Below are 72,089 nucleotides of genomic sequence, written 5' to 3'. Positions count from 1 at the left end.
TTTCTTGCCTGTGTGTGTACAACAAATGCTGAGCACTGCCCTCTGAGAGTGAAAAGCTTAACTGCTCGCCCACACTACCACAACGAGAGCTTTAGTATTATCAACTTTAGCCTCTGGAAAGCCTCTGGGGATCCACTGCACTTTGTGCACACTGTACGTTACTTTAGTATAGTAAATACAGAGCCAGATTCCTACAAGGGGATCAAAATGAGCGTGAGTACCCAGTCACAAGTACTCATCTCCTGAAAGGACTTATATGCCTGCAAATTAATGGGAGTAGGAGTACATTGTATTTTGCGCTAACAGTACAAGTCCAACTGAACCTCATTGAAACAAATGTTGTTTTGGATTTGAATTTAAATATTGGTGTACCACTTGAAGGACTGACACAATTTATCATTAATATATATTATACTCATCACTAAAGCCGATCTGCAAATTTCTTGATTTGGACTGAGCCATCGAACTGTGCCTTTGACAAATTTCTCAAATTACATTAGATGCTATTTGATATGTCTTATTTTTTCATAGTCAAAGGTCTTAATTGTGAGGAGCCAAGATGTCTAACACTGAAATCGAGCCTAGATGGAAATGTGTGCATGCAGGAACTATTTCTGTTATTAGTTTAATTGCTTCTTTTTTTGAGATTGCTGCATTATTTATCTGTAGAAAATTCTAAGCTTGCCGTTTCTTTCAAACCTGCTAAAACTAATGGCACTGATGTTATTGCTTTAAATGACAATGCTTTACATTTTAATTTTACGGATTCTGAATCTTCACAAAATGTTTATACTTGCTTGCTAAATGAGTACATGGAAACAATGGATGCTAGGGATTGCTACTTATGAATTCAGTTGCCTGCATCAGTTGTAGAAGGTGTGACCTACCGCAGCTTACCATTAACCTGTGGAATTTCTTGCTGTGTGTTAACTAGTTTGTTTTATGCTACTGATTGCTTACATTGATATTAGTCAAATCAAGGTCTGATCATTTCGGAGCTACCTGTACTAAAAAGTTTAAACTCACAACCTGAAACTTTGTTTGTTGAAACTATTGGCTATCTTTTCAGACCGACTCAATCCTTCGACATGGTTTATGCACCTAGAAATATCCTAACCTGTAAAATAGGGAGAACTGAGAAGAAATTCATGGATTTAGGAAAGAGTAGGCGAAATAAATAATGCGACTAATAAAACTGATTCACCCACAAATTAACTTTTTTTTTTTAAACAAATTTTATTGAATTTTGGGTGTAAAGTACAGAATTTCTGAGAGACATGAAACATACACAACATTGGTAAGATATATCTGATCCCATCATTAGTCCCCATCGCCCCATGAGTAATCTGGCTTTAAACATCATACCATAACTCTGGTATTAACCTATCAATATCAATGCCCCTTATCATACTACATTACAGTCTTGGTCTCGCACCACGCTGAAAATGCAATTTAATAAAGCTGTTAACTCACATTTCTTGCACATTTTTCATTACCTCGTGACCTAATTGGCCATCTGCTGCATTAAATATCTTTAGGGGACTATTTCTATTTGTGGCCCACCTTAAACAGATTTTGGTGTGTTTTTGCGGGCATCCTCAGGGAATAAAGACCAGGGGTTTGAATTCCATGATATAGTCCATGCATGTCTTCCAGAGCGATACATGGGGTGAAATGTCTGCCTTCCATTGTCTGGCAATGTTGTGTTTAGCTAATATGAGGCCTAATATTAAAAGGTGTGTTTTATATCAGTTTCTACCTATGCCATCTGTGCAATGCAGTAGTGTAAGTTTTGGGGATCTCAGTAGGTCCCATGCCAGTACCTCTGTCACACAATTTAGCACACCCTGCCACAAACGATCTAGGCCAGGACATGACCAGACCATGTGTAAGAAGGTGCCTTACTCCGAGTGACACCGGAGGCAGTCTGGAGAAGCAATCAACCCTGCCTTCCAGAGTCTAAGTCTGATATAATATACCCTGTGTAAATATTTTAATTGGATGAAACGGAGTCGGGTGGAGATTGCTGTCTCTCAGGCTGGTTGCAGTGCCTCTGCCCAGTCATCGTCGTCTATTGGTCCCACTTCAGCGTCCCACATGGCTCTCAAGGTGTCTATGGTCATGGGGCTATTTGTAACTAGGGTTATCTAAATGTTGGATTTTTATGCTCTCATAAATCTCCCTTCAGAAGCTTACCTTCTAGTGGCTGAATTCTGGTTTATTAGTTAGATCTTTAATGTAGGGATAAAGGGCATGTGCAATTGTAGGTATTTGTAAACTTGAGTATGGGGCATGGAGAAATCTTTTTGATGGTCCTCAAAGGATTTAGGGCAGATGTATCAAGGCTTTTTGCATTCGCAAGCGGGCAGCTTCACAGAATCTGCCTGTTTGCGAACACAAAAATTGCTTTTTCGATGTAGCAAACTTAATTTTGTGATTCGGTAACCTGTCACCTAATCGCAAAATGGGTTTGTGATTCACTATTAGGAAGGAGCGTGTTTAGGGCGTCCCTTCCTAATGACAAATCGCATCGATATGTACGAATGTGACCCTTTAAGAATGTTTGTAAAACCATTTTTAAGAGCAGACATTGGTCCCACGGACCACTGCCTGCTTTTAAAAAATTAAAAGAAAACTTTTCATTTTTTCTTTTGCAAAGTAAATCGGGCTGCTTTACAAAAAAAAATGATTTTTGCGATTCCTAGGGGGCCGCAAATTGCGTCCTACCTCATTAATATTCATGAGGTAGGTCATTTGTGACCCCCGTAGGAATAGCAAAACATGTACTATACACCCTCATACATTGCATTTTGCGATTCACTAATTGCAAATCCGTGTGATTCGCAGTTAGGGAATCACAAAATACTATCTTGATACATCTGACCCTAGGACTGTCCCCCTTATGACATCGCCCAGGGTGGAGATTCCGCTTTGATCTCAGCCATGGAATCCCTGAAGGTCTGCCACTTGTGTAAGTAGGCGATTCCGCTACAGCAGGGTTTCTCGTGTTAAACGATCCCACCAGCCGATTCGACAAAGGGTTTGTCGCCAGGTCATAATTACCACTCTTGTCGCTGGAGGAAGGTCTTTGGATCGGACCTGCTATATAGGAATGAATGTAAAGAGGGTTGTTTCATAATCCATTTTTCAACATTATATGCCGGGTCATCCCTGGACCCATACCACCATTCGTTCAGCATCTGTAGGTGTGCTGCTGCATGGTAGAACTGTAAATCTGCAGAGGCGATGCCACCGGAGTATGTGGATTGTATGCAGGTGCGTAGGGCAACTCTGGCAGTGCTACCCCCCACAGAAAATACGCCAGGATTGTAATAATTTGATAGAACCAGGACAAGGGGATTTGGTAAGGGTGAGATTGTAATTGATATAATGTCTGGGCAGGGAGACCATCTTAAAGATGGCAGATCTTCCATAGAGGGACAGGGGGAGTGTTAATCAGTTTTTCACCTCCATTTTAACCCTCTCTGTCGTTACTTCTAAGTTACGTTTCCAGAAGATGCTTTGACATCAGACATATAGACGGCCAGGTATGTGAAGCCGTATGTTAGCAATTTGAGTTCCTTCACCCTCAGCCATTATCCATTGACCCTCTTAGCAGCCAAATCATCAATTTGGAGGTGTTCATATATAGGCCAGATGCCTCGCCAAAGATGCACATTACCTTAAGTATTCTGGGGCCTTATCAGTGGGGGTCGGTTAGGGAAAATAGGGTGTCCTCAGCATACAATGCTATTCAATCAGAGATTTTGGCAGTCCATTCAAAGCCGCCAAAGAGTGCATCTTTTCTCAACCCGGCAGCCAGTGGCTCTATGGCGAGGGCAAATATCAAGGGGGGTGGGGGCATCCCTGTCGGGTTCCCCGCTGGATTGGGAATTGAGCCAATGCAGCCCCTGCCACTTGGAGTGAGGCTGTGACGGCTGCGTATAGTAATCGAACCAATGCTATATACCGGGGGCCAATGTTTAAATGTCTCAGTATTATGAACATGTATGTACAGCTGATCGAGTCAAACGCTTTATCCATATCTACTAATAGTAGGGCTGCTGGTCTATCTAATTTATCAATGGTGGCAATCACATTGTGTACTCTACGTATATTGTGCCAGGTCGCTCTGTGTAGCATGAAGCCAGCCTAATCTGGATGAATCAACTCTTGAAGGTGTGGGATCAGTCTATTTGCCAAGACCTTGGCGAGCAACTTAGCTTCAATATTTAGTAGAGAGATTGGCCAGTAGGATGTACATAATTCAGGTGAGCATCCCGGTTTCAGGAAGACTACTATATTGGCATGTCTCCATTCTGGGGGCAAGCATTCATTTTTGAGGGCTTCATTAAGGGTTGCAAGGTATCATGGACCCAGTATTGTTGCATACGTTTAGAAGAATTCACTAGGGAATCCATTGGGTCCTGGTTATTTACCTGATGCTATTTCTGCGGCGGCTGAGGTTAATTCCTCACTGAGGTGAGAATTTCTAGGGAGGCTCGTGCTGCCGCACATAATGCCTTGGGTGGTAGGTCCCGAAGGAAGTCCTCTGTCCTCTGTCTGGGATTCAGAGAGGACTTTGTGCTTGGTGTAGATAAATTGATACAATTCTGCAAAGGATTTTGCAATATGTCACATTTCAGTCCTGTGCCTGCAACTCAGTTTTCATGATCTAGGCTTCGAGTTATAATCAAATAGTTTGTTGGATGGCTTCCCACAAGGTAGTGGCAGATCCTGCTGTCTCCTTCTAGCAGGTCTTTATGTTGGTTAGTTTTATAGCTCGGGCTGTGTAGGTGCCAGGGCAACAGTCGCCAATGAAATGGAGACCTTTCGGGGCCTATCCCTAACTGTAGCTGAAAGGGGAGTGATCTGATAGACCTCTGGGCAGAATTCCCGACTTGACCAGCTGATAAATGTGTTCCCTAGTGATAAAAATGTGGTCTAGTCTGGAAAACGACCCATGGGCAGTCAAGAATTATGTATAACCAGCTGCTGTTGTATGAAACGTGGCCCATTCCAGAACCTCTCACCATTATCCCCAAGCGAGGCTTTCTTTGAGCGTGTGTGTAGCTATATAGTGGCATCTATCCTGGTCAGGGTGAATAACATCATTTCAGTCTCCCCCTATCAAAGCAGGGGTACCTAGTATTGCTCCCCAGATATCGATAATACGTTCCGTGATTGTGTGGCTAATAGGCGGGGGGACCTGCACAATACCCAGAACTATAGACTCTCCACTGATCATGCCTTTAATGAATAGATATCTGCCCAGCGTATCAGCCCATGAATGAATATGTGTAAATGATAGCCTGTGGTGGACCAGGATAGCTACTCCTCCGGAGCCCCTTGTGAAGCCGGAATAAAAGACTTGTATGAAACCTTAGTGGGCCAGAAATGGGGCCTTGGTCCCCATCAAGTGTGTTTCTTGTAACAGCAATACATCCACCCCCAAGCGTTTTGCATGCCTAAAGACTGCACCACGTTTGATCTTCTTGAGAAGACCTCTAACATTCCAGGTGACCACCTTGATTTCCCCATTTGGATTTGAGTTGTTTAGATGTGTTGTCATGATGTGCAGCTAGAGAGAGTACACAGTGTATGACAAAGTCAAATTTACTCTTTTTAACTTAATGGGAGAAACAAATAAAATAGTAGAAGAAATGGCTATTTTAGCTTTAGACTGGCTGCATAAAGGAAAACTTTGTATATATAGAAAAAGATCAAATACTAATACAAAATGTGTAGGTCATAGGGAATGTGAACATACCTTTGATGGGGAAGATACTTAGATGGATTTGATACTATCTCTCTTAGGGTCTATTAAAAATGCGGAAAGAATGCTTATTACAAATTGCAAAAAGGATGGTATACAAGCTGTAGTTTGGGAATTGCTTTTCCAAAAATTTGAAACAAATTGGAAACGAATTACAAGAGACAATCAGGTGAATGGAGAGAAATGTGAGTGCTAGTAAAATTATGGGTGATATTTGTGGAGCTTTCATATCTTCTGTATGAGTGTCTTTCAATTTGCATAAGATTAAAAAGCTTTCTACTATAGCAGATACATTAGCCACCAGTATAAGTGGAGGGTTTTCTGCTGTAGATATTGAAATGATTTTGATAAGGTCAATGGTGTATGCAAAATCAACTTGCCCTTGACATTGTTCTCCTGAAAGAGGGCACAGTCTATCGGTTGTTAAAAGTTCAACAAGGTGGTACTTACATACCAGACAAGAGTAAGGATCTAGAAAGTTATGTAATTTTTTTTACCGACTTGAACAAAGACTTGAAACAATTAAAATCTGTTGGTGTCTGGGAAACAATATGGATAGGATTGTCAACTGTTAGTAACTGATTGTGTAACTTAGGTAATGGACTAGTAATTTCAGTCTTGAGACCATTAGTGGCGATCTCTTGTAAACAATGCTGCTGGTACTAGCTATCAAATTCTGTAAATATAAAAAAGGGAAAAGAGTAGTGAAAAGAACAAGCTATGATGTTGAACTTGATGATGAACAATGTAAATATTATGATGAAATTAAGATTTAAGAAGAGTTTAGAAGAAAAAGGATGAAGACAACACAAACGTGATCTGTGACGACCTGATGCATATTTTTTTGATGGCTTTAATAGACATCAGAGGGGGACTCAAGGAAAGGTAAAAGCTGATATTTCCTTTATATGAAGCACACACTGAATCACGACAATGAGAAAAAATGTGCACCTTGCACACGTTTAGAAAAACAACATAGAAACGTAGAAAAAGTGATAAACCAGCACCATAAAAGTGTGTTTGGCTAATTAGAAACATTAGGATTAATCAACTAGTGAATTTATGGTGTTTAAGTAATCAAATCGTATCATTAACAAAGAAACATTATGAAAGATACTGATAACTTAGCATTGCTATTTGAGTTCCTTACAGAGTGATTTCTAACAATCTCATTTTTGGTGAAAATCTTAAACAGAATGCAGTAGATGTTTTTACATTTTTAGTGTAAGTACCTAACGTAGTGTACTATTTTTGTGTCTTGAAATTATGTTATTTTAATGCCTTTTAGAATGAATCTACATGTTGCTACTTTCCTTAAATAGTGGCAGTAGGCCATATTGAAAGATGAACATTTCTGTGAATCACTTACTGACAACGTTGCAAAAAATTATATATGTTATGTGTGATTTATTTAATTATACTTCAACTTAATTAGGAGTCTTTCTATACTAAAAGATGAAATGTTGAGTTTTAAAATGTTAGGATGTTTTTCTCTTTAGGCTGCATTATTTCACAGTCTTGTGCAATGGACTTGATACATTCTCAAATGTTGCATTATTTGCTCTTGATTCATATGACATTCTTTTTAAACAATGACAGTTTTCTTATTCGTTTGTGTATGAAGGGTGGGAAAGAGACCGTTTTCCTAAATCCATAAACAATTGAAGATTTAATGAGCTATGTGTTAACTAATTTGTCTAGCTGGAAGGATATGTGTTACTCATAACCAGAGTGAGAATGTTTCTGATGTGACAAGTTTGTACCTGCAAAGATGGAAGGAGGATCTTTTGATGATCAGACCAATGTGGACCGATAATTGATGTCATGATGACAAATATAAATTATAAACCATAAGGCACAGGAGAAGAAGATGGGCTTTTTACTTTTGAGAAGATGCCCTTTTGAGAGAACTTAGGTCTAAGCTGAGGCTGCACTTTGACATTTTTCCTTTGACTCCTACTTGCTTTCTGAACCATATCTATTATGCCTCTTTGATATTTTACCTTGCTGAAGAACTAGCTTACTGGAAGATTTGGAGCATTTTGGTGAGATACAAGACTTGAACTTTCCTGATTTATGCTCCATTCCTATGCCTTTGCTAAGGACTTGGCCCCTAGTGGACTTTTAACTTAATCCTCTTTATCCATGTTCAAAGAATCTTCAAGAATCAACTTCTTGCTTTGTTGCTGGCAGAGATCATATTGTATGATTGTATGGAAGTCATTCTCCGATGGATTCTGGTATTTAGGTTTAGATTACCTTAACTACATGTGTGACTTTATATTTCAAATTGTTAAGCATATCACTGAGCTTCTCAAAATATTACTTATGTGCTTTGAGTTTTAGATTTTTGATACAATAACTAAATACTGATGTCTGATTCTTATTGGGTCTAACGTTATTTTTCAGAAATTGTGCTAAACTTTGCAAGTGTAACAGTGATAGCGTAGATTACTTTCAAAATATCAGGTTCTTTTGTTCTTATTCTGTGTAGCCACAGCAGAGCTCTTAGTTTGCAGAATTCTTGTTAGACTAAGCTTTTTCAGGAGCTTCATTCTACCAATTGCTATACTTTATGCTTATAGCATGGTTTTGAAAGTGATTTATCGGAACCTGATTATCAGCTTGTGAGTTGGCTACAAATTAGTGGTTCTCATTGGGTAGCTGGCAGTTGGACATCCTGTCTCCTCATCCCTCACTATGACAGAGAAAGGTCCATCGGGGGACCAATGCTTCTGAGATGAGATATTGAGTTTGATTAAAAGATCCTACTCAATAGGCCCAGTAGGAGACTTAAGAGTAAAACGCTTCCTGTGCTCACACTGTGCTGAACAACACTGTACAAGCCAAGTTAGACTTTATTGTACACAACAGTAGTTATCTAAAACCTAGATGACCTAAATTGAAGTGCTGCTGTAAGTTTGAATCAGGTGTGAAATCACTAGTTTTGAGCTGATGGGAATTTAAATCCTGTTTTGGGCAATACCTTTGGGAATGTTTGTGTCCAAAGTAACAACGTTATAGAACTGCCCTCTACTAATCGATCTCAAAGAACATTACCACACATTATTTAGTGAGAAAACTGTGAATCATGCACACTAAAAACTAGCTACTGTCACTATATATATTTTTCCTGGGATGTGGAGATCTGAGCCCAATTTTACCACTGTAGCTATAATAAGGCTTATAAAACAAAAAACAAAAATATTTGGTTAATGTGTGAAACACCTGTAAATGTTTCCATGCTAAAGTGGAAGTCCCCTCTTTCTTGTGCAGACCTCATGGTCTTCTTTCACACCCACCCAAAATGCGCAGGCATTAGCATGTGGTGGGCCAGCCTTATGAGTAAAGCTTGAACCCCTTATTCTGTTACTGTTTCTTCATGTTGCTGTTGTCTCTATGACTGTCCTATTCGCTCTTTGGCTCAATGGGGTTCTGCCTTTGTAGGGTTGAATGACTGTTTTTCTCCCTTATATTTGGAACTATTTTTAACAAAGTGTTTAATATTGGATTAATATGGGTAGTTAATACTGAGTTATGAATTATGCTATTTCTTCAGAGTATTTAACTAATCATTAGTAGGACATAGTGAACTTACTACGTGAGATCAGTACTTATGACATAGATAGACCTTTTCCGCAATAATCTTTTATTTAATTAATATTTATTAATTTTCTAAATAGTTCAATATAAGTATATTGTCCTGGTATCCAACAACAGTATCGAAATCTTTTAGCATATCAGTGCCAATAAGCCTCATCTTTGAAAGGAAGGTCATTTTGCTCAAGTAGATGATCCAAGCTGGACAAGTGGGGCTCATTTAGAAGCAGCAGTAGACAAAGATTTTAAAACTATTGTTTCAACAAAAATATAATTTGATATATATATATATAATATATATATATTATCTACTGGCGGTCGCCAGTAGATAGTTATAGTTAGGACCGTGTTTCCATACGAAATCTGAAAATTCTATTTTGAATAACTTTGGCGCCGGTTGACGAATCCTCGCGAAATTTTCAAAACTAATGGGGCGCTCCGTTCAGCTCCTACCCTGAAAGTCTTGGGGTGATTAGTCAAGCGGGGGCCAAGAAAAAAGGGGGGTCCCAAAACACGTTTTCCCCATGCATTTTTCCATAGGACCTTTAGTCGAAGGTACAGCCCGAATGGCTGAACAGAATTACTTGAAATTTGGCAGAGAGGTAGTCCTCAGGTCAGGCATGTGCCTTTTGCATGTATGGAGTCAATATGTTCAGTATTTCCTGAGAAAATTGCAGTTAAAAGTACATAAATATCTATAGGTGCGCACCGTGCGCGCACGGTGCACGCACAGTGCATGCTCCCTAACGTGCGCGAGCGTAATTCTGATTGGTGGAGAATGTGAAAAGGGGGCAGGGTAGAGAGTTCCTGACCCCCTAGCCTTTGTCAGGGGGTCTATGAAGGACCCCGGAGGGTGAAAAAAACATTTTATTTTTTTTCAAAAAATCGCGGGGTGCGCGCACGGTGCGCGCACGGTGCGCGCACGGCAGAATGAAATCATTAAAAAAATAGAATTAAAAATCAAGTGTAAGTGTTTGGATGTTAGGTGGCTCTAAAAAGAGCCGTTGTGTTCATTGAGTGTTTTTTGGTACCTACAAGTAAGTACCGATGCAGAGTCTAAAGTTCAAGAGGAAGACTCTGTTTCCTTCATCATTGAAATGTACACCGTCTCCTCTATAAATGCCTTGCATGTTGTAACACAAGTTGTTGTGGTATATAGAACCCATACCATAGTCTCTGAGGAAAGCAGAAACAGACTTATTGACGTGCTTTATTGCTTTGTCAATCTGCGGACAATATTGGTTGGACCAGTTCCACTTTTGCCTTTGGCATATATTAGAATATACAAAGGTAGTTTGTGGAAAAAGTGACATCAATTGCACAAAGGTGTCCTTAACACGCATTTCCAGACCTACCCCATTTAAAGTGCCTAGGTCATTTCCACCACAGTGCACAATTATAAGGTCAGGCTGTGGGAGATGTAGAAAGGATTTCACCAAAGGCATTAATTGGTGCCACTTTAACCCTCTCTGACCAATCCATTTAATGTCTACATTTGGCAAAGCAAGGTCTTTCACAATACCTCTTTTTTCTGCATACTTTTCACTCCAAAAGACATAGCTATGACCTACAATCCACACTGTGAACATCTTTCAAGGAGATCTGGATGCACTCAGAAGGTGTCTTTCAGTAGAATGGCAATATGAAAAGAAAGATAGTTGTAAAATGGAGGCTTACATGCTTTTTTTTTTAATTAAAAGAAATCATTGGCTGTTTCAGACCATTCAACACTACAAACTAGGCTGTATGATTACATTTTTAAAAGCATGGTTTGTATTGGTTCAGAAAAATGTGTTCCCACAGAACATTACCTTGGATTTGCTGTTAGGTTTGAAAAGTCAAGCACTCTTGCTCTTTGGATTAGAAACATTGTGTGCTGAACTTCTGACCTCTCTGCTCACACCAGTGTTCCATGACCTGTTGCTATGGTAGCAGGCAGAAGTCATGTTGGGGGTAGGGATCAATTGGAAAGGGTTGAAATTTGCAACCAATAGAAATGTGTGTTTCCATTTGAAAAAATGTGGGAAGCACTTTGATTTGAAGTTAACATGTATATGTGTGAAAAAACAGAGGGAAAGTTTGCCATTTACTGGTTCTGGTGAGAGTTGTAATGCTCAGAGATTCTGGCTCTGCTAATCGGCTGTGTGAGTGCCACATTTCTTTCTCAACTAACTAATTTTAAAGGTGAGTTATGAATTTGAGAGGGGATGTATGTGGTGCATTTTGATATAAATAATAGAAATGTGATTCTTGTTTTAAAGTTGTGTTTTACATTTTATGTTTTGGAAGATATTTACCTGCCTTGAACTTGTAAGATATTATGGAGTATGTCTTCACCATAGGTGTAGTGGTATCACCCAGGAATACTGTTTTCTGCTTAGAATCACACCATGAGTCTGTGTGCAGAAAGGAATTGTTGTCAGAGATTTAATTCGTGTTGGTCTGCTTCTGTAACACTTGCATTTGTAGGAAAGGGGCAGCTTGTGTTATTGACGTGTGATGGCTAGCATTCAGCACAAATCAATATCTCACAAATGAGAGGCAAATGCTAACAAATTTGAAATCAACATGGTAGATTTTCCTTCCACTCCTGCAATGGGTGAGGTAGTTCCTACATGTGTAGTCTAATCACTCACCCAGGTTACACATGCTCATAGTCTCAAGTAGCTGGTAGGACATGTGCTCTTTTGTGCTTCTCTAAACTATAAGGAAAATGTGTCAGGTTGTTACAGTAATTCTCACTTGCAAAACCACAGTAGTAAATGTGCTTTCAAATTGGCAATCAAATATCGTTTTCTGCCTAGAATCACACCATGAGTCTGTGTGCACAAAGGAATTGTTGTCAGAGATTTAATTCGTGTTGGTCTGGTTCTGTAAGACTTGCATTCGTAGGAAAGGGGCAGCTTGTTTTCTAGAACTGTGATGGCTAGCATTCAGCACAAATCAATATGTCACAAATGAGAGGCAAATGCTAACACATTTGAAATTAACATGGTAGATTTTCCTTACACTCCTGCAGTGTGTGAGGTCGATCCTATAGGTTCAAAACTCCAATTAGCCCTTACCACACATGTACTTTTACATACATCTCTGCAGTCTTCATGCAGTTGTGCAAGCGTCCATGCAGATCTCTCTTGCACCTGACAATACACAGTCTCCAGAAGTACGCTCTTAGCACACAGCAAGCTGCTTCTCCTGCACTCTCATGCTTACTATTCAGCACTGTGTGGTATTTCAGATAGCAGTGAGTAACGCTAACACAATCAACATCACTAAGGCTCTTTTTCTTTGCTCTAGTCTAATCACTCACCCAGGTTACACATGCTCATAGTCTCAAGTAGCTGTTAGGACATGTGCTCTTTTCTGCCTCTCTAAACTATAAGGAAAATGTGTCAGGCTGTTACAGTAATTATCATTTGCTCTACCACAGTAGTAAATGTGCTTTCAAATTGGCAATCAAATATCGTTTTCTGCCTAGAATCACACCATGAGTCTGTGTGCACAAAGGAATTGTTGTCAGAGATTTAATTTGTGTTGGTCTGGTTCTGTAAGACTTGCATTCGTAGGGAAGGGGCAGCTTGTTTTCTTTAACTGTGATGGTTAGCATTCAGCACAAATCAATATGTTACAAATGAGAGGCAAATGCTAACACATTTGAAATTAACATGGTAGATTTTCCTTACACTCCTGCAGTGGGTGAGGTCGATCCTATAGGTTCAAAACTCCAATTAACCCTTACCACACATGTACTTTTACATACATCTCTGCAGTCTTCATGCAGTTGTGCAAGCGTCCATGCAGATCTCTCTTGCACCTGACAATACACAGTCTCCAGAAGTACGCTCTTAGCACACAGCCAGCTGTTTCTCCTGCACTCCCATGCTTACTATTCAGCACTGGGTGGTATTTCAGATAGAAGTGAGTAATGCTAACACAATCAACATCACTAAGGCTCTTTTCCTTTCTCTACTCTAATCACTCACCCAGGTTACACATGCTCATAGTCTCAAGTAGCTGTTAGGACATGTGCTCTTTTCTGCCTCTCTAAACTATAAGGAAAAATTTACAGGCTGTTACAGTCATTATCATTTGCTCTACCACAGTAGTAAATGTGCTTTCAAATTGGCAATCAAATATTGTTTTCTGCCTAGAATCACACCATGAGTCTGTGTGCACAAAGGAATTGTTGTCAGAGATTTAATTTGTGTTGGTCTGGTTCTGTAAGACTTGCATTCGTAGGAAAGGGGCAGCTTGTTTTCTTGAACTGTGATGGTTAGCATTCAGCACAAATCAATATGTCACAAATGAGAGGCAAATGCTAACACATTTGAAATCAACATGGTAGATTTTCCTTACACTCCTGCAATGGGTGAGGTAGATCCTACATGTTCAAAACTCCAATTAACCCTTACCACACATGTACTCCTACATATATCTCTGCAGTCTTCATGCAGTTGTGCAAGCGTCCATGCAGATCTCTCTTGCACCTGACAATACACAGTCTCCAGAAGTACGCTCTTTGCACACAGCCAGCTGTTTCTCCTGCACTCCCATGCTTACTATTCAGCACTGGGTGGTATTTCAGATAGAAGTGAGTAATGTTAACACAATCAACATCACTAAGGCTCTTTTCCTTTGCTCTACTCTAATCACTCACCCATGTTCCATATGCTCATGGTCTCAAGTAGCTGTTAGGACATGTGCTCTTTTCTGCCTCTCTAAACTAAAAGGAAAATATGTCAGGCTGTTACAGTAATTATCATTTGCTCTACCACAGTGGTAAATGTGCTTTCAAATTGCCAATCAAATATCGTTTTCTGCCTAGAATCACACCATGAATCTGTGTGCACAAACACATTGTTGTCAGAGATTTAATTCGTGTTGGTCTGGTTCTGTAAGACTTGCATTCGTAGGAAAGGGGCAGCTTGTTTTCTTGAACTGTGATGGCTAGCATTAAGCACAAATCACTATCTCACAAATGAGAGGCAAATGCTAACACATTTGAAATCAACAGGGTAGATTTTCCTTCCACTCCTGCAACGGTTGAGGTACTTCCTACATGTTCAAAACTCCAGTTAACCCTTACCACACATGTACTCTTACATACATCTTTGCAGTCTTCATGCAGTTGTGGAAGTGTCCATGCAGATCTCTCTTGCACCTGACAATACACAGTCTCCAGAAACACACTTTTAGCACACAGGCAGTTGCTTCTCCTGCAGTCCCATGATAAGTATTCAGCACTGTGTGGTATATCAGATAGCAGTGTGTAACGCTAACACATTCAACGTCACCAAGGCTCATTTCATTTGCTCTAGTCTAATCACTCACCCAGGTACCACATGCTCATGGTCTCAAGTAGCTGTTAGGACATGTGCTCTTTTCTGCCTCTGTAAACTATAAGGAAAATGTGTCAGGCTGTTACAGTAATTATCACTTGCTCTACCACAGTAGTAAATGTGCTTTGAAATTTCCAATGAAATACCGTTTTCTGCCTAGAATCACACCATGAGTCTGTCTGCATACAGGAATTGTTGTCAGAGATTTAATTTGTGTTGCTGTTGTTCTGTAAGACTTGCACTCGTAGGAAAGGGGCAGCTTGTTTTCTTGAACTGTGATGGCTAGCATTCAGCACAAATCAATATCTCACAAATGAAAGGCAAATGCAAACACATTTGAAATCAACATGGTAGAGTTTCCTTTCACTCCTGAAATGGGTGAGGTAGTTCCTACATGTTCAAAACTCCAATTAACTCTTACCATACATGTACTCCTATATACATCTCTGCAGTCTTCATGCAGTTGTGGAAGCGTCCATGCAGATCTCTCTTGCACCTGACAATACACAGTCTCCAGAAACACACTTTTAGCACACAGGCAGTTGCTTCTCCTGCAGTCCCATGCTAAGTATTCAGCACTGTGTGGTATATCAGATAGCAGTGTGTAACGCTAACACATTCAACGTCACCAAGGCTCATTTCATTTGCTCTAGTCTAATCACTCACCCAGGTTCCACATGCTCATGGTCTCAAGTAGCTGTTAGGACATGTGCTCTTTTCTGCCTCTGTAAACTATAAGGAAAATGTGTCAGGCTGTTACAGTAATTATCACTTGCTCTACCACAGTAGTAAATGTGCTTTGAAATTTCCAATGAAATACCGTTTTCTGCCTAGAATCACACCATGAGTCTGTCTGCATACAGGAATTGTTGTCAGAGATTTAATTTATGTTGCTGTTGTTCTGAAAGACTTGCACTCGTAGGAAAGGGGCAGCTTGTTTTCTTGAACTGTGATGGTTAGCATTCATCACAAATCACCATCTTACAAATGAAAGGCAAATGCAAAGGCAAAGGCATTTGAAATCAACATGGTAGATTTCCCTTCTACTTCTGAAATGGGTGAGGTTGTTCCTACATGTTCAAAACTCCAATCAACCCTTACCATACATGTACTCTTATATACATGTCTGCGGTCTTCATGCAGTTGTGGAAGCGTCCATGCAGATCTCTCTTGCACCTGACAATACACAGTCTCCAGAAACACACTTTTAGCACACAGGCAGTTCTTCTCCTGCAGTCCCATGCTAAGTATTCAGCACTGTGTGGTATATCAGATAGCAGGGTGTAACGCTAACACATTCAACATCACCAAGGCTCATTTCCTTTGCTCTAGTCTAATCACTCACCCAGGTTCCACATGCTCATGGTCTCAAGTAGCTGTTAGGACATGTGCTCTTTTCTGCCACTGTAAACTATAAGGAAAATGTGTCAGGCTGTTACAGTAATTATCACTTGCTCTACCACATTAGTAAATGTGCTTCGAAATTGCCAATGAAATATCGTAGGAAAGGGACAGCTCATATGATAGGATTTGAAAAGCTCATAAAAAATATAGTAATATATTTAAATTACAGGTTTTTTTTTAAGTTTCTTTCAGGTATTGCTGAACAACACTGAAATAAATTAAAGATGCCTATAAAATCAAGAAAGAGAAAAGAACAGCAACAACATCTATATTTGAAGACAACTGGACAAAAAAAAATAGTAGAAGAACCTCATGTTGGAAAAAAGAAAAAGTCTTCTGGTAAGCAGACCAAGGATTTTATAAAAAAATATCCTCAAGCAAAGAAAAAATGTAAAATATATATCCAATGCAAATAGTGTTTCAAGTCGAAAACAACAAGACAATCGACAGAATATACTAAATGCTAATGTACAATCAGAAGTAAGAAAGAATGACTTAAAAAGAAAAATAGATTTTAAAAACTTTCGAAGAGAAGAGTGATGTTCAATTTGCTAAAGGATGTGAAAAAATATGGGAAGAAAGCCAAATTTTATAAGAAAAAGAAACATATTGAATCAATTGTTGCAAAGGCTTTGAAATTAAAAAGAAAACTATTCATTTTAATTTTGAACAGGATCCGCACATTAGATAAAATAGTCAATGTAATGAAGTCAAAAAGCAAAAGGAAAAGAGTAGTGAAAAAAAATAACTTTTGTAAAGTGTTCTTAGGAGAATGGAAGCATAGTTCAAGTACTGACCCATTTTTTAATGAAGAGAGTTATCTTCAAAGTAATTGTTTGCTGCATGCAGTTGACACCAGTGGTCGAGCTTATGAAGTCAAGGATGGTTGTGTAATGGAAAAGGAGAAAATGGTTCCAAGAAATGAGGAAGAAGTGTTAGCTGATGAGGTTATGGGGAGACGTCCTAAAGCCCCAGTGTACACTTGGAATTGTAGTAGTATTTGTAGTGTATGCCAGGAATCTATTGATAAATTACGTGACTTTCTAAGAGAATATAGTAAAAAAAAGTGCTCAACAGAAGATTAAGGTGCTTCAAAGACTAGATCCATGCAGAGTGAGAGAGAATACTGGTTTGCAAGGACATTCTCTGGCTTGTCTTTCTAGGAAAGTTTGTCAAAGTGTTTTTCACCATTTTAGGATGCTGGCAGTTCATCATACTGATATGAGAAAATTTGTGAGAAGATTGTATTTTGCTAAAGGTCCAGCACTAAAGTTAAATGAGTTGAATAGTGCTCTGTTCCGTGGATCTGTATCATATGTGAAGAAGGTTTGTGAGGATATTGAGTTTTGTTACTTTGGTCCAGAGCAAGAAAGTGCAGGAAATGACACAGTTATTGAAGAAAATATGGAAGAGAATGTAGAACTCACTGTTAGTAAAAATGTTGAAGATCAAATGACAACATTTTCTATCATCTCTAATGAAAGACCAAATATTACTTGTATTTGTTGCCAGAGAAGCCATTATAAAACTCAAACAGGAATGTTGATCTCTATAAATAAAGTGAAAAAGAAGATAATTCTAAGTGGAAGGATTTTGCTACATATTTATTTCTGGAAAATTGTTTTGATTTGGGTGAAGATCAGCGTATTTGTAAATACTGCTATAACAAGTTAGAAGACAATAAAATGCCAGCTAGAGCTGTACATAATAATTTAGAATTGGTTGATATTCCTGCAGAACTTTCTGATTTAAATACGTATGAGTCTATACTCATTCAATATGTCCATCCATTTCAGACTATAGTTCGTATGGAGCCCAAAACAGGTAAATTACCTCCTTCTGATTTACAAAGAGGTTTAAAAGGAAGAGTTGTCTATTTGCCATTAGATTTGAAAACAATATTGAAACAATTGAAGCAGATAGTTTGGAAACTGAACCATTAGTTATTCTGGTTAATGGTGTACCTACAAAGAATAAGAAAATTTGGCAGGAGCTGGTAGATGTACGAAAAGTACAAAGAGCAAATTTATATTTGAAAAGAAATAATAAATGGTATGAATCAATTCATATGGATGAAGATGAAGAAGTTTTATTAGCAGACACAGGAATACCAACTGGGCAAATTGAAAAAGTGGATAAGTCAAAAGAAGAAGAAATTTATGAACATTTCAGCATACATCCTCTTCATTCTAAAGAAGTTATGGGAAACACTATTGATTTGTTTCAGATGACAAAAGCAAAAGGAACTCCCGTGAGTGTATGGGAGGAAGCTCGTTGTTTTCCCCAGCAGTTTCCTACAGGAAAAGGTGGACGATATGATGAACGTCCAGTACAGATTCCTGCTTCTGAGTATCGGACTACAAGATTATATGCAGAAGATCCAAGATTTCGTCAAAGTATTCCTTATTTGTTCCATCTTTTATTTGAAAGTGACTTGTCTGCACTATCTTATGCAGTAAATTACATTTTAAAAACTGGAGTACATCTACATAATGTGTCTGCAAAGGATTTTCTGAACAAAGTGCAACAGCGAGATGATCATTTGGAATCACAATTGATTAATCTGATGGCTTGTCAGCGTGGGACTAATGAATATTGGTACCAACGCCATGGAGAATTGAAATGTATGTTACGGAATTTAGGAACTCCTACATGGTTCCTTAGCCTAAGCTGTGCAGAGTACGCTTGGGATGCTTTACTGGATTTTCTTCGAGAGGCAAATTCAAATATTGAAAACATCCAATACAAGACAGCTTGAGAATTGTGCTCATTGGATCCGGTTAATGTTTGCAGATATTTCAATCATAGATTTGAGGCTATGATGTCCTTCATCTGCAATAAAAAAAATCCACCTCTTGGAGAAGTTGTGGATTTCTTTTGGAGAAAAGAGTACCAAGCAAGAGGTGCTCCTCATATTCATATGCTGTTGTGGATCAAGGATGCCCCAAAATTTGGAACAGATTCTGATGATGCAGTTTTATCTTTCATTGAAGAATATGCAACATGTGCTATACCTAAAAGCACAGAAGAAAAAAACTTAAAATAGCAAGTTTTACTTTTCCAAAGTCATCGGTGTGGAAAATACTGTCGACGAAAGTACAAGAGTAAAGATAAATTCTACACAAAATGTCGATTTGGATTTCCACGACCTGTTCTTTCAAAAGGAAGAGTAAACAGTTTTATGTCAGCTGTGCGACATACTATTGCAAGAAAATCGCCTAAAAATACCTACAACCTAAGAAGAAAAGAAGAGTCAAAATATATAAATGACTACAACCCAGTCATTTTATCCATGTGGAATGCTAACATGGATATTCAGTATGTAGCTGACAATTCTATTGCTGTTGCTCGGTATGTCACATCTTACATCACCAAATCTGAGAAAACGGAATTGAAAGAAATGTGGGAAGAGATTTCTCATGAGAAGTCTGTCAGTAAAAAGCTATACAGTTTCAGTTTAAAGATGTTATCGCATTGAGAAATTGGGTCATACGAATGCTCAGATAGGTTAACATCTGCAAGTCTGTACTCCAAATTCAGACGAATAATTTGGGTAAGTTTAGGCCTTGCAGGAATGCGAAATCAGGTATTGAAATCTATTCGTGAAATTGAATATTTAGCAGAGTACGAACCAGAAAGTACAGACATTTTAAGAACAAACATGTTGGACACATATTACCCAAAGAGAAGTCCTCATCTTGAGAACATGTGTCTCTATGAAGTACTGCAGAACTTCATTTATAAACGGAATTCCACAGAGGACATCAACAATGGAAAATATAAAGTCATTGGTGAGGAAGGATGTTTGGTGAAACAAACAAAAGGAAGTTTGATTAATCACAGAAAGCTGAGTTGCGACACTACTGACAAGAAGGAATTTTACTACGTAGCACTTTTACAGCTGTTTAAACCATGGCGTTCAGAGGATGAATTACTTGGACATTTTCAGAGCTATGAAGATTCCTTTAATGCATGCAAAGATACCATAGAATGCAGTGCCTTCACAACTTATGTACAAATGTTAAATGAAGAAATTTAACAAGAAGCAACAATTGCAGCTGAAGTAGCTAGAGACAGTTCTCAAGACAGTCAAAGTTCTGGGACGCTCAGTCAAGATCCTCTAGGACAACCAATCGTAGAAAATGAAGCTGCAATAGCCATGACTGAAGTGGAAACAGCTATGAATCAAGCTCAGGAAGATTGAATAAACTTAGCAAATTTGGAACAACAACTGAATGATGAACAACAACAAATTTATGAGGAAGTCACAAAACAAATTGATCATGGAATACTACATGAAAAAAAGAGTGCTCATGCACATCATTTGAACCAATCAGAGTGTATGTGAGTGGACAAGCTGGAACTGGAAAAAGTTTCTTAATTAAAGTAATTAGAAGCTACCTACAGAAAAAAACTGATTCAACTTTGTCTTGTGTTGTTACTGCTCCAACTGGGTTAGCAGCATATAACATAAAAGGAATTACCTTACATCGTTTGCTAATGTTACCAGTAGAGCATGAAAACAAAATACAATACCACAAGCTAACAGGAGAAGCATGTTTTGAAGTTTCAAGAGTATTGAAGAAAATGAAAGTTCTCATTATTGATGAGGTAAGCATGGTATCAAACTTAATGCTTGCCTTTGTGCATTTAAGAATGCAGCAAATTCTAAAGACAGACTATGACGTGTTATTTGGAGGAAAACATGTTATAGTTTTTGGGGATCTACTGCAGCTCACTCCAGTTAAAGGACAACCAGTATTTCATACTCTTACACATGAAGACACGAAAAAGTCGTTAGGAAGTATAGGGAATGTGAATATTTGGACATACTTTCAGAACAAAGAACTCATTACCAATATGCCGCAAGCAAATGATGAAGATTATGCAAGTATTCTCAAAGATATCAGAATTGAACTACTCACAGAACATGGCAGAAAAGCTTTACAGATTCGATTGCTATGTAATTTGTTTCCAACAGAACAAATAGTTCCAGAGAAAATATACAAGAAAATTGCAGAAAAAAATACTGTAATCTGCTTAATGCCAACACTACATGAATGCTCTATATTCAATCAAGAACTTTTGAAATTGGAAAATGAAGAGATTATAAAACTGGAAGCTGTGGATAAAATACAGCATGAAGGAATAACTATTATATTGACAAGCAAATTGACAACCAAATTGGATTCTCTAGAGAAAAACATATTGAAAACAGCTGGTATAGAAAAGAATCTTTATGTATGTATGAACTGTCGAGTAATTTTAAGACGTAATTTGGATGTAGAAAAAGGTTTAGTGAATGGAGCTATGGGTAAAGTTGTGGGTTTTGTTAATTACCAAAAAGATGGAATTGAATTTTTAAAAATAAAATGTGATCAGATTGAAGAGGTTAAAGACATTAGTCGTTGTTCAGTTAGTTTCTTGCTTGTGAAAGACTTATATGTACGTAGGAAGCAGTTTCCGTTTTCTCTAGCATATGTTGTAACTATTCACAAATCTCAAGGATTAACTGTAGATAGTGCTTTGGTAAACATTGGATCTAGTGTGTTTAAAGAAGGTATGGCATATGTTGCTTTGTCACTCGTGAAAAAAATATCTGGTTTATTCATGATAGACTTTGATGAGTCAAAAGTTATTGCTGATGCAAACTGTGTAAAGGAATAGAATAGATTAAGAAGAAGCTATGCTCCTCATTTAGGTCAGTATCCTGTGTTTGAAAAACGTGTTGTTTGTCGGAAAAGGAGAATTGAGAATATCTGTAATGAGGATGTACAGAAGAGTAAACAAATAGAGACTGATGTGATTGCAAGCAAAAAGAAAAAGGACAATGCTCAAGAGGTTGTTGGTTGTGATTTTGAAAATAGCTCTGGTGTCAACTGCTACGCTAATGTAGTGCTGAATGTTGTATTTTATCTTGAAAGTTTGAAAGAGCAGATAATACTAAATCATGAAAAAAGATTCTGTTCTCTGCTGAGTTTCCTTTATAAGAAGCTGAGTAATGATAAAACTAAAATAGAAAGTGCTTCTGATGTTAGAAATCTTTTAGATGTATGTTCTGGATGTATACATTTTACAGAAAATGTCCAGCAAGATGCACAGGAATTCATAATGTATATGCTTATGGTACTGGAAGATGAAGGGGTAGAAATAGAAAATATGTTTGGTCTCTCTTATAAATGGGAACATTCTTGTGAAAATTGTTTGAACACATGCAGCACTAATGTTGATTCTGAAAGGTTCATATATTTAACATTACCAGAGAGTAAATCAGTGACTTTTAGTAAATTAGTTAAAGATGCAAATCACAACATGGAATGTTCTCAATGTAAATCAGAAATGTTATCAACGTTATTTTTAAAGAAATATGGACAGTATGTAATTTTAATGATGCAACGTTGTAGAGCTGATGGAACAAAATTGGACACTTTAATAAAGAAGTTTACAGGAAATCAATTATCAATATCAGGAAAAACTTTTGTTGCAGTTGCAATAATTTTCCATGATGGACCTTCTATAACTTCTGGTCATTACACAGTTTATCTAAAATGTAAAAAAGGCTGGACACTGTGTAATGATTCACAATTGATTTTAAAGCAACGTTTGCCTGCAGAATTACCAAATTCCTACTTAATTTTTCTAAAACCAAAATTTTAGATACAAATTGCAGCATCTGAAGAAACCATTATTTCGATTTTATAGGATTACCATTGGATATTTCCCCAAAAAAGAATTTAAAAATTACCATTTGGCCTCATGGAAAGGTAACTGTTTCTATTGTGGAATTCTTTGACAGATATTATTTTGGTGTATGAGCTTAAGCAACAAGATTTACAGACATTATTTATTGCAAATAGTTATTGTTCTTAGATGATATTTTTAATTTATATGTTACATTTCTATCAAGGTATGTTTTACTGAGGAGAGATTCAGGGCTTTTTTTAAACAATCTTTCAGATTGTTAATTTTTTTGCCCACTGTTAAGTGATGAATGCAATTGATTTCACAATTTGCAGTGAAATTCAATATATTCTGAAAACAGCAAAAAAAGGGTAAAAAATTACTTTGTTAAATATGAAAATATGTGTACTGTATTCTAAAATGTATTGTTAAATATTACTACTTTTTTTCTTTTTTTTCAGATCGAGAAAGAATATTTAAGAAATGTAATCCTTTTTTCTAGCAATTAAAAAAACATTTATTTATAATTAAGCTATTTTGTTGGTCAGGTAAGTTTGAAATATCTGTATTTCTCACCCCTTCACTTTCATGCTCCCTTTTCTTCACTTCTCCTCACTCTGCTTTTCTCATTCCCCTTCTCTCTCTCTTCTTCCTTTACAACTCTTTCGTAACTCCCTCACTCCTTCTATACTACTCCCCTAGGTTTACTGCCTCCATCACTACTTTTTCAACCATGTTTCTCTCCCTGTCTCCATGTGTCTCAGTCATTCTAACTGCCTTACTCCTTCTCAGTTCCTTGATCTCTGTCTCTGTTTCTGTCTCTCTCCCTTGGTCTGTCTTACCCTTACTTTGCTTAACATCTCTGGGGAAGATTAACAAGGCCCCTGCGCCACCACTACGTCACTTTTCATAATGTACTGGTGGCGCAGGGAGCTCCTCCATATTTACAAGGAGAGGAAAAGCCACCCTGCGTGACTTTTCCTCTCCGCATAAATACAGTCACTTCACAAGCAGCACTGTGCGTTGAAGGGGCGTTCCATGGGTGTTGTTGTGGGTGTTCCCACGCAACACACAAAGAACTAGACACATCTCCAGGTTTACGAGAAATCGTAACTCTGGAGATGCGTGTGAATGCTACGCCACCCTAGAGGTGGTGTTGCGAGGTACAACGAAGAGAAATGTATTTATTTCTCCTCGTTTTTTCATCTTTTAGTGCGTGCTCCATTCTACAGCACGCATTGAAAGAGGAAAAAGCCTTTTGTGATTGTTTTTGTGCAGGAAGGTGTCCCTTCCTGCACAAGAACAATCTCCCCACCACGCAGGCATCCTTGAACCATGGTGCAAGGGAGCCTGCGCCGGCGCATGCTTGCAGTTTGTACGCCTGCGCAGGGGAAGCATAGAGATGCAACAAAAAAATCGTATAAAAATAGAATTAAAAATAAAGTTTAAGTGTTTGGATATTGGTTGGCTCTAAAAAGAGCCATTGTGTTAATTGAGTGTTTTTTGGTACCTATAAGTAAGTATCGATGCAGAGTCTGAAGATCAAAAGGAAGACTCTGTTCCCTTCATCTGTGAAATGTACACCGTCTACTCTATAAATGCCTTGCCAATCCCCTCACTATTTCTTCTTATTTCGTGCGACAAGGAGCATAACAGGTATCAATTTTAGTTGTAAATGGCAGAAGAGCACTCTACTTCAGGGAGTGAGGAGGACATCTGGATGCACTCAGAAGCATTGGTTCATAGTAGTTTCTCTTCCAGAATCTTCATACACCATAGCCACTCCCCTCACTATTTCTTCTTATTACCTGGGACAAGGAGCTGAGCAGCAATCAATTTTAATTGAAAATGGTAGAACAGCAGTGTATTTCAGGGAGTGAGGAGGAGACCTGGATGCACTCTGAAGGTGCCTTTCAGTAGAATGACAAAATGAAAAGAAAGGTAGTTGTAAAATGGAGGCTTATATACTTTTTTTTAAAAAAAAAAAAGAACTCATTGGCTGTTTCAGACCATTTTACAATAAAAACTAGGCTGTATGTTTAAATTTTTAAAAGCATGTTTTGTATTGGTCCAGAAAAATGTGTTCCCACAGAACATTACTTTGGATTTGCTGTTAGGTTTGAAAAGTTAAGCAATCTTGCTCTTTGGATTAGAAACATTATGTGCTGAACTTCTGACGTCTCTGCTCACACCAGTGTTCCATGATCTGTTGTTATGCTAGCAGGCAGAAGTCATGTTGGTGGTAGGAATCATTTGGAAAGGGTTGAAATTTGCAAAAAAAAGAAATGTGTGTTTCCATTTAAAAGAAAGGTGGAGAACGTGAAAAGGGGGCAGAGTACAGAGTTCCTGACCCCCTAGATTTTGTCAGTGGGTCCCTGAAGGACCATGAAGGGTGAAAAAAACATGTTATTTTTTTTTTTTAAATCGTGGGTTGCGCGTACCGTGAGCGTACGGCGGAAATTAAAAAATCAAATTTAAGTGTTTAGATGTTAGGTGGCTCTAAAAAGAGCCGTTGTGTTAATTGAGGGACAGAGGAAAAAAAAACATTGCAAAAATGATAGGGTGCCGCACGTGTGCTGCTGTATCTTCCTCTCTATTCGGGGAATGCTGGTGTCTGCATAAGAGAGAAGAGCTTTTCACGCATTGCACCGTATATGCACCCTCTTAAACAGAGGGTGTATATCCAGAGGAACAGAAGCAGGTGTAGCTGCCGCCGCAGATGAAGTGCTCGGCTGAGCTGCCGATGATGTGCTCGGCTGAGCTGCTGCGGATGTGCTCGGCTGAGCTGCTGGAGGGTTTTCTCTAGCATCTCGAGCATAAGCCACAGGATGTACATCTCTAACATGCCTGATCATAGTGAAGATACTAAAAGAGTATTTCTTTTTAGGATCTCCTCTTGATAAGACACGATCACAAAGAGTGCAGGTGACTTTGGGAGCATTCACTTTCTTCTGCCCCTCTGGAAATGTAAAACATTGCCATATAAAAGAGTATTTCTGTTTCTCTGTCTCTGTCTCACAAGGGTCTCCTGCTCACTCCCAGAAGGTGACTGCTGCTCTGCCATTCTGAAGTACTGAAGTACTAGAAAAGCGGCTCAGCTCCTTCTCCCAGGGAATCAGAAGTAATAATGAGGGGAGTGGGTGTGGTGTTGGAAGTTTCTGGAACTGAAACTACTATAAACCAATGAAAAGTGTTGTTTCTTGATCACATCACATGCCGTGCGCGCACCGTGTGCGTACGGTGCACACACGGTGCGCGCACGGTACAAGCACGCATGCGCGTACGGAGCACGCGTGCATGCACGAAAGGAGCACGCACACATGTGCGTACGGATCACGCGCGTACAGATCACACACGAAGTACGCATGCGCACGTGGAGCACGTACGCATGCGCACATGGAGCACGTACGCAAAAACCCTTAAAAAATATATATATATGTTTAGAGGTTTATAGAAGATATTAACTATGCTGTTCAACTATATCCAAAATAAAAAAATACAAAAGCTGAGCCATTCCATATTGCAGGATACAGTAAATATATAATTATATACATAGGTAGCTTATTGTAAAATAAATAATTAAACAATAGAATAAAACATTCATAAATTAGCATTTAAAAAACCTTGCAAATTCACTTAAAAAACCATAGGTTTCACACATATTAAAGTTAGGAGTTAGCATTTAAAAAACCTTTGAAATTCACTGAAAAAACCATAGGTTTCAAACACGTTATAGTTAGGAATTAGCATTTAAAAAACCTTGCAAATTCACTGAAAAAACAATAGGTTTCACACACGTTATAGTTAGCTGGACATTTCACTCGAAAAAACTATTGAAATTCCCCCGTCATAGTTAGTTCAGCTAACTATAACTCGCGCGCCCGCAATCCACTGCTGATGACGTCACATATTACATCATTCATGACATGGTCAGTGACATCACTGATGACATCACTGATGACATCTCAAATGACATCACTGATGACATCACTGATGATATCATCCATGTGATAAATTACTGCATCTTCTCACACCCTAATTTAACCGTTGATACACGAACTCAACATTTCAGACGTCCATTCTCAAAACCATAGATACTCCAATACCAATAACTACATACCCACTTATTAACTCTTAGGTTTACATACACCTCCACTCATTCATATGTACAGTCACTCATACTTACAGTCACTCCGTACAAGACTATCATATGCATTTATGCACCTACATAGACACTCACACACCACCAATCATCCATAGAGGTACTGTCACACCTAGTCAGTCATGCAAAAAATTAATCACACTCCCATTTACTCACCTATGCAGTTATACACACACAAGTTCACTTACTCATAAAAATAGTACCACATTCTTACGCTCTTATACAATCATTGATACAAGCACACACTCATCCATACAGCCACTCTCACAATCACACACTCTCACATATACCCACTTATATACTCTTACATGCATATATACTGCCTTTCACATATGTAGTTAGTCACAAATGTACCACTGAGATATACATTCAATCCCTAACTCACCCATACATACACTCACTCAACCATACAGTTCATCACAGATGCACTGTTAAAACCATGCACCCATGGAATCACCCACTCACACATCTATGCACAGAGTCACACACAGCCTACCCACACAAACACTCAAGCACCCATACAGATACTCAGACAACCAATCGATAACCCATATAGACACTCATATAGCTATTCACAAAACCATGCAGCCACTTATACACCAACAGACAGAAACATGAAGACATTCACACAGTTTAGTCACTAGTCTGCAGTAAGATACATTTAATGACTCACTTTTCCAGTCAATTACGCACGTAGAAAATCATCCATTCACACACTTGTACACCCACTCATTCTTCCACAGGCCTTTCACTATAAATATATAAAACATATTTAAATTTTACAGAAACACACAGTCACTGGAAGATGTCATCAGTGATGTCATCAGTGATGTCATTTGAGATGTCATCAGTGATGTCATCTGTGATGTCACTGACCATGTCATGAGTGATGTAATATGTGATGTCATCAGCAGTGGATTGCGGGCGCGCGAGTTATAGTTAGCTGAACTAACTATAACGGGGGAATTTCAATGTTTTTTTTCGAGGGAAATGTCCACCTAACTATAACATGTGTGAAACCTATGGTTTTTTAAGTGAATTTGCAAGGTTTTTTAAATGCTAGATCCTAACTATAACGTGTGTTTTTTTTTTTTAAAGGTTTTTCACCGCACCCCGCGATTTTTTGTTAAAAAAAATAAAATGTTTTTTTCATAGTTAGTTCAGATAACTATAAGTCGCGCGACCGCCACTCTATCACAAGGATGATGTCATCAGTGATGTCATGAGTGATGCCACTGACCATGTCATGAGTGATGTAATATGTGACATCATGAGCAGTGGATTGCGGGCGCACTTTAGAATGATGTCCAGTCTCCAAAAGATTTAAGTCTTCTGTATGATAAATCTTCGGAAAAATAATAGCCAAGTAACATGTACCATACCATTTCGCAGGCAACCTCACATAGGCATTCCTTCCGCACACAAAATACAGTTAGAATCACTTGCACCGGACCTTGCAAAAAAGTTCTTAGCAGAGTCCTCCATGGTAAAGGTATGATCGCACGTACTCTGTCCTACCGAGACTTTTTCATAATAACTCTGAGGACACCTCACACACAACTTCCCCTTCTGCGTCTGATCTAGCGCTATGGGTCCATAACTCCCCTTAGATCTGTGCAATCTCTCCTCATCAGTCCAATCTACTGGACTCTCTCCTGTATTCCGTGTCTGTGTTAGTTTTCTATATCTATCCTCTATCTGACCAATAAACTTCTTTTCCATTTCCGACAATAAACATGTTAGATTATGTCGGTGAGCATAAACCGTATCCAAACTCAAAGTCGGTATGAAATACTTCCAAATTCTGTCCTCTGACTTATAATAATCGTACCTATTCAAGTGCTTATATGCCGGTACTTCAGGAAGTACTGCATCATAATTGGAAAAGAAGTACTCAAATTGTCTTCTCTCATAAAAGATGCTAAGCAATAAGCTGCAAGAAATCCCATAGGTTAATGGAAGATGATGGTATCTAATATCCTCATCTACGGAAGAAGGTAGCTGCATGCACACATAGCAATCTGTCGCATCCATTGCATCAACATACTCATACAACAGCTTTGCATAGGCATTAAGCTTAAAGTCACTTCTAGACAGATCTATGTGAAACCTACTACTCTCTTCAAGTAGCAAAGCTCTTTGAGCTCCTATAGTAACCTCTTTCTGGCTAGAGGTGGTAGGTGTAGGTGTCTACTGTACCTCCCCCTCCTGCTAATGAGAAACGATATATGAGGCTACCACTATCGCAACTATAGAAGCTATCACAACCCCTAAAAGTGTACCTATCACTAATTTAGCTCTACGATGGGTTTTTCCAGCATCTGCCATCCTTGCAACGGTCTCAGAATTTCAGTTCAACAGCAACATGTAAAAGTCTCTTTCTCATCCGAGTATTGCTTGTCAAACCCAGTTCACACAACGCCTTGAAGCTGGAAGTCCCCTAACAATTTTCAGTTCCTTATTTACACAGTCCGCAAAAAGACTTCCTTAGCCCTCTTTCAGTGTCCTGACGGAAAGTCCCTAACTTTATTCTTCTTCCGCTCGGGTCTAGGTTATCTTCTTCTTTTGGCCCTTTATGTACAACAAAGGGTTTTACTTTTAATCCATGATGATATACGCTCCCAACAGCTCTAAAACTCCTTGCAAAATCTCAAGACGAAGGATCACCAACTCCTGATGTGGTGGTACAATAGCAAAAGTCGGAAAAACCAGCGTCTCCAGAATCAACTCACAAACTTTACTCAGAAGCGGTGGATTCGGAATATTGAGGGTCAGTATTCCTTCGATTTCCAATCCTGGAACTCTCAGCAACACTTCTATTTTCAAGTTCGGAGAATTGCTGATCAACGTCAGGGATCTCAGCCTCCCTGTGTTCGGTATGCCTCGCATCAGTCACAGCATATGTCAACACTGGTGAGGCGTACCTTTGACACAGCACTCTTGCTCTCCTTGACCTTCTCAGATTAATTCAAGCTTGCTCTTCGTCACTTTGCTCAGATTCAGACGTTTCAGTAACTGGGGCAAGATCTCTTCCAGGTGCCAATCTCAAGTTTACCCATCTCAGGTTCACGGGCCAAACTCTCTCTGCTTCAGTGGCACTTCTGCTCTCACCTTCGAGTACCCTGTGCACTACTTCCTTCTTCAGCAGAATTTGACTCTACTCCACCCACAGCAACTCTTTCTCCGTCTGAGTCAAATTCGGGGCTTCGATTTGCACAACCCCTTTCAGCTCAGTCTAGTGCACAACCAACTGCATCAGCAACCCTCAAAGCTTGGCTTGCCCTCTCAGATGGCTCTGCCACCTCAGCTGTATTTTCATTCACGAGAGGGGCTGTATCTTCCAAGGGTGCTGGAACTCTGCGGGTATGGGAGGCATGCACCCAGTTCGGCAGTCCCCCACACTTCACTGCCGTGTTCGTAACCAGTATTACCTGGTACAGACCACGCCAACGAGCATCCAGGCAACTCTTCCTTACGTGTTTATGCACAAGTACCCAATCCCCTGGGCATAGGTCGTGGCACAGGTCACTCGTGGCTGGAACAACTGCTGCTTGCACCTGCTGAGACACAGAACGGACTATTTCAGCTACGCCCTTACAGTAGTCAAGAATCAAGTCATCAGTGATGTTAATCAAAGCAGTAGCAGGTATTGCTGGTAATCGCATCACTCTCCCCATGAGTATCTCATGAGGTGACAACCCAGTCCTCCTATCGGGAACACTACGGAGGCTCATGAGAACTAAGGGTAGTGCGTCAGGCCATTTCAGTGATGTCGAAGAACACACTTTTGCCATCCGTGCTTTCAAAGTCCCATTAACTTGTTCCACAATCCCAGAAGCCTCTGGATTATAACTGCAATGCAATCTCTGATCCACATTTAAGGCAGCACAAAGCAACTTCATGATTTCACTATGGAAATGTGTCCCTCTGTCTGACTCCAAAGAGGTCGGAAAACCAAACCTCGGGATAAGCTCTCCCAGTAACAGTTTAGCTACAGTGAGTGTGTCACATCTACGTGTTGGGTAAGCCTCCACCCATCTTGAAAAGACACAACCCACAACTAAGATGTACCTCTACCCATTGCACTTTGGCATCTCAATGAAATCCAACTGCATCCTATTGAAAGGCCCTCCTGACCTCCCAATGTGGCCCAAAGTCACAGCAGTTCTCTTTCCGGCATTCATCTGCTGGCATGTAACACACCTCTGACACACAGCTTCAGCTACTGCACGAAACTTTGGATTGTACCAGGTCTGTCGAAACACTCGCATCATCGCGTCTCTACCAAGATGTACAGCACCATGTATCAGTCGTGCCATTGGGTTCAACAGACATTCTGGCAACACAGCTCGTCCATCATTCAAAATCCATACATCCACATCTCCCTTTTCACATCCAGCTCGTATCCAACTGTCTCGCTCCTGATCAGTAACTTCATCCTGCACCCGTTTTAGCCCTTCCCATGGATCAGCCATGTTCAACATCATGCTGAGATCGGTTCTTGCTTGGCTCCTTTCTACATGGCCTTCAGTAAATATGCATTCATATTCTGCACAAAACCAGGCAACTTCATCTGCGTAGCTATTACCCCGCGACATGAAATCGTTCCCCTTGCTGTGCGCAGAACATTTGACAACTGTGATTTCCTCTAGACATTGCAATGCTTCCAACAACTGTCTCAAATATTCCCCATTTCTGATGGGCGAACCAGAAGATGTCATGAACCCTCTCTGTGACCATAACTGCCCAAAATCATGAACGACACCAAACCCATACTGACTATCGGTGTAGATCGTTACCCGAATCTGGTCAGCAGCCAAACAGGCACGGATCAAAGCAATAAGTTCAGCCACCTGTGCGGAGTGTACTCCTTCTAGACAAGCGGCTTCAACCACTCCTGTGATGGTACATACAGCAAACGCTGCTCTCAGTCGACCAGCACTGTCTCTTAAACATGAACCGTCCATGAAGAAAATTTCATCAGGGTCTGTGAGCGGCTCATCAACAATGTCTGGTCTCGGTTTGGTGCACAATTCGGTCACATTGAGACAATCATGGTCCTCACAATCTTCATCATCTAAGTTTGAAATAGGCAATAACGTGGTAGGATTTAAAACCGAACACCTCTTCAAAGTCACATTCTCTGCAGCAAGTATAACTTGCTCATAGCGAGTCAATCGATTGTTTGTGAGGTGCTGTGTTTTAGTTCTTGTTATCAACAGTTCAACAGAATGTGGTACATAAACTGTAAGCGGATGACCCATTACAATGCTCTCACATCTTTCAATACTGACAGCAACGGATTTGAGACATCCGGGCAACGCAGAAGCTACTGGATCTAAAGTAGCTGAGAAGTAGGCAACTGGTCTACGGACACCTCCATGGCTCTGAGCCAAGACTGCCAATGCGCAACCTTCCCTTTCACAGCAGAATAGGGCAAATGCCTTATTGTAATCGGGCATCCCCAAAGCTGGAGCACAACACAAGGCTTCTCTCAGCCTCAATAATGACCTCAAACAGTCTTCGTCCCATGGTACCAGATCACTCACATCCTTACGCGTCAGCCATTGTAAAGGCTTTGCTTCGAAGGAGAAATTGGAAATCGATTGACGACAGTAGCCAACCATCCCCCAGAACATTCTGACTTCTCTCTGAGTAGTAGGCACAGGCATCTTCATAATAGCTTCAATACAGTCTGGTGACACCTTTCTGCTGCCTATCTCAATTCTGTGACCCAAATACTGCACTTCACTCAGGTAGTACTGTAGTTTGCTCGGAGACACCTTGTGTCCATTCTCTGCCAAGTAATTCAGTAGGGTAATTGTATCGATCCTGCAAGCGTCTTCAGTCTCCGATGCAACAAGCAGATCGTCGATGTATTGCACCAGAACAGAGTTCTGCGGCAACACAAGACCTTCAAGATTCTTCTTCAAGATCTGATTGAAGATAGAAGGGCTCTCCGTATACCCCTGTGGGATACGACACCACGTTAACACACGATTCTCCTGCCGAAAAGCAAAAAGAAATTGGCTTTCCTCATGTAGAGGTATCGAGAAGAAGGCTTGACACAAATCAATCACTGTGAACCATTCAGCTTCACATGGGATCTGAAACAGGATCACAGACGGATTTGGTACCACTGGACAACATGGAACGACTATCTTGGTAATCTTTCGCAGATCTTGTACAATCCTGAACTTCCCACTTGGTTTCTGTAGTCCCATTATAGGTGAATTGCATGGGCTACCCATGATCTCCTTTAGAATTCCCTGCTTGATCATCGACTCAATTACAGGTTTGATCTCTGCAATAGTTTCGGGTGACAAATTATATTGGGGCGTCCTAGGGAACTCTACATTTGGCTTAACCTGGATTTTCACTGGGTCTACACCCTTGACCAATCCGATCTCTTCTCCACTGAGGTCCCAAACATCAATTGACACGGAATCCCTGAAGTCTAGTGGGAGTTCTTCCACTGTCAATGCTGGAGACATCTCTATGCACACACGCTGATTCGCAACCTTGAAGGTCGCATCATCATCCCTCGTCTGTACTTCTACTCCCTTTGGGGTACAATAAATGGTGCAATTCAGCTTGCACAACAGGTCTCTACCTAACAAGCAAACTGGACTGGAATCGCACACCACAAACTGCTGCCGATCTCTGAAATTTCCTATCTTCACTGGAATTGGCTCGGTCAATGGGCTAGTCATTTTCTTATTTGCTACACCAACGACTTGGATTGATTGTCCCAAGAGGGGTAGGCCAGGGACTACTGCAGATCGTACAGTAGACTGAGTAGCACCACTGTCAACCAAAAAGGTGGTAGGGTGACCATCAGTGTCTGCTTCCACAAATGGTCCCCTCTGATCTACTTCTAAGACTGCTCCAAGAGCGCAGTCCTCTTCCCGTCTCAAGCACAGTCGTGCCAACGGATCTGGGCTGTATTCCTCACTTTTTTTTTTTGTATTCCTCACTCCCTTCAAACATGGGCATCTGTAGGTAAGTTCGGACTCCCTGTTGCATATTCGGTATCCTAGGTAGTTGAGGAACCTGCATCTGCGGAACACCAGATCCCCTTTTGACCATCTTCGGTCGAGTCACTGTAGGGACCATGTCTGCCACAGGAACCTGAACTACTTCCCCTTCTTGCTGTATCTGATTTAACGGGTTCAAAGGACACTCGCGTTTCCAGTGTCCGATCTGGTGACAAAAATGACACGCAGTGGTCTTTTTCAATGTCGCCACATCCATTCCTGTCTTAGGATCAATTGACTTTGGTCTTCCCTGACCTTGAACATTCTGATTTCCTCCTTGATTGTTTCCCTGTTTTCTTCCTAAAGTCCCTCCATTAGGCTGTCCCTGAGCTGTTTGCATCTGAACAAGCATCAATTTGTCTTTCAACTTCCTGTGTTTTGATTCTATCTCATCACTACAGTAACTAGCATACCGTAGAATCTCATCCACTGGCTTATTCTGCCAACAAATCAAATGCGGCTGTATCATGAGACTAACTTCTGGCCTCAATCCCAGCACAAATTTCGAAACAAACTGTCCAATGTCCTTTGTGTCTAACATGTCTAATCCACTGTACTGTTTAAACGCCTGCAAGAGTCTCTCATAAAACGCATGCACCGTTTCTTTTGGCTCTTGCACTGTCCGATCTATCTTCATCCAATCAATGTCCTGAGGTGAGATTTTCGACTTCAACCATGTGATCACCTGCTCGAACTTTTTCATTACTATGAGCGACGGACCATTCGAGATTGGGTCCCTGTCAGGCTCTGAGGTTGGCCACTCAACAGCAATTTTACATGCTGACCATAAATCACTCGGAACCACAATGTCAAATAATGTGTTCAAATCAACCCACAACACCTTCGAGATTTTGACAAACCGATCAACTTGCTTGTACCATTCCACGGGCTTTTCCCTTAACCGGGGAAAATCATTTGTAAATGCAGCCAAATCACCCCTACTCCACGGTACATGCACATATCCTCCATTCTGTACCTCTCGTAACGGGAAATTCCCTATCTCCGTCATCCTTCCACCTTGGGGTGGCGTCTCTCCTATCGTTCTCCTCGAACTTTTCTTCTTGGACCATCTTTCTTCCCACTTATCAAGCATGATCCATGCACGCATTCCTATGATCAAATCCTTGATAAGAGTTCTCAAACCCATCATTCTCTTTTCTTCCAATTCCTGATCACTATACTGCAATCTATGACTTCCTTGCAATGATTTCGTTTTGGACAAGTCCACATCATACTTTTTGGCCAATTCTGACAACTTCTCATGTGCAGTTCGTGCCTTGCGAGTCACATCCTTCGCTACAAAGAGTAACTCATCCTGTTCGTACATGCATGTTCTTTCAAGAGGCAAATTCCCACTTATGATCTCATCTACCTCTGCCTTTAGCCTCACAACATCTAACATTTTCCCCTTCAGGGCTCCCTTTATTACTTCCCTACAAGCTGCACCATCCCTTTCATCATAATCACATTCCCGTTCCTGAGATCTACTCTCTTCTGACTTACTCATAGGAACTGAACGATTCACTATTGTGCCTCGTTCACTTTCTGCTGTTCTCACACTCTGGTTCTGATTCCTCACTGGTGGTGCCCACATCTGCAAATCTGATCTTGACTCGGCCAAAGACCTCGGCCTCACTGGTCTCGCCTCTGTCTGTCCCCTAGAGGAGTCTGCTGTAGCTGGCAATGGCGTACTCCATTCTATAGGCTTTGGAGTTTGCTCCATTCCGCTCACTGATCCATTTTCTTCAATTACACACTTCTCGTTCCTACAACTGACTTCACTGAGCTTCCAACTTTCTCTTGATCTGGGTCGTAAACAGAAAAGATGGGTCCAATGGTGACCGGTACCTTTAGAGCATCCGGTAACCGCGCACCTCTCCCAACCTCTGTGCTGGCTACAGGCTGGTTTCTAGTACTCTCAGCTCCTGTTGAGATCTTCCCTTCTATTCTCACTTCCGACTGAGTCGGTACTCCCCTATTCCATTCTGACTGAGCCGATTTTCCTTCGCAAATATTGGGATTGTATGGAGGTGGTCTCTCAGACAACAGCCTCTCTAGTAGACTATCATCTGTGTCACTATCATCATCATCATCTACACTCTTTATCCTTGAGCCATCAGTTTTTACCGGTAGGGGATACAACCTGTCTCCTTCTATTGTTTGCACTCTCCACCTTTTCTCTTCTGCATCCCATCTTGCCTTCTGAAATGCCTTAATCGACTTTTTCACCCTCTCCTGACTACGATCTCTTTTCCTATCATGCGCTGCTCTAATCCACGCACGCAAAGCTTCAAACTGGGTTGGTCTCGGCAAGGCTCGTAATGCCACCATCACAGATTTCAACTGGTACAACACTTCCAATCTAAATGAGCCATATTGCGGGAAAGCTAACTCTCCTTCATTCTGGGTCATCTTATGCCAATTTTCAAGCCAAATTATAGTATGCAACCCTACATTTCTTGCCATGTAATGCGCTTGAGTATTTTCAGGAGGGGCCTCTTCTCCCCCACGAGTAACCACATGTTTGTCACCTCTGCACAATTCTCGAAAAACTTTAAAACACTTCATGATGAACAAATTTCAATCACACACAATGTTTTCGTGTGCTTCCTGATGTCAAAACCCACCAATAACAGCGCGACTCACACCAACCAACCTATCGCAGCGCGACACCTTCTGACGTCACACGTCCTCCACTTGCAGCAGTTCCCCTCCTTCACAACTCACGTCTCACCCTTGCATTCATCCCATTCATACGCTGAAATAACCGTTTGTCCCAAACAAGTTACTTCTCTGACTGTCCGTCCACAGTCTCTCGAAGTTGTCGACCTCGGTTGGCAACTGTCTGTTCACGTCCAGCCAGACAATCACCTCTGATAGGTTACAAATACTCAAATTCCACGTACAACAACCCACGACTAGCGTCGGTTTCTCACACACTCACACATTCACTCCCCCTATCTCAGTCTAGGTAATTGATGACGTCTCACGATCCCCTTTCAGTGGTCAACAAAATCTACCTTCGGTGTCTTCTACACCACAATCGCTTAAGCTACTCGTCGAGCCTAAGACTTTCCCAGGCTGCGCGTGCTCACAGCCTGATCTCATAATCACTCAACACTCAATCCAACTCCGCAAGATATCACACAACAAATCAACACCGCAATCTACAAACATCTCACTCCTCCACGAACTGCTGCTTTCCGCCGCACCGCTACTCTCCGTCAATCTCCATCAACCACCGTCGTCCGCTGCTCGCCATCCGATGAGTCAACATCACTTGACTTCTATGGGCCTCAAGGATCTCTTATCTTCCTGATCTAGAGCTCCCCTCGCTATCGGAAATAACCATCCTCTGCTACCAACTGATAAGGCCAGATTCTTGCCTACCTGGTTATTTCCAAGAATCCTCCCAGGTCGCCAGGATCTTTTTATCTGCCAAATAGCATAGAGGGGATAAACACAATTATCAAAATATATCTACCACAATTGGACTTCATTTGGAAAGGACCACTGACTCCGAATCTAAAATTTGTAAGATTTTATTACAACCACAAATAACTGAACATACAAACACCTAAACACAAGGTGTAAAAGATAAATGGGCACTAGTACAAAAGCGAGCCTACACAAAATTCTCATTCGACTTAACACAAAGAGAATCACCGACTCCAAAATTATCAAAAAGGCTATTGTAAGGCCAATGTCTAAATTGGCAATCATTAGTCAAGAAGAAAAACGTTAATCTCTCCCTACACTAATTCTAAGGTGACATCCCTACTTAGCATTCTCATCCCAGGCAAGAGGATCAAGGAAAATGTGTCAGAAGTGAAGACTCCTTTAAGAAGTACCTTCACTTAGTCAGAGCTCGTTCTAAGATGCTCCTTCTAGCTTCCCGTCTAAACCTCATCTGCTCAACCCACAGGGCACTGTCCCTAATACAAAACCCCAAAATCACAGAACATGCCCTTTGGCACACCTCTTCAGCCAGGTCTTCTCTCTGTAGTTTTCCACAAAGTTGTCTTGCATCCAATGATGGTTAGCTTGACCTTGGGTCCCAGGCACCTTGCGCAGCAAAAGTATCTATCTCACATTCCAATGCACTCCCCTGTTGGGTTCTCACAGCATCCTAACTCCTAAAACAAAGATCTATTCTCTCTAACGAGCTAAATGTCCTTGCACCTGCAACAGAAACATGGAAACGAGAAAAGCCATTTCACATCTTTAAGATTTTACATTTCCCTGCAACCCAAAGCCTTTACCAAGGGAATCCTTTTCGGCCTACAACATTAGCTAACATAAGGAATGAACAGGCCTTCTCTTTGACATATATGTGATCAAGCCTTTACAAAATTAAACACACTATTAAACCACACTCTTCTAAGCATTAGTTCCATATACGTGAATAAGCAAACCACGCGTAAAACTTTAACCTGGCACACGTTTAGCCTAATACATTGCATTGTACGAAAACTAATGATTATTCATTTTATGGAATACATTCACAATTACTTGCAACATTGATCCATCCTCACAAAAGCATTACTACATTTCTAATCACCTCTAAGTTAAACGATTACATCAATACATTTCTATGACCCTTCTAAACATACATTGATTAATATGCGGGTGCTGGCTAACGGTGAATATGATGCACCCTTACAAATTTCAGAATCTTGTGACGCTCTATCAGTTGCATCCATCGATATATTTTGATGCAAACCCATATTTACAAATTCCTATAAACCTATGTTTGCACAAAAATTTTATTTTTTCTCATTACTTCTTCCTTCCATGTGTGCTGCATTCTGCAGCATAAGAACTGGAATATGTCTCTAAGGATTGTTTTTATGCTTGCACAGCAACAATCCTGCCCTTAATGCAGGCACTCTTGCACCATGTTGTAAGTGGGCCTGCATTGGTGGTAGGTAGCCTCAAGTGTGGAGGTGAAGGGAAAGAGCTGAAGAATGCCAAATCTTGGTAGATATGGTGATGTTCAGCTTTCACCTGTTCACGCAATTCAGGTCAGCTACTTTGCTTGCTGCCTGGTATTGTATAAACCTTCAATAAATTTGCCCCATGTTTTTTCACAACATTAAAAAAGATTGAACGTTGCGCTACAATGAAAAGGTAAGTGAAAGTTGGCTTGCATAAGATTCACAGTTAGAACACATACTGTAGTAAAAATCTCTATGTGCACACAATCACCCACATGTTAATCACATAACACTTTCCTCATATGGAAGACGCCACGGGTACAGTGTTCCATGACCTTTGCTCTGATTACCGACAGGCGCACCCACCCTTCGGTCTTCCCACCATACTGGATGGTAATCTCGTCAGAACGCACTGGTTATTGAACTTGCCGCCACAGCACCACCGTCAAACATTCTTCTCTTACACTTGACGAACCCTCCCACACTGTACCTAGGCCTTTTTATACCAATTCGCAATGCAGCACTCTACCCCGGCGAAACCGCATCACTTTTCCAGACCTTTGATAGTCTGTTCCTGGTGACCACACCACAGCGCCTACTACTTAGCGCCATCATATCATACCAGTAACGTGCCCATCACTCACTCAAGTGCCTCCTGCACTCCGCGCCTAGGCTCACCGTCAAGCTCCACTCGTACCCCAGGCAGGGTTGGAGTTATCACCGGCTCTGTGGGACCTTTTCCTCCTCATCTACATACACCATTCAGCCCTGAAGAGTCACAGCTCAACTTCCCTGTGACGAAACACGTGTTGCATGGTTGTTTTGATGTTATTCTGTGTCTACCTAATTAAATGACTTTGAACATTATACTGGTGTCGACCATAGCAACTTTGATCCTAAAAGAACTCTAATACCATTGTTTTACCTTCACCACATGTGCCTGGGACTGTGCTGACACATAACACATTCAACCTTGCAGAAGTTGCACATATTACATTTGGAAAAATTGCACGATTTTCCTTTTCCATATTGTTAGCACGTGTTTTCATTTGGCATCAGAGATTTATGTAAAGCCACTTTGCTCTGATTCATGTGACTTTAATTGATCAGGCACTTCGTGTAATCCTAAGGGGCATATTCATGAGCCCTTTGCGCCATTGTTGCATCACTTTTTGTGATGCTGCGGTGGCAAAAAAAATGTGGCATGTTGCACCATAGTTACAAAGTGACGCATCTAAGCAGATGTGTCGCTTTGTAAAGGCTTGCGCTCCTTATACCTGACTCAGGTATAATGTATGCAGGGTGGGCATTCCACCACAAAAAAGGCTTGTAGAAGTGTTGCAGTGAAATCCATGAGATTTCATGGCGACACTTCCAGGAAGCCACTGCGTCAAATCATTATGCCTGCCTCACAGCAAGCGTAAAACTGACGCAGGCACTTTCACATAGGGCTTGCCCCATGTGAAAGGCCTCATTGCTGGAGTTGCATCTACATTCAGACACACCCCAGCAATGCTTCACTTTTTGCACCCACAGTTACGTCTGGAATACTGATGTTACTGGAAATCCTTGTGGCATGGAGCACTGTGCAATAAATACGGTGCATTCATGGTGTCGCAAGGAGGACGCACTGAAAAGTGTTGCATTGCTGTTTTCACTCAGCGATGCAACACTTTTCATAAATGATGCATCTGCTTAGATTTCAGGTGTAACAGCGGCACAAGGGCTCATAAATAAGCCCAAAGTGCATTCGACCTGTTCCTGACCTATTATGTTCACTTGAAATTAATTTTCAGGATTTGGTACTCCGTAAATGAAAGTGATTTTACATTACACTCACATAGATTCCGGAAAAAAATACCTTTGTGAGCGAAAATAATCTGAAGCTGCTGTTTGCACAGGTTTGCATTTCATATAATCTTAAAAAATGCCGGTGCTAAAGCTTAATACATCTGGGCAAAGCAGAATTGCAAACGTAACCAATGAGAGGCCATCACTTGTCATTTGATGCTTCATCCTTTCCAAATATTTATTTTTATTTATGCTGCATACACCTTAAAAACAGTCTTCAAAGTGTAAACAGTTGTATTGATGATTTTATGATCCTGGTTTAGAGTGGCAGAACTCCATCTGAACCAGCAGAACTAGGTCGGAATTTGCCATTGGACATTATGAATGAATGAATGAATAAACATTTATAAAGCGCATGGCTACCAAAGGCCTCCCAGCGCTAAAGACAAAACCTAAACCGCATGTGTACAGGAGATCAAGAAAACAGCAGGGTTTTAAGATGATTGCAGAATAAAAGATGATTGGCCTCAAGACGAATACCATCTGGCAGCTGATTCCAGATTTTAGCAGTGATGACAGAAAAGAGACGGCCCCCGCTCCGAACTAGATTGAATTTGGGAACAATGACAAGATGTTTCATCTCAGAGCGAAGAGGTCTTTTAGGGACATACGGGGAAATGATAGATTGGAGGATCGACGGAATACTAGCCACCAATGATTTATGGACAATACACAGGGCCTTAAATTGAATTCTCTTGTCTACTGGCAGCCAGTGCAATGCCTTAATATGCGGTTTAGCAGATTCCCTGTTATGAGCCTGCATAAGAAGTCGTGCCGCAGTATTGCACCATTTGAAGATTTTTTTATCGTCGAACAGGGGGAACCCAGGTAGAGCACATTGGCATAATCAAGCCTCGACAAAATCAGTGCTTGCACCAACAATTTCCTGGCAGTAAAAGGCAAGAGGGGCAAGATCCTCCTGTTCATTTTAAGAATGCCATAACAGGTGCCTTCTGCCCTGGATGCCTGCGTCTTAAAGTTTCAGTTATGGTCCAGCCAGACTCCGAGGCTTTTTACTTGATCTTTGGGGGCAGGCATGTCCCCCATACATTTAGGCCAGAGAGTGACGATCTACAAGTTGGAGGTCTTTCCCAGAAACATCAATTCTGTTTTAGCAGCATTCAGCTTTAGGAAAGAAGAGTCCATCCATGCCGAGACTTGTTCCAAACAGTTATCTAGGATGGACTTATTATTGTCTAAAAGGTTGAGGGACACAATAAGCTGAGTATCGTCAGCATACGTGATGATCTTAACCTCAAACGGCTCGACAATCTCTGCCAACGGGCGCATGTAGACATTAAAAAGTGTGGGGCCTGGAGACCTGAGGCACCCCACAGTGCAATGGCATCCATTTGGAGGTGGCATTGTTCACAACGACTAAAAAGGAGTGATCTGAAAGGAAGGACTCAAGCAATTTGAGTAGCATACCAGTCACCCCACTCTCTCTAAGTCTTGCTAACAAGAGTTGATGATTGACGGTGTCGAAGGCCGCGAGCTGCCCGTGTCTCCAAGCCTGGAATTAACATGCGTGCAAAGACCTAGACCTGGTAATCCCTGGTCTGCAACCCTGAGCCCTATGTTTCCAGGTCCAGAAACAAAGGGGTGGGTTTACATGATAAGGAGACGCGAACCTGATGAAACCCTTCCGAGGCAGGGACAGGAGCTGAGGGCACACGCATAGCCAGCCCCTGCCTGAAGCCTGCAGTGCCACGGGGAGGCATACTATGTTGCCCCGAAGTCAGGCCCAGGCCATTCCTAGATGCCTTTTCTAACCCTGTCCACGTCCAACCATCAAGGTCGTATGCCAACCCAACCAAATCTAGAGAACCTGGTGAAAGGTTTGGACCGGGCTCTCACCATCCCCATCAAATACAACTACCATTGGACTAAACTACTCCCTTTCAGTCCAAGGCACACCTAGACATTACCATCAAAGAAAAGAACATTCTCTGACCATTAGCATCCCATTACTGATTGGCTCCACTCACTCCACAAAGGAGTACAGGCCCGCCATCTCGGAGCCCGGGGAAGAGTGAGCTCCCTCACCCTTCTGCTGTGAAAGAGAGCCTTGTGCCAATAACGCAGCATGGGGCCGGTGGACCCTCCCACCCACAATATAGCACTGAGGGAGAACGCAATTATTTCACCTGGGGGCATATGTATCAAACGTTTTTGTATTCGCAAAAGCTGCGATTCGCAAAAAAAGCGCGTTTGCGAATACAAAATCACAAAACGCGATGTATGAGCCATTTTCCCATCGCATTATTAAGGAATCGCTAATTTTGCGATTCCTTAATTTTGCAAAAGCATTTAAGGAATCGCAGATTGCGATTCCTTAAATATTATGTAACAAGCACCCAAGTTGTGCGATTTCTCCTTAAGAAATCGCAAATTACCACCAACTTCAAGTTGGTGGTAATTTGCGATTTCTTTGAAAAATTCACTTTTTGGCATTTTTCAAAGTGCCATGTGGCACACAAACATGCCCTTAGGGCATGTTTGTGTGCCATATGCGCACACATGCTCATTTCAGGGGTGCATCAGGGTGTCCTTATGACACCCTTGAAATTATTCATAATTTGCGATTCTCTATTTGTGAATCGCAAATTGAGACTGACTTCCCATTCATTTCTATGGGCCTCCTGGCCCATAGGAATGAATGGGAAGGTATTCCTTAATTGCGATTTCACAATTTGCTAATCGCAATTAAGGAATAACCAGAAATCACAAAATATTTGTGAATTTTTAAATACATCCGGTTTTGCGATTCTCAAATAGCGATTCTCAAAAAAATCACTATTTGAGAATCGCAATAACAGATTTTGATACATATGCCCCCTGGTCTTCTCATACCCAGTGCTGATCCCAGACCTCGCAGTTCCCACCCTCAAATCACAGCCTACCCTCTCACACATATTTGCAACCTCCTCTGAGTAGGTAGAAAATGTGAGCAGATTTGTGCCCAGAAAAAAAGGATAAATACTCAGAAGACGACCTGAGCGTGGTCCAATTGTTTAGTCCACATTCTGGCGACAAAACTAAGAACTGCCAGATTGTGATGCTGGAATTCTGCTGAAATTTTAGCTACTTTCAAATATCTGGACTAAATTCATGCAAAATCATATTTAATTACTAAAAATACATTTATATATTTCTGTTCGTACTACTGTTCCCATTTGCTGTCATTTAATAATCAGACTTGCTAATGGAAAATTCAGCAACCTTAAGTGTTGTTGCACTTCGGCAATCCTCTTTTCAACGTTAAACAACAAGCTCAAAACTTTTACTAATGCCATAGATATCAAACCTAGTCCAACAATACATTTCTCAAAAGATCAATAACTGTAGAATCTTTGTCAAATGTAGAAATAAGATGTCTCACTCTCAGTGGAAAGTGAAAAATAACACAAGCCCCCACTGAAGAGTAAACTGTGATGTTATCGAAATCACATTCCTCTGCTGCCGTCCTACAATTACGGGGTCCAATCCACAAAGGTAAACTTACACCTGAAGTCTAAGTTTTGACCTGAAGTTTAAGTTTAGACTTCAGGTCTTCAGTTAGACTTCAGGTCAAAACTTAGACTTTTGGTTTAAAGAAAGACTTTAGATTCAAAGTTATGGCCTGATTCACAAAGGTAAACTTACACTTTTGTATAGTTTATAATTTTTTTCAATTCACAAAGGGAATTTACGAGTAGTATCTTTACAACTGCAGAGTCTCCGCACTTATGGTATATACGCTAGCGCCTTGAGACCCTCATGGGTTAGTAGCCATGCTTTACAAACCCTGATTGATTGATTTATTCTGCACATCAAAAGATAGGCAGTGGTAAAGATACTACTCATGAAAGTGCTTTGTGAATTGCAAAATAATCGCAAACTTACAAAAAAGCATAGGTTTACCTTTGTGAATCAGGCTTTTAGACTTCAGGTCTAAAGTTAGACTTTAGGTCTAAAGTTAGACATCAGGTCTTAAGTTAGACTTTAGGTCTAAAGCCAGGGCTTCACTTATGGCATTTTGGTGTACGGCAGTGTAGCAAGGCACCTTGCTGCACTGTCCTATGCCAAAGTGAAAGGACAGGAATGCTTCCTATTTAAGCAATACTGTTCATTCTTGCCCTCTTTACCTGCACTGGTTCCACTTTGGCAGCGTAGTGCCAACATAGGGACCCTTGCTCCACGGTGCAAGGGTGACTCTGTTGCAGACAACATTGCTTTTGTGCAGGAAAGGGCAAAATGCAGCACACATGGAAAGAGTATAAAACAAGGAGAAATAAACATATTTCTCCTCGTTATGCCTCACCTCGGGAGGCGTACAGATTTTATGCTTCCCCAGGTTTTCATCACTTTGTAAATCTGGGTCAGCGTAAAATTCCATGGGCGTTGCATGGGAAAACCCACCGCAACACCCATGGAACGCCTCCCGGACGCAGAGTAAGATGACGCAGTGATTTGTGCTGCGTTGCCTTACTCATGATTTATGAGGCCCCTCAAAGCCATGCAAGGTGGCTTTGTATGGCTTTATAAATCTTTATGAGAGCCCTGCGTCATGTATGCAACACTTTAGGTGGTTCAAAAGTGAAACAGGGCTCTCAGAAATAAGCCCCTTAGACTTCAGGTCTAAGTTTACCTTTGTGAATCAGGCTGATCAATTGCCTTATTTGTGCACTGAACCTATATCAATGAGGCTTGATGGTGTAATATTGAAAAGGATACTAAGTAAAGTTTAGCAAATAATAATTAAGAGTAAGAAAAGGGGGGTTTCACATCTCCAGCTAGCCTACACATACAATGTTAAATCCTTTCTAAAAATAAAAGGCCCGATGTACGAAGCATTTTGTAACTCACAAACAACCCATTGGGCCGTTTGTGACTAGCAAAATGCTTTTTGGCATGTACCAACCCTATTTCGCAGTTATAGCCAACTTCAAGTTGATAGTAAGCCATTCGCAAATGAGAAGGAGTCCCCAAGGGATGAATGTGAGCACCAATATTTTTTGAGAGCAGACAGTGGTCCCAGCCCTCTCGAGGGATGAAAGGCAATCCCATGGGCCTCCCAGATACCCCCTTGCAGGCTAATGCAGTCACTCACTGCACCCGCCTGCAAAGGGTTCTCTAATCCCTTTTTAAAGTGCAAGCGGGTTGCCCCCTGGACTGTGAAACACAGAGCAGCTTTGAAGCATCCACTCTGTACTTCACTTTAATGCACTGCCCCCAGGGCAGCACTTGTTCAGTGATGCCCTGAGGGCAGTGCAATCAACAGTATAGGGTGCACATTCCCTGTGTGCACCGTGGCACAAACAGGAAAAGTCTACCGTTATCATAATACAGGCCCAGGGGTTCTGTCCCATTTGACTTACATTAAAGGATGAGCCAAAACTCTCTGCTCAGTACTCAGCTAGTGTGGGCCTCGGTGTGCACTGGAGACCGGCGTTGGAGTAACTTCCTTCCAGAATGGAAGGGGAATAGATCCCCTCAAGGTTTGTGGGGTGAAGGCAAAGGACTTTATCCACAGGGAAAGAAGGTTTCCCTGTCGAGGAACAGGTGCATTTGCACAGGGGGGCTCCAGTACACTTGAACAGAAATCTACGCTATGCAGATATCCACACAGGAATAGGAGCCAGAGGAATGTGTTAAAAGACAATACAAGAGGCACACCTGGAAACCTGTATATGGAGTACTTTTGTGAATGTTTGTGAATAGAAAAAATGTAAACCTATTTTCATGTGGACATGTAAATCTCCAATCATAATTTAACTTTTGTGTTTTGTGACGAGGGGCCAGATGTACGAAGCTTTCTTCAGCTTACAAACTGCCCAATTCACAGAATCGGGCTGTTTGTGACCTGAAAAAAGCATTTTTAAATGTACAAAGCCATATTTGCGATTCAGCAAGCTATAACTGAATCACAATATGCGAGTTGTTATAAGGAAGGGGTGTGTCAAGGGTGTTCCTTCCGAATAACAAATAGAAGAGGCATGTGTGAAGGAGGAGGTAACCCATCCGCAAACGAAAAAGAGGACCAGACGTACGAAGCATTTTCCAGCTTGCAAATGGCCCGATTTGCAGAATGAGCTAAAAAAGCAAATTTAAATGTTCAAAGTCCTATTTGAGATTCGGTAAGCTAATACCAAATCGCAAATTTAGTTTGAGAGCCGCTATTAGGAAGGGGCATGCCAAGGGTGTCCCTTTCTAATAATGAGTCGCAGAGGCAAATATGAATGTTTTGTGACTGAAATGTGGTTGCAAAACATTCATACTTTACCGACTCTGTAAAGGAGGTAGTAACCCATTGGCAAACAAGAAGGCATCCCAAAAAAGCAGTCACAGACATGGTGGTCTACTGACCCCATATTTAAATCAAGTGGGGGGAGGTAGAAGGAACTATGATCCATTCAGCTTCCTAAGAGTTATTCATAATCAATGGGGAATGGATCACTTGTACCTGTAACCAGGGCTCGGGTGTTCTAACCTTCAGTACTTAAGAAACCCTCATTCACGTAAACAGGTTGTATGGAGAATTATCTTGATTCTCCGCCTGTATGACACATGACAGCATCATCATGGGTCTCTTTTTGTATGCTTCCTGCACCTGAAGGGAACCACTGGATATTACATGTTAAGGTTAGAACACCCGAGCCCTGGTTACAGGTACAAGTGATCCGGTCTACTGACCCCAGCAGGCCACCATCCCTGTGAGTGCCGGACATTTTCCAATTGGTCACAAATTGCGACATGCCTCATGAATATTAATGAAGCAGGTCCCTTGTCACCCATTGGGAATCACAAACAGTGTAAAACGCACTTTTGTACATTGCTGTTTGTGATTTTCCAATAGCAAATCTCAAAAAAATGCTATGAGGAAATCGCAAATGAAAGTCTATGTACATCTGGCATGGGGTCCCCAAGGGGCCACTTCCCCTTTGTGAATGTGGGCAACAACATTTTTTAAGAGTAGGCAGTAGTCCCATGGACCACTGCCTACTCTTAAAAAATGAAAAGGAAACTTTTCATTTTTCTTTTTTAATTGCATTTCAAAATAAAAAACTGCTTTATTTTAAAAACAGTCACAGACATGGTGGTATTCTGACCCCAGCAGACAACCCTTCCCTGTACGTGCTAGCCAATCTCAAGGGGTCACAAATTGTGATCTTGCCTTCATGAATATAAATCAGGCAGGTCCCTTGCGACTCATTTTGGATCGCAAAAAATGTAAAACATACTATTGTATATGGCTTTTTGCGATTTCCTAATAGCGAATCGCAAACATCTGCTATTAAGAAATCGCAAACGGAAGTCTATGTACATCTCAACATAAAGACAATTGAAATTGGCTTGTTGAAAATAATATTTAAAAAGTACAAGTATGTCAGTTCACTGGCAAATATGACCAGATCGGCAATTCAGATGCTAAAATTAATTCTTCAATGCATATGCTTGTATCTCAACTTGTAGCTTTTTTTATTTACTATTTGTTATAATCAAGAAGTTTTCATGACAATTTCCATTTCCTATTACGCTCAAATTGCTTCTTTAAAACACATTTTTTAACTTTCTCCCCTGGCTACATTTGCCAGTTGGTAAGAATTAGCAGTGTTTGATTTTAGTTGCCTTGTACCTGCAGCATAACCTTCTGACAAAGGCCGCAATTCAATTATATGTCCCTTAAACACCTCCTATGCAGTACGGCCAGGTAATTTCTTCGGAAACGTCCTGGTCGTTTGCTTATAATGAGACGCCAGACAGATTGGATCGGTGAACATTATCTTTTTTTTCCAGCTGAATGATATCCATAAGCAATGGTGGTTCAATTTCGATTGCTGCAGTTACTTCCATTTCCAGACTCCAGGCTATATTTTCTACTCCAATATCCATTTTAAATGCAATTCAGTTTTGATCGAGCTCAGGACAGCAATTACAAAGGCCATTTTGGTTGACCTTTCAGAGGCAGTTCGGTGGACTGATTATCACTTTAGCAGCAGACGCTAGCACTTTCATAGTTGGTACTGCTAAGGGCTGTTTATTAGAGTATATTCTTTCAATTATAGCTCACTGTATGTTACATTTGGGTGTAGTTATTGGCCAACATGACACAATGTTCTGTAGTACAGTGCTACACACTGCTCCTATGGTGATGAAATTAAAATCCTTTCAAAGTATAGAATGCAACTTTGTAAATAAATACATTATATTATATTGAGATAAAAAAAAAATATATATATATATATATGTATATATATGTCTATATATGTCTATCTATATGTATATATATGTATATCTATATGTATATATCTGTATATTATCTACTGGCGGTCGCCAGTAGATAGTTATAGTTAGGACCGTGTTTCCATAGGAAATCTGAAAATTCTATTTTGAATAACTTTGGCGCCGGTTGACGGATCCTCGCGAAATTTTCAAAACTAATGGGGCGCTCCGCTCAGCTCCTACCCTGGAAGTCTCGGGGTGATTCGTCAAGCGGGGGCCGAGAAAAAAGGGGGGTCCCAAAACGCATTTTCCCTATGCATTTTCCCATAGGACCTTTTGTCGGAGGTACAGCCCGAACGGCTGAACAGAATTACTTGAAATTTGGCAAAGAGGTAGTCCTCAGGTCAGGCATGTGCCTTTTGCATATATGGTGTCAATCTGTTCAGTAGTTCCTGAGAAAATTACAGTTAAAAGCACATAAATATCTATAGCCGCGCACCGTGCGCCAGCGTAATTCTGATTGGTGGTTACATGTCAGTCAACGTTCGAATCGGTCGAAATCAGGAAGTGTCGTCCGCCATTTTGTTTGTTTTGGGTGCGACAGTGAAAAAGAGAGGTGGCGAACGTGAAAATGGGGCAGGGTAGAGAGTTCCTGACCCCCTAGCCTTTGTCAGGGGGTCCCTAAAGGACCCCGAAGGGTGAAAAAAACATTATTTTTTTTTTTTAAATCACGGGGTGCGCGCACTCTGCGCGCACGGTGAAAAACCTTAAAAAAATATATATAATAATACATACATAACTTAGCATTTAAAAAACCATACAAATTCACTTAAAAAACCATAGGTTTCACACATGTTATAGTTAGGCAGTAGCATTTAAAAAACCTTGCAAATTCACTTAAAAAACCATAGGTTTCACACATGTTATAGTTAGGTGGACATTTCACCGTTATAGTTAGTTGAGATAACTATAACTCGCGCGACCGCCACTCTATCACAAGGATGATGTCATCAGTGATGTCATGAGTGATGCCACTGACCATGTCATGAGTGATGTAATATGTTACTTCATGAGCAGAGGATTGCAGGCGCGCGAGTTATAGTTATCTCAACTAACTATAACAGGGGAATTTCATTGGTTTTTTACGAGTGAAATGTCCACCTAACTATAACATGTGTGAAACCTATGGTTTTTTTAAGTGAATATATATATACACACACACACATCTATAGATATATCTATCTATCTATCTATCTATCTATCTATCTATCTATCTATCTATCTATCTATCTATCTATCTATCTATCTATCTATCTATCTATCTATCTATCTATCTATCTATCTATCTATCTATCTATCTATCTATCTATCTATCTATCAATCTATCTATCTATCTATCTGTCCTCACACCAGCTCCCTCCTGATTTTTTGTATTCATGCATTTTCTTACTATTGTTTATGTATTTCCTCTGTTATTGCTTTCCTTTCTCCCTAATTGCGCTGTCCCCTCTGTAGCTCTTTTCTCTTTGTTTTTGTTTTACTTGATTATTTCTGCAGTCTTAACTTACTATTCTTGTAGTATGCTGCCTGATTGTTGGTATGTTTGATTTCCTCTGTTTTTTGTCTTCGTTCCAACGTCGCCGCTCTCCCGAAGTACTTTTTCACTGTGGTTCTTTTCCTTTTCTATCCGCTTCCAGCCTGCCCCTCCGTCCACCTTGGCGCCCATCCCTCCTACCAGGACATACTAAATGGAGGCCGCATCTGCCCTACCAATGTGCCAAAGATACGCCAAAAACAAGCCCGTCCAGGTCTGGACTGCACCCAGCACTAGGAACCCTGGTTCTCCCATCTCCCAAAGTTACTCTGCCACCGAGCTCCGAACGATGGATCACAGACTCTGCAATACCAATTGCTACAACAACCCTTTCCACTCCATGGTAGGACCCTTCACCTGTCAGGACTGCCTCTTCCTTTGCAACAACAAAGCAGGTGCATTAATGGCAAGCACCACCACGCTGATCACGATTACCTCCAAACAACTCCACTGCCTCCAGCTCAATGCATGATCTCTCTGCAAGCACACCACAGAGATCCGGGACACCATCACCTCCCTCACCACGATGTCATCTTACTCACTGAGACCTGGCTTAACCCAGCATCCATGCCAGACATCGCCTCAGCCCGATTGCTACAAGTTAGCACACCATGACTTCATCAACAAACAAGGAGATAGTATCACCATCATCCACAAGGCAAACATTCACTGCACCACCACTGCAGATGACGTTACCTCAACTTCCAACTCCGAACCGGCAGCAAAATCACTGTAAGAGGCATCCTCACCTACAGACATCAAGGAACTCACTCCAGTTTCTGCAACGCCACTTGCCATTGGCTCCAAGCAATAGATCTTCCTCTGTGGCCTCAATTTTCACCTGATCTACCTCAACAATACCAACACTGCCATCCTCGGCAAGAGCATTGATAACATCAGCCTCACCCAATTTGTCACCAATGCTACACACATCCCATGACACATACTTGACCCCTTCTTCACAGCCCGTGACAGAGTCAAGTACAGCCATGCCACCAAGCTCACCTGGACGGGCTACGCCTTCATTTACTTCACCATCTCAGGATCCCCAGCACCATCTCCAAGCTGCCCAGCAATTCACACCGCAGTGGGAACAAAGTCTCAGAGAGCCAATGGACCAAGGCCCTCAACACCTTCCCACAAACCACAACCAACCTACAACATAATGTTAAGAACTTCTCCACCTGCATCACCTACTCCGACAACAGAGTCACCCTTGTAAAGTTAATCAAATGCAAGAGGTCCTCCATACAAACCAGCTATTACACCACTGTACTAAGAACCATGGAACACAACTGCAAATGACTAAAAAGAAGATAGCGCACAAGCAAGTAGCCCACAGACCGAGCCACTTTCAAGACATTCCTCAACTAATACCATCAACTCCTGAAATAGACGAAAAGGAGCGACCTTACCAATGGCATCGAAGCAAGTTCCAATCACAGCAAAAAACTCTTCAACATCAGTAGAGAGTTCTCTAACCCTTCAGCCACCGAAAATATCATCACTCCTTTGCAGGATCTCTGCAATACCCTGGCAGACTTCTTCCATGAAAAGATCTCCACCACCTACGGAAACTTCGAACCCCAAACCACTACCGACATCCTCAGTCTTCTCACTCACTGCAACAACAGGTCTGAGATACCTTTGAAAGGCTACCTGTGTGGGTGGCACAACCAGTGCTGCAGGGCTGCTAGTGACATTTGATTTACAGGCCCTGGGCACACACAGTACACTGTACTAGGGAATTACTAGTAAATCAAATATACCAATCATGTAAAACCAATTTGCAGTAGAAGTACTTGCACTTTAGCACTGAATAGCAGTGAAATAGTTCACAGAGACACTAAACCATCAAAAACAAAGTCCACCATGCCATCAAAACAGGAGGCCAGAAAGCAAAAAGACAGGAGTAAACATGGAAAAAGATGCCAGGTCTAACAAGCGCTCAGCCTACCCTATCAAAGTAACTTCTAACCAGTGCAAAGAACTTTTCAACATAGGCAGACCGTTTTCCAACCTCTCGGCCACCAAAAATATCATCACCCCTTTCCAGGAACTTTATGATTCCCTTGCAGACTTCTTCCATGACAAGATCGCTATCATCTACAGAAACTTCAATCCCCAACCCACTACCACAAACATCCTTGGCCTACTCATTCTCACAAATGAAAATCCTGACCACCTGCTCACCACCTGGAACCAGCTCACCACACAGAATGCCACTGCCATCATGAACTCTGTCCACTCAGGAGAACCCACAAACCACTGTCCCCACCACATCTTCAACCGTGGGAAAAAAATGATCAGCAACAAGCTTACCACCATTTTCAACACATCCGTCACCTTGGCCACCTTCCCTTAAGAATGGAAACATGCAGAAGTCAAACCCCTACTCAGTCAAGCCGACCCCTGCAAACTCAAGAACTAGCTCCCCATCTCTCTGTTGCCCTTTCCCACCATAGTCCTTAAAAAGACCATCAACCACCAACTCACGAAACACCTAAGGAACAACAATTTTCAAGACACATTTCAATTCGGATTACACACCAACCAGTCTTGAAACAACCCTGATTACGGTCACAGGTGACATCAGATCCCTCCTTGACCAGAGAAAATCGTTGGCCCTGTTCCTTATCGACCTCTCAGCAGCATTCCATATAGTATCCCACCATATCCTTATCAAAAGGCTTCACCACATTGGAATCCAAGGAGATGTTATGTTATGTGTTATGTTATATAATTTTATAACGGCACAGCTATTCCGAGGAGTGTTGCGGCGCGAAACCAAGAGAAGTCACCAAACTAACACTAGGCAAAAAGGTAGTTTTTTAGATGCTTCTTGAAGGCCAAAAGGTCTTGGGTATCGTGAAGTGCAAAAGGAAGGGCATTCCAAGCCTAGGCGGCTTTCACGGCAAGGGCACAGCCGCCCAGCCTGTGGCGAATGAACCGGGACACTTTAGCTAAAAGAAATGATGATGAGCGTAATTGTCTCCGCGGGACATTGAAGGAAATCCGCTTCCATAAATAGGCAGGGCCATGACCATACAGGGCATGATGGGCAATGACAAGGGATTTAAATTTGACCCATTCGGTCACGGGAAGCCAGTGAAGTGAGCGTAGATGTTCGTGCGCGCTACTCCTGATGGAGATTTCATGGAGAAGCCTGGCGGCTGCATTTTGGTTGACCTGAAGTTTATTCAATGAGTATCCCGGTATGCCCACATACAAATTGTTGGCGTAATCCAAGCGGGAGAGAATCAAAGCACGGATGACTGTCTCTTTAGCAGGCCTAGGGAGAAGAGGGAGGAATCTCCTTTGGGTTTTATGGAGGCCAAAGCAGCTGCCTGAGAGCTTCTTTACCTGGGTGGAAAAGGATAGATTGTCCTCGAACCACACTCCCAGATTCTTAGCGGATTTTCCATCAGAAGTTGGTGGGGAAACCAAGGAGGCCAGATCGTGTCCCTGAAACCGGGGGTGAAAATTACCATAAAGGAGAATATCCGACTTGTCTTCGTTACATTTGAGTTGCGCGACAGCAAGCCACTTGAAGACCAAAGACAAGCAGTGCTGGATAGAGGGTACAGAGTCTGCATCCCTTTCCCAGGTAAAGAGGAGCTGGGTGTCATCTGCTTAGGCAATCAACTTAGCCCCCAAGTCCTCGGCCAAGTAGACCAGAGGAGTGACATAGATGTTAAAAAGAAGGGGGCTAAGGGAGGACCCCTGCGGGACCCCTGTGGCGACTGGCTGCGGGGCTGACGCGGCTGGTGGCAGCCAGACTTGTTGCACCCTCCCTTACAGGAAGGACCTAAGCCAGCCACAGGCAGAGCCCGAAACGCCAATCTCAGTGAGCCGGGCAAGCAGCAGTGAGTGTGGGACTGTATCGAACGCTGCTAACAGGTCGAGCATTACTAAAGCTGCTCTCCCACCGGCATCCAGACACTCACGAATGGCCTTGGAGACCCCCACTAATGCTGACTCAGTGCTGTAGGAGGATCAAAACCCTGACTGGGCTGGATGCAAGATGTCCGACCCTTCGACAAACTCCGTAAGTTGTCTGGTCACCACCTTTTCACAGACTTTGGCTATGCTGGGCAGGATGGAAATGGGGTGGTAATTCCCTGGGACCTGGGGGCCAAGGGTGGGCTTTTTTAGAAGAGGGAGGATTTTAGCCTGCTTCCAGGCCTCTAGAACATGGGCCTCAAGAAGGGAAGAGTTTATGATGATATTCACTTCGGGGTTAATGATCTCCACGACTGCAGCTAGTAGTCTGGCTGCGCAGGGGTCAGGGGGCGAGCCCGATTTCAGCCCCTTTAAGATATTGAGGGAGCTATGCAGATCTACTAGAGAGAAAGCTTGTAGAGAGTGCCTAGGAGTAGCAGACATAAAGACACACAGCACGGGGTCAGATAGAGGCCCAGGGCAGGATGTAAAAGCCGCCTGAATTGTGGGGATTTTATCCATAAAGAAATTGGACAGAGTATCGCCTCAGTCCTCTGTGGCAGGGAGTGAGCTTGACTGCGCCATGGGAGAAGTAAAACTCTGAACTATTGCAAAACTCCCCTTAGAGTTGTTTTGTGCCTGCTCAATGCGGGCTGCATAATATTGCTTCTTAGCCTGTGTTATCGCAGTGTAGTACGTTTTTTGTCCACGCCTGAGATTACCCTTAGCCAAGGGGCAATACTCAATAAGGCGCCAGGCACGCTCAAGTTTTTTGCACTCATGCTTAAGAGTAGACAAATCCAGAGTGAACCTGGGTTTGGAAGGAGATTTCCTAGAGAACCTAGAAGAAGTGGGCGTGGCTAGCATATTCATGGAATTGGATGCCCAATTTGAGAACCCCGCAAGACTCCCATCAAGATCCGGAGGTAGAGTGAGTCTAGAAGCCGCCAAGGCCGAGAAGAGTTTAGAGGGCTCCATATTTTTTAAAGCTGGTTTGCGATAGCAGTGGCCAGAAGGGCTAGCCAAGGCCACCTCCCAGGAGAAGTAGGTAAGATAGAGGTCCGACCATGGAACTGGTCGGGGATCTTCAACCGTGATAGGAAAGTTGGAGCAGATTGGGTCGAGAATATGACTCCCTTGGTGCGTAGGGAGATTGACCCATTGAGGGAGTTGGACAAGCTGGAGAATGTTGCCAAAAGCAAGTGAGTCTTTGGAGTCAGACTGGTCGAGATGAATGCTCAAATCTCCCAGAACCATATACTGGGAGAAGCGAAGCGCCCCCGAGGTTACTGCATCGTCCCATGATTAAAGAAAGGCTCTGGCAGAGCTGGGGGTCTATAGATCAGAGAACCTCCCAAGATAAAATGGGCACAATACCGGATTCTAAAGTCCAAGGCTTCACATTCACTCCATGAGTTAGTATCTCCCCTGTGGAGATCCCACTTGTCCCTGTACATAATAGCCCCTCCACCCCCCCTACCCTCATAGCGGTCTGCTTTGGCGATCTTATAGTCCTCAGGAGTGGCCATTGTGACAATCGGGTCAGATGTGTTATCTAGCCAGGTCTGCACATTACCAATAAGGAAATTTCTGCTGTTCCTCAATATATGAAAAAAAGAGGAAGAAGAGGAAGAGTCAAGGAGAAGGCTGGAACCAACTAAATCCAATGTGTGTTTAGAGTTGGTAATCCATTTGTTGGATAATAATGCCCTCACACACCCTTTCAGGTGTCATGCTTCATCATATGGGCTGCTCCTCGTCGGGCTGGCGGTGCAATGCCTAACGGGCTCCCTTTTATAAGGGGCACTTTATCGGAGATCTTCAATCCAACTGCCGTATGGTGAAGTGCGGGTGTGGGGGCCTAAGTGATGTAGACGTGACTAAGTGATATAAAACAGGGTTAAGAGTGCCAGCTAGGAATTAATTTTCTTCTGGGGGCCTCCTTCCCTGGTTAAAAACGTGAAGGTGTGGCACTCATCAGAGTGTAATGTCTCATGTGTGAGTGGCCTATGTAAAGATGGTCAACATGTTTCTCTCTAAGAGTTGTTACACTCGCGATTCTTCAGGACCTATGAAAAAAACACTATCTACAGCTAAAGAGAATGTAACATTAACAATATTCTCAATTGGGTGGTATCAAGTGAGTCAGTAACTCCTATTTAAAATACCTGTCGGTGTCTGGTATTGCCCTATTCAGTATTAGTCCAGACCACAACAGTACCCGGTGGGTGCACCATGAGCTACAATTCCTCATAAAGTAGGAGTTATCAGTTGCTCATGTCGTCTGGTTAGACCTACCCTCACCACCGAGTCTGGCCAGGTCTCCCTCATGAACAGTAGGTCCACTGGTTTATTTAAGAGGAGCTCGAAAACATCTAAATGTTGTTTCTTTAGAGAACGAGCAATGATCATAGCCACCAAGATAGGAGGAGACCTGGAGGGCCTGATAGAGGAAGCAGAAATTTGACCAGAAATGGAAGAGTCTGAACACAACCTAAAGCCACATACAGCACAGATAGTGTCCCGACCAGACAGCAGGTCTAGCCAGCAATGGGAGTTGCATGCCGGTGAACGAAGTGACCGTAGTGACTTACTGGTATAACACAACCTATCTATTTGGGCAATAGGCCGATGGGCAGAGTGACTGGCCCTGGCCACTTCCGGGATGCTGACGGGCACAGACAGGCTTGCCTTAGGCGTACCTTCGGCTTTATAAGCCCGGCAGCCAGAAATGCTAGAGAATGCACTGCCCCAAAACGGCCTCTCTCACTGGCTAACCAGAGAACCAGGATGCTAGGTAAGCCCCCAATCAGATTCAGAGCCAAATTCACACAACATTCACAGTAAACACACAATATTGAAAAATTATGGTTTTTAAAAAGGCCTAACAGTTGTTCTTTGATAATTTAATATTTTAAAAAGATTTACGAGCAGCCAACATCGTGATCAAATAGGCGAAATGCGGGAGGAGGATGCGAGTGTGTGAGCAGAGTAACCTCTCAAGGCTCCTGCGTCCACGCAGCGTGCATATTTAGAAGCCCGTCAGCCAGAAAAGCTAGAGAGTGCAGGGCCCCAAAATGGCCTCTCTCACTGGCTAAGCGTAGAACCAGGAAGTTAGGTTAGCCCCAAATCAGATTCAGAGTCAAATTCACACAGAATTCTCAGTAAACACACAATAGGTAAAAATTATAGTTTTTAAAAAGGCCTAACACTTGTCCTTTGATAATTTAATATTTTTAAAAGATTTACAAGCAGCCAACAGCGTGTGCAAAAAGGCGAAATGCGGGAGGAGGATGCAAGCGTGTGAGCAGAGTAACCCCTCAAGGCACTTATGTCCACGCAGCGTGCATATTTATAAGCCTGGCAGCCAGAACAGCTAGAGAGCGCACTGCCCCGAAATGGCGTCTCTCACTGGCTAACCGGAGAACCAGGAAGTTAGTAAGCCCCCAATCAATCAGATTCAGAGTCAAATTCACACAGAATTCACAGTAAACATACAATAGTTAAAAATGATCATTTTTAAAAAGGCCTAACAATTGTCCTTCGATATTTTAATATTTTTTAAAGATTCACAAGGAGCCAACAGCGTGTGCAAATAGGCGAAATGCCGTAGGAGGATGCGAGCGTGTGAGCAGAGTAACCCCTCAAATGGATCACCTCCTTCCTCACTGGGAGAACACAGAGAAACTGCCTACCTCACTTCACCTTGGAGCCCAAGGACACCATCTGCAGCTTTCCTCAAGGTTCGTTCTTTAGCCCTACTCTATTCAACACCTACATGTCTCCCTTGACCAACGTCATCTGAGCACATGGTCTAAACATCATGGGCCATATGTAGGTAGCCTAACATTTACCGATTCATAAATACCGAATTTTACCGATTCGGTATTTATGAATCGGTAAATGTGATGTAGGTAATGATTCGGTAATGTTTACCGAATCGGTAAAATTCGGAAATTATGAATCGGTATTTACCGATTCGGTAATGAGGCATACCTTCCCATTGATTCCTATGGGCCTGGAGGCCCATAGGAATCAATGGGAAGGTATGCCTCATTACCGATTCGGTAAATACCGATTCGGTAATGGGGGGAGCATATACAAGGGTGGCAGGGTGTCACATTGACACCCTGTTGCACCCCTGAATCTTGCATGTGTGCACATGTGGCGCACATACATGCCCTAAGGGCATGTATGTCTGCCACATGGCACTCTTAAATCAGCAAAATATTGCTTTTTGCAAGGTATTCGTTATTTATCACCAACCTGTATTTGGTGGTAAATAACGAATTCTTAATACTGATTTGCACTCTTTAGAGTGCTCCCTACACTGCATTTCTGGATTCGGTATTTACGGAATCGGTATTTTACCGATTTCTTAATTTCCGATTCGGTAAATACCGAATCCAGAAATGAGCCCCCTACATAGCAAATGCCTAAATACCGGTCGGTAACGAGATATTTACCGAAATTCGGCCGTTACCGACCGGTATTTGGCTTCCTACATATGGCCCCATATCCTATGCCGATGACACCCAGCTCATCCTCTTGCTATCAGGATACTCCTACGACATGCTGACCATTTTCAATAGGTGCATAACGAGCATTGCCAACATGAAGAAAAATAATTGCCTAAAACGCAACACAAATAAGACAGAAGTGCTGATATTCGGGAACAACACCTCCTAGTGGAACGACTCCTGGTGGCCTCCTGAACTATCATCACACACTCTAACCAATCACACCCGCAACCATGGCCTCATTCTTGACAGTAATCTCACTATGAAAAGACACTATGAAACGACAGACCATCACAGTCTCCTATGCCTGCTTCGTCACCCTTCCTATACTCTGCAAGATATTCATATGCTATTTCATTGCTAGATTCTCTAGAGAAGGTAGCTGGGTGCGCTATTTTAAATAGACTGCAAATGTGGGCAGAGAATGCCGGTGTAATTTCTGAGCTTCAGTACGGCTTTCGCCAAGGTCTTGGCACTGTGGAGCAGAGTTTGAACTTATGCCTCCTATTGGGGAAAAATACACAGGCAAAGAGGGGGAGTTTATACCTGTGTTTTGTCAATTTGAGTTCGGCTTTTGATGGTGTTAACCATCAGAAGTTGTGGAGCATACTGGAGGCCATGGGGGTGGAAACCCCTTTAATTAATTTCTTAAAACAATCATACCTTGATGCCCGGGGTAGGGTTCGCTATGGGAGAACAGGAGAACTCAGTGATAACTTCCTGTCAGAAAGGGGGTAAGGCAGGGGTGCGTACTAGCACCATTCCTGTTTACCCTCTTTATAAATAGCCTGGGGGATACCCTATCTAGGGATTGTCTAGATATACCCATTGTTGGCAAACGGTCTATTGGCGTAGACAATTTACAAGGCCAAATGCATTTCAACTGCACTGTATGGAGCTGGCTTTTGGGGCTATGCAAGTGTAGAGTCTATTCAGAAAATTGAGAACAGTTTTTAAAAATGTCTTTTAGCTGTCCTAGACAGCACCGCTACGTATGTTTGTCATGCCGAACTGGGACTACCATATGTGTCCGACTTAATACAAATACAGCAAATACTATTGTGGCATAAAGTCTGGAATGGTATTTCCATCAGTCTCAACCGGGATGTGATAAACGACTGTCTGAATTTACAAGGGGTTTTACGTATTCCCTGGTTGGTGTATGTCAAAAAAAGCCTGTATGACATGGGTCATCCCAAGTTTTTTGATAAACCTGTCCGTTTAACTTCAATTACAAGGAAGGAGTTAAAGTCCCTATGTTTTAGTCATCTGGAGATACTTAGATTTTCCTCTAACATTATGAAATCAATGGTCAGTGCTAATCAATTGATCCAGACAGAACCAGGGTTACAACCTTATTTGTCTTTTAATTTGAGTATATACGCTAGGATGCTTTTGACACGTTTGCATCTAGGCAATTTTCAGAACATGGTTTCATTCCCCCAAATTAATGATTGGTCACATCTTTTGTGCCCATGCCCTTGCGATGACATCTCCCCACAGTCGACAATACATGTCATATTTTTGGATCATACCCATTTTAAAATCACAAGGTCTGAGTGTCGACCTGCATTCATTAAACTGCAATATTTGGATGATGAAATAAGTACTGGCCATATAAGTATATTTTTAAAAGGGGTGGTTAAATCTAGAAACTCGATGTAATCAGCATCCAGCGTAACTGATTCTCGATTTTATTCATGTTAGGGATGTTTAAAGAAATCTGTATTGTATTTTTAATGTTCTTACATGGATTGACACATCATGTTTTTAAGTTTTTGTTTTATGATGTGCTTTTATGATTTAATTGTTTTTAAATCGAATAAAGCGTATTTTGAGTTTGAGTTGATATTCATATGGCTCCTCATCGATACCAGACAGAACATTACCCAGGCCATTGCCAACAGCCAACTGGACTATGGAAACACACTCTACGCGGGAATCATCCTGCACCTCCTCAAGAGACTGCTGCAATACAGAATTCAGTTGCCAGACTTGGCCAAGAGCTCTCAAAGTGGACTCACATCACCCCCACATCAAGAAGGCCCCCCATTCAGAAGAGACGTCAGTTCAAGATGTTTATCTACACCTTCAAAACCCTACACAACATAGGATCAGCATAAATCAACCACTGCCTGAATTTCCACCTCCCCTCCAGACTCCTGCACTTTTCCTCCCTCTCCCTTGCTCACAGCCCCGGAATCTGCCACAGCAACAGTGGAGGTCGCTCCTTCTCCTACCTCACTGCGAAGTCCTGGAACAAACTCCCACCTCACCTTTAGACCTAACCTCTCTGCCGGAATTTAGGAAGGAACTCAAGACCTGGCTGTTCAACTGAACACTCTCCAGCAACAGTGTTCTCTGTGCCTGGATACCTCTCATGGAAAATTAGCCACGCTTTACAAATCCATGATTCATTGATATATACATATAACATATGTGTTGGGAAATGGCACTCTCTGCAGGGTCACCCCAAACTTTTTGCCTTCCTCCTCTTTTTCTGATCTTATTTTTGTTGGCTTTAGGATTCTGGGTACTTTACCACTGCCGACCAGTGCTAAAGTGCATGTGCTATCTCCTCTAAACATGGTAGAATTGGTTTACACCTGTTTTCCATTTTTTGATTTACTCGTAAGTTCCTTGTAAAGTGGAAAACCATTTACCCAGGTCCTGAAAATTAAATACTACTAGTATGCCTTCAGCACTGATTGTGCCACCAACATAAGTAGCCTTTCAAAACTATCCTAGGCCTGCAACTGCAATTCCTGCATGTGCAGGTTAGTGCCACTTCAACTTGACATTTAAAACTACTTGCAAGCCTTAACCCCCTCCCCCCTTTTCTTGCATATATGTCACCCCTAACTTAGGTACTAGGTAGCTCCAAGGTCAGGTTGATATGTAAGTGAAAGATAGGACATATACTATTAAGTTTTGCATGCCCTGGTAGTGACAAACAGCCTACTTGTTTTTCACTACAGTGAGGCTTTCTCTTCTCATAGGTTAGAATTGGGAACAACTTAATACACTTTTAAGCTGCAATTCCTGATCAGAGAGGGGTAGCGTTACCATTTTCATATGTTTCAAATGGTATTGATAAACCTACTTACTGGTGAAGTTGTATTGCCTTTTTAGATAAGCCTACCTTCTTTGTGCCAACTGCCAGATGGTAAACTTAGGTTATCATTTAGTGTAGTGTTTATCTAGCTTACCATGACTAGAGTGGGAATTCCTGGCTGGACTCAGTGTATACCTCAACCAACCAGGCATCCCATTTCCAAACAAATAGATATATAAATTCACTAAATAGGTGAAAGGGATATTATAGTTAGGTTAGCATTTTACACGAACAAAAACATAGAAATGTAGCCGTTATAGTTGTACTTATCTGAAGGAACTATAACTCGTGCCCTAAGGTAACTATAAAAAATGGTGTTGCAAATGTTGCAGTGGTATTATTATCAATTATCTCATAGAAGATGTCAGGACTGATGTAATATGTGAGGGAGTTAGGTCAGAGCATGAATGAGGGAGTGAGATATAATTACCCTAGGGCATGAGTTAGTAGGTGTGTGTGTGTGTATATATATGTGATTCAGGAACCACAAATCGGCAATAATTAATAAGAAAATTGACCAGCCTGAAGCCAATCATTTTAACCTTGTGGATCATTCACTATCAGATTTGAAGATTTTCCCCATGGAACATGTTTCAAATGAAGAACTACTGGACTCTAGGGAAAACTTCTGTATATACCATTTAAAATCACTGCATCCAGATGGACTGAACATTCCTGACAACACAACCTGATTACTGCATATCTCAAGAGCTCTCAGGACTGCATTGATTTCACATTCCAAATGGAATCTTCACTCATGATGCTTTTTGAAAATTCAGCTGTGTCATTTGTGCAGCTACAGAGCAAACCATCTTGTACTACCTGAGGAAGGCGGAAGCTGAAACGTTGTAGTGGGAATATATTTTTGTTCTTTGGTGAATCTATCTGTTTGAGTCACTTCTTTCTTTGATATCTTATTTCTTTGTGACTCATTGTATCCTTTGGGATCCAGATTTGTGCCCTGGCTGGCTGTTGTTTTCTTGTGATCCTTCATCTTCAAGTATACTGTTTTTGGGATTACAATCCTGTATCCTATCTGAATCCAACACTCAAGCCAGAAGCAACCACCATGTCAAGAACAAATCTACATCACTGATATGCGCTGTTCATCCAGGAGAGGACCAGTAAGTGCCAATTTACAATAGCACATTTACAAATCTATAAAAAACTTAACATCTATCCTACGGGGTTGGAGGTTAAGTCGAAGCCACCTTTTAAACTAGCTAGTTTTGAATGGTCCACTACATGGAATATTTTACTGCATAACTCATCAATGACCCTACTATTGGTATCTATTAAAGTAACCATTAAAAAAATGTAGATGCTTAAAGTCAAGCTACAAAAATAACTGGAATGTTTAAAGAACACAAAAAGTGACTCTGAAGTGGCACACATACTACAGAGGATTGCAGTAGTAAAAAAAGATGACTGCCAGGAATGCTATTGTAATTAAATCTGCAAAACTAAAAAGAGATATGTTAAGATTTCATATACCTCCTCTTCCAACTCACCACTTCATAAATCATTCTGTTTTTGGAGATTTTATTGTCGGGGAAAGACCTGTCAGTAAACAGCATTAAAAAAATTGTGGATTTATAAGACAAAAAAGGCGGCATAGCATCAGCCAGCTGCAACCCTTCCAGACATCCGACCCAGTTATTGACTTGACTGGAGGGCTCCTATCACCAGGTGAATTGAACCTTTCGAGCAAAGGCCTCTATTTCTGTCCTGTACCGAAGGACCATAATGCTGCCAACATGATGAGAGACCTAAAAACCTTCCAGAGAAGATGCAGACTTGCAGAATACTTTTACAATAATTCTAATGTTAGTCTGCCAAGCTACCTTCCAGATCCATTTAAGAAGTTCTTTCATCCTAAATCATAGACTCCTCAATGTGGTAGAAATCCTGTTCGTCATACATAATTCATCAAGGAATCAACACCTAAAAGGGTTTTTGATAACATTACCTGAGAAGAAAGAAAAGCTCTCCACCTCCTTCAACAGAGAATGGATGTCATTATAAAACCGGCAGACAAAGGTGGTGCAGTGGTTGCCATGAGAGTAAGTGATTACATTGAGGCAGGAATGAGACAACTAATAGATACCAACACTTACAAATCTTTAGAAACTGATCCCACAGAAAACTTGAACAAAGAAATTAAGAACATGATTGTAAGGTAAAGGAGCTTAAACCTCATTGATGAAACAACAGCAGATATACTTGTTCATCCCAAACCAAGACCTGGGAGATTTTATATGCTTCCCAAAAGTCACAAAATGAACAATCCTGGCCGTCCCATCATCTCTGGCAATGACACAGCCACTGAGAGACTGTATTTCTTTGTCGACCTGCACCTCCAGCCCATTGTACAGGAACTTCCATCATTTGTTACATCATTATACACCAATATACCACATGAGGATGGACTTATGGCATTATCTGAAGCTCTTAATAAAAGAACTGTGAAAAAGCCATCAACAAATGTGCTTACCAACTTTGCAAGAGTTATCCTTAAATCCAACAATTTTACATTCAATGGTAAACACTATCTGCAGATACAAGGGACTTCCATGAACACTTGGATGGCTCCATCCTATGCAAATATCTTCATGGGCAAACTAGAGAACTGGATACTTGCTACTTCCAGCATCAAACCACTGGTATAGCTACGATACATTGATGACCTATTTATAATATGGAATGCAAGAAGTAGAACATTGGAAACATTTACAGCTTACATCAACAATATCCATCCTACCATCAAATTTACCAGCAGCAATACTAAACAGAAGCCTCATCTCCCTTTTCAGGATGTGCTACTCACCATTCATGAGAACAAAATTACAACTGATGTGTACCACAAGCCTACAGATGCTCATTTGTTTCTAAACTGGACTGCATGTCACCCACACCACACTAAACTGAGCATCATCTACAGCCAAGCACTCGGAATAAGACGCATCTGTAGCAATGAGGAAACCTGTAAAGACCATCTAAAGGAGCTTGCTACATCATTTAAAAGGCGAGGCTATCCTCTGAATATCATAGAGCAACAAATTGACAATTCTTTGCAGTTACCCAGAGAAGCTCTTATTTGGAATACGAACGGCAGAAACAAAAGTGACAGGACTCCATTTGTAGTTGACTATCATCCATCAGCTCCCAACTACAGAAATATAATGCAAAAACATTGTCCTTACTGTCCACTTGTGAAAAATTGCAAAAGGTTTTTCCAAAACCGCCAGTCATTGCTAACAGTAGAGCTCCAAATGTACGATCTCTTATTGTGAGAGCTGAACTCAAGCAAGCTGTAACAAATGCAGGGGTTCATTGCTGTGACTCTAAAAGGTGCATCACGTGTGAATATCTTTTACATACATCATCTGTAACTAGTTCTGTTACAAGAAGGACCTATGCAATAAGGCAGCATCTTACATGTCGCTCAACATGCATTATTTATGGGATTCAGTGCCAACGGCAAAGCTGTAAAAAGCAATATGTAGGCCAAACAGTGAATGACATCCGTACACGATTCAGGACCCTCAAATCAGCAATAATTATTACGAAAATTGACCAGCCTGTGACCAATCATTTTAACCTTGTGGATCATTCACTATCAGATTTGAAGATTTTCCCCGTGGAACATGTTTCAAAGGAAGAACTAGTGGACTCCAGAGAAAACTTCTCGATGTACCGTTTAAAATCACTGCATCCAGATGGACTGAACATTACTGACAATACAACCTGATTACTGCATACCTCAAGAGCTCTCAGGACTGCATTAATTCCACATTCCAAATGGAATCTTCACTCATAATGCTTTTTGAAAATTCAGCTGTGTCATCTGTGCAGCTACAGAGCAAGCCATCTTGTACTACCTGAGGAAGGCGTAAGCTGAAACGTTGTAGTGGGAATATATTTTTGTTCTTTGGTGAATCTATCTGTTTGAGTCACTTCTTTCTTGTATATATATATATATATATATATATATATATTATCTACTGGCGGTCGCCAGTAGATAGTTATAGTTTGGATCGTGTTTCCATAGGAAATCTGAAACATTCTATTTGGAATAACTTTGGCGCCGTTTGACGAATCCTCACGAAATTTTCAAAATAGGTGGGGCGCTCCACTCCGCTACTTCCCTGAAAGTCTCGGGGGGATTCGTCAAGCGGGGGCTGAGAAAAACGGGGGGTCCCAAAACGCGTTTTCCCCATGCATTTTTCCATAGGACCTTTAGTCCAAGCTACAGCCCGAACGGCTGAACAGAATTACTTGAAATTTGGCAGAGAGGTAGTCCTCAGGTCAGGGATGTGCCTTTTGGAGGTCTGGTGTAAATCTGTTCAGTATTTCCTGAGAAAATAGCACCGTGCGCGTACGGTAAAACTTACCGTACGCGCACGCTGCAGTGCGCTAGCGCGATTCTGATTGGTTGTTAGATCTTAGTAAACATTCGAATCGGTCGAAACCAGGAAGTGTCGGCCGCCATTTTGTCTCTCGCAGTCTGAGGGGGTGAAAAACAAAGGTGGAGAACGTGAAAAGGGGGCAGGGTGGACAGTTCCTGACCCCCTAGGCTTTGTCAGGGGTCCCAGAAGGACCCCCAAGGGCCAAAATTTCCTTTAATTTTTTTGCGAAAAATCGCGGAGTACGCGTAGCGTGCGCGTACGGTAGAAACAGAAAAATTCCGCAAACTGCGGAACGTGCGCGTAAAGTATGCGCACGTTGAAAAACCTTAAAAAAAAAAAATACATAACTTAGCATTTAAAAAACTGTACAAATTCACTGAAAAAACCATAGGTTTCACACACGTTATAGTTAGAAATTAGCATTTAAAAAACCTTGCAAATTCACTTAAAAAACCATAGGTTTCACACATGTTATTGTTAGCTGGACATTTCACTTGTGAAAAACCATTGAAATTCCCCCGTTATAGTTAGTGCAGGCAACTATAACTCACGCGACCGCAATCCTCTGCTGATGACGTCAGATATTACATCACTGATGACATATGTGTCTTTCTGAAAAAAAATATTTGTAATATATGTATAGCTAAAGATTAATGGAAGAAGACATGGGTAAATAAGTGTCTAAATACAGTGATGTAATATCTGACGTCATCAGCAGAGGATTGCGGTCGCGTGAGTTATAGTTGCCTGCACTAACTATAACGGGGGAATTTCAATATATATCTATGCGCGCTAACCAGGAAGTGATCACTGTGTGATCAAGGCAGTGAATGCCGAAATGCGACGCAGCGTAATGGAGGAATAAATCTTGCATTTCCTGAAATCTCCACGTGTCGGTGTTTGATTTTTGCGAGGAGAATCTGATGTAGTGATCATATATATATATGTATATATAGTGCCAGTTGCCGCAAATAAAGAATTCAGTTGAATTGAACTGCTACTGAGTGCGTCTTACTAGAAGTCTGGAGATCGTGTGGGGAAGGACTATCTTGTGCCTACACTGCGGAGTAACAGTTTCCTGTTTAAACAAACTGACACTTACCTTCCTGGAGACCCATTGGAGGGTTTTAAAACAAAGATAAACAATGGATGTGATTATGCAGAACCCACTATGAGTTTGTGATTTTTCATTAAAGAGAATAATAGAGTCTGAATCTTAAATGTGTTTTAGCTGGTTCTAAAATCATCATCAACCAATCCAACTAAATTTGGTCCATCGACCAGGTGGGTGGAGTGCCTTGATGTTAAGGATTAGGGATCTATAAGTGAGACATGTAAATGTATATTTGTAAGATAGTTTTTCTCTCCCTATAGGTTATAAGGTACTTCCCCGCATGTCCAGCATTTGAACCACTCATCCCTCCCGTGTGCAGACTCGTGAATGGTATTGTGTGAGTGTTGGTGTTATGGGCCCCACCAATGACTGCGTGTATGAATGAATTAGTGTAACGGAGGGTCTGCGACGCAGGGAGGATATCAGTGTATGTAATTCCCCGGTTGTCATCTGGTCTCGCGCTGGATCACCTCCTGTAAGTCCTACGCAGCAGAATTCCTGAGCGTTGGTTGGAGGCCCAGCTCCTTTCTCCACCATATTGCACCACTACTAGTTAAACAAGCATTTGCAATGCAATATGTATCACATTTGCACAAGTTAGAGCTATTGGCATTGTAAATGTAAACATTTTTACTAATGTTTACTAATGTTTACTAATTTTTGGAGTGGAGTGGATGTACGTTGTGTGTAGTGGAACTATGTGGTATGTTTTGCAGTGAACTTATGTGGAAAGAAAGTACGTGGTATTTAGTGTATAGGAATTATGTGGAGTGGGATTATGTGTTATGGACAGAAATTATGTGGTATGGTAGCCTGTGTTGTGGAGTGGTAACCTCAGGTTTAGTCTTCCCCGTTTCCATAGAACCTTAACTATAAATTCAATGACATACAAAAAAAGGAGCACTTCTGGACCTAGTCAGAGGTATGAGCAGGGCCACTGGATTTATGCAACTGTTCGGCCACGAAGTTTTTTACATAATTAAACATTTTCCGCATTTGCCACATTATCCATAATTTACTGCAAAATCTGCAAATTTGAACCAAAAAAAACTGTTTCTAGCTCAAACGGCACAAATGTTACCAAAAATGCAGCAACACGTGTTACAGCGCAGTGGGAGGCACTTTGTAAACCTGGAATGATCACCTGCTACTTTTTGCTAAATGTGGGTGTTAAATTGGTACTAATTGTGCGCAAACTTCTCTTGCTTCTTTCTCCACTTCTCTTGCTTCTTTCTGCACCTTTCTTCCTCTTTCTGCACCTCTCTTGCCTCTTTCTGCACCTCACTTGCCTCTTTCTGCACTTCACTTGCCTCTTTCTGCACCTCTCTTGCTTCTTTCCATACCTCTCCCTCTTTTTTCTGCACCTCTCATTTCTTTCTGAAACTCTCTTGTCTCTTTCACACTTCTCCTGTTTCTTTCTGCACTTCTCTTGGTTCTTTCTACCCCCTTTCTCCTCTTTCTGTATTTCTGTTGTCCCTTTCTGTATTTCTCTTGCCCCTTTCTGCATTTCTCTTTCTTGTTTCTGCATCTTTCTTCCGCTTTCTGCACTTCTATTGCCTCTTACTGTACTTCTCTTCCTTCTTCCTGCACCTTTTTCTTCTTTCTGTACTTCTCTTGCCTCTTTCTATACCTTTGTTCTGCTTTCTGCACCTCTCTTGCTTCTTTCTTCACCTCTCTTGCTTCTTTCTGTTCTTCTATTGAGTCTTTGTGCACTTCTCATGCCTCTTCTTGCTTACTTCTTACTCTTTCTGCACCTCTCTTGTTTTTTCTGCACTTCTCTTACCTGTTTGTGCACTTCTCTTGCCTCTTTTTGCACACTTCTTACTCTTTCTTTACCTCACTAGTATTTTCTGTACTTCTCTCATCGCGTTCTGTACTCAAATGGGAAGTGCAAGCTGTCAAGTTTAATAGACTGCATACTCTCATTACTGAGGTATATGTCTTCTTGTACATGTATTCTCACATGTGTTATTCATCTGAAGATAGTAGCTTAAAAAGCTGGTAGCTTCTCCTATAGGTGGTCAAATATTCTCAGTTCTGCTCAGACATTAGGTTGCACAGGCAGACATGTCTTACATATGTAGGTGTTATAGAGCCCCTCAAATATACTATTGAATACCCATGTGCCCTGTATATGAGCAGAAAGAAATACATACACCTTCGTGTACACCAATTTATATGAAGAACCAAACTCCCAAGGCATAAAGTTTGCTGTTCTGCTTAGGGGTTGAATCGTCGACTTTCATGTTCAGACATCAGATGACAGAGATTTATTATCTGCATCTAATATATTATGTTATGATTTATCATTCATGTATTTGCCAGGTATCTGGCTGGATAGATTGTAAATACTGAGGGGCTGATTCCGATCCTGGAAAAACTGGGTACGAACCGTCGGTCGGAGCGTTTTGTCCGGCCGACTCGTAACCGGTAACAACACCATACAAACTTGCAAGTACGATTCGTACGGAAACACCATTTCCGTACGAGTCGGAAAAAACACCAACCGACAGCAAAATACATACGAATGTGATCCGGGACACCGCGGACGTGACGTCTGGACGGAGTTAGGCATGTTTTTACGTCCCAGCAAGTACGATTCGTACCGACAGCAGTCCGGACGGCAATATTTTTACGGCACCCAAAAAGTGCCGGAAAAGCGAGGTACGCCACGATGCGAGCGGAATAGGGGGCCCGGTATGCGCCGCCCCCCCCAGCCCCCCGTATGTACGCGCCGTCCCCCCCAGCCCCCGTATGTACGCGCCGTCCCCCCCAGCCCCCCGTATGTACGCGCCATCCCCCCCTCAGCCCCGCGGATGGACGCGCCGTCCCCCCCAGCCCCGCGGATGGATGCGCCATCCCCCCCAGCCCCGCAGATGGACGCGCCGTACCCCCAGCCCCCCTGCGGATGGACGCTCCATCCCCCCCAGCCCCCCCGCGGATGGACGCGCCGTACCCCCAGTCCCCCCGCGGATGGACGCGCCGTACCCCACCAGCCCCGTGGAAGGACGCGCCGTAACCCCAGCCCCCCGCGGATGGATGCGCCGTACCCCCAGCCCCCCCGCGGATGGACGCGCTGTCCCCCCAGCCCCCCCGCGGATGGACGCGCCATATCCCCCCAGCCCCCTGCACATGGACGCGCCGTACCCCCAGCCCCCCCGTGGATGGATGCAGCGTACCCCCCCAGCCCCCCGCGGATGGATGTGCCATACCACTAGCCCCCCCGCGGAAGGACGCGCCGTACCCCCCCAGCCCCGCGGATGGACGCGCCGTACCCCCACCCCCGCGTGGATTGACGCACCGTACCCCCCCAGCCCCCCACGGATGGACGCGCCGTACCCCCAGCCCCCCCCACGGATGGATGTGCCATACCCCCCCAGCTTCGCGGATGGACACACCGTACCCTCAGCCCCCCGCAGATGGATGCGCCGTACCCCCAGCCCCCCCGCGGATGGACGCGCCGTCCCTCCCCCCAGCCCCGCCACAGATGAACGCGTCGTACCCCCAGCCCCCCCACGGATGGACGCGCCGTACCCCCCCAGCCCGTAGGTACAGGGTGGGGGTACGCACCGTACATACACGGGTGGGGGTCCGCACCGTACATACACGGGTGGGGGTCCGCACCGTACACACGGGGGTGGGGGTCCGCACCGTACCTACGGGGGTGGGGGTCCACGCCGTACCTACGGGGGTGGGGGTACGTGCCTTACATACACGGGTGGGGGTCCGCACCGTACATACACGGGTGGGGGTCTGCACCGTACCTACGGGGTGGGGGTACGCGCCGTACATACATGGGTGGGGGTCCGCACCGTACACATGGGGGGGCTGGCTGGGGGTACGGCGCATCCATCCGCGGGGGGGTTGGGGGTACGGCACGTCCATCTGCGGGGGGGCTGGGGCTACAGCGTGTCCATCCGCGGGGGGGCTGTGGGTACGGCGCGTCCATCCGCGGGGGGGCTGGGGGTACGGCGCATCCATCCGCGGGGCTGGGGGGGACGGCGCGTACATACGGGGGGCTGGGGGGATGTTCTGCGCGTACCGGGCACCTGTTTGGACGTCTCCATGGTTGCTATAGGAGTTCGCTCCGGATGGTCTTTTTACCATACGGTTGTACAATCGGACGGACGGTACGAATCGTACTTGCGCACTCGGACTTCAGTTTTCAGATTCGTGCGTAAAAATGTCCGGGGACGTGTCGGACACCTTTTCCGACCCGAGGACATGTCGGGGAATTTACCCAATGCGATTCGTATGGACTTTTTCATATACGAATCGTACTTGCCAGTTTGTACGGGACTTGTACGATTCGTACGGTAAAAAATCCAGATACGATTCGTACGGGGAATATTTTTCCAGGATCGGAATCAGCCCCTGAATGTTTATGTATATATGCACACTAC

This window comes from Triturus cristatus, chromosome 11 (assembly GCF_964204655.1).
Source record: "Triturus cristatus chromosome 11, aTriCri1.1, whole genome shotgun sequence".
NCBI lineage: Eukaryota > Metazoa > Chordata > Amphibia > Caudata > Salamandridae > Triturus > Triturus cristatus.
This window is presented reverse-complemented; position numbering follows the sequence as displayed.